The sequence below is a fragment of the Kryptolebias marmoratus genome, linkage group LG6, assembly GCF_001649575.2.
Source record: "Kryptolebias marmoratus isolate JLee-2015 linkage group LG6, ASM164957v2, whole genome shotgun sequence".
Lineage (NCBI taxonomy): Eukaryota > Metazoa > Chordata > Actinopteri > Cyprinodontiformes > Rivulidae > Kryptolebias > Kryptolebias marmoratus.
Genome location: NC_051435.1, coordinates 25,893,447 through 25,953,350, shown reverse-complemented (window position 1 = coordinate 25,953,350; position 59,904 = coordinate 25,893,447). Strand labels below are relative to the sequence as shown.

The 59,904-nt window shown below is 39.7% G+C and overlaps 1 protein-coding gene across 1 annotated transcript; it reads right to left on the bottom strand.

Moving 5' to 3' along the window:
* Positions 1-9,659: 9,659 nt before the first annotated feature.
* Positions 9,660-38,250, bottom strand: LOC108243549 (norrin cystine knot growth factor NDP). The gene is made up of 3 exons (XM_017429075.3): positions 37,990-38,250; positions 21,454-21,904; positions 9,660-11,044 (listed from the first exon to the last, which is right to left on the bottom strand). Exons 2-3 carry the CDS (start codon positions 21,658-21,660, stop codon positions 10,820-10,822), a joined length of 432 nt encoding a protein of 143 aa, XP_017284564.1. The 5' UTR covers positions 21,661-21,904; positions 37,990-38,250; the 3' UTR covers positions 9,660-10,819.
* Between the last annotated feature and the right edge of the window lie 21,654 nt (positions 38,251-59,904).

Genomic DNA, 59,904 nt, shown 5'->3' with positions numbered 1-59,904 from the left:
CCCGCGAAGGGCTGCTGATGCTGCTGCTGCTGCTGCTAGGGGGCCCGCGAAGGGCTGCTGATGCTAGGGGGCCCACAGAGGGCCGGAATTGGAAGGAGGGCTGAAATTGGAGAGGCATTAGAAGGACAGAGATGAAGAACACCACCACCAGTTAGTGTGAGAGCTTACTTGTAAGATGAGAGAGCATTGAGCGCTAGCAAGGACGGGAGGACCGGGCTGATGTAGGAGGAGTAGGCCGCCCGAAGCGGTGGCCAAGCTGCTGAGGAGAAGTCAGAGGGATGCTCTGAGGAGCTGCCGAAACAGCTGACCCTATTCGGAAGGAGTGTTCGGAGAATTGAAGAGGAGGAAGGCCACCTAGGGCCAAGGTTTTCCTAGGGGCCCTAAGGAACTATGCTGCGGTCGAGGGGATTTAACAGCTGCGCAGAATTTAGCGAATGATTGCCAGGTGAGAGAATAGGGCTTACGGGTGGAAGAGCGAGACCTAGAAGAACACCCCCCCCCCAAAAAAAAAAACAGAGGATGGGGCGGGGACCATACAGAACTGCAAGGAGACAGCCGGAAGGACAACAGCCTAGGAGAAAGGAAACGCCATTCCGGACGGACAGCAATCTAAACCAGGATTCAGACTTTGATCCGCGAAGGAAGCGAGACTTGGCTGGCGAGCAGGAGGAGCCATGGCCGGGGAGCCTTATATCCTGCACCTGGACGCGATTTGGCAGCTGGGAGCGAGGAGCCGAGATGAGTGATGCTGGTCAGCTTGGTGAGTCTGCCAGGTTGAAATTGCGGCGAGCCTTCACTTGTTACTCTTTGGGGTGCATACACATTTACCAAAGTATTTAATTCATTTTATATTCTACCTTTTAGTATTGTGTTTTCCTTCTTTATCTTTGAATTCCTTTTTATTATCAAATTGTATTGTGTTCGATATTAATATTGATACTCCTCTCCTGCGCCCCTTTTTATCTGAACTGTGGTATAAATTTCTGTATCCATATTTTTTTTATTTTTCATGGTCTGATTTGGATAAATGAGTTTCTTGTAAGAATATAATTTGCGCTTTTTCCTTTTTTCAGTTTTGCCATCACCTTCTCTTTTTCAGTCAATGCAATCAAACCATTTATGTTCAGCGACATGACCTAAATATCGTTCATAGCTATGATTCACCATTCCCTGAAAACATTCTCCCATGCAATTCAAAACAAAACCAACACGAACTGACCAAACATGAACCAAAGAACCAGCGGACTTCCAAACATGGGGTGTCCCTCTTCCCCATGTCCCAGTTGGTGGGTGGAGAGGGTATTCTCATCTCCACTGAGGGCCTCTCCCTAGATCTAGTACTACTCCCATCCCATGGGGTATTACTCCATCTAGACATGTCCAACTTAAATATCCCGACCTCTCTCAGTTGGTTTTTGATAGAATACTACAAAATAAAGAAGCCTGAATGATTTCAGATATTCTCTCTCTAAATTTCTTCTGTCAGTCTTTTTATCCATTATGTAACAAGTCTTTATTGAATGTTCTGTTTTTTTCATTAGCCATACTTTTTTCCTGTAGTTTCAGTTTCTTCATCAAGCAAAACATTTTAAGATTTCACTGGAAGTTTTGTAGCTTTTCTCTCACTCAGTGTGCCGTGTCCTGTTCTTTCTCCCACACTTGCTACCATCCAGCGGTTCCTCACTGGCTCTCCTCTGCTGCTGCGGCGTCTCCTCCCAGCTTGGCGACAGCATAGCCCCTTTCCTTCATGTCCTGCACTGCTGTCCTGGCATTTTAATGTCTTCATTCCGCTGTCCCAGTATATCCAGATTTTGGCAAGCGGTGCCTGGAAATGAATTCCTTTCTCCTTTAATATTTTTTTAATGCCCGCATATGCCTTTTGTTTCTGTACAATCTCTGTCGGATAATTATGGTTGAAGTAAATTTGTTTAACTTTTACCTGAATTTTTTTCTGTCAGGCCTTCTTCAAGATCATTTCTTGGTCCCAAATTGTAGGAAGTTCACCACAATTGATCTGGGTGTCGCGTTTAGGTTCGGTTTTGGTGTGAGGGCTCGGTGGGCTCATTGAATCTGGAGATTGGTCCCCTCCTGGAGTTTGAGTCCATTCTTAAAAAGCTGCTCCAGATATTTAGCTGTTGAGCTCCCTTCTACGTCTTCTGGTAGACCAAAGATTCTGACGTTGTTTCTCCTTGAACTTACTTCGAGGTCAGTTAGCTTTGCTTGCATTTGCTGTGTTTGCTCCAACATCTTCATTAGCACCTCGTTAGCATACATCTTCCACTCCTCCACCTCCGTTATGCATGCCCCCATTTGCTGTGCCTGAAGCTCAGCCATTCTCGGTCAGCCTACGGTCTATTTCTTGTCAGAGATTCGTTATTTCTTCCTTCATTTCTTTCTTCAACTCATCTTTAAACGTGGTCAGCTCCAGGCACAGCTCTTGTTTAAGGGCTCCAATGTCCCCTCTAATAGCTGCTAGCATGTTTTGTAGCATCTCTGTTCTATCATGTTCTTTCATTTTCTCGGCTAAATCTTTTCCGTGTTCGCTAGCTTCTTGTTCATAGATTTCTGCCATTACAGGCTGCTCTTCAGTTCTGTCTTGCTTTTTATAGTTTTTGCAGTGTCTTTTCTTGTTTGTCTCACTCATGCCTAAATTTTGTGTATCGAATTACTATTTTTTCGTGGGTATTTTTACCCGACTCTTGAGAGCTAGCCGACTATGCTCCTATTCCCTCCGCCATCTTGTCTCCCATTTTCTAGTTTTTGTAATTTTAGAGTGCTAGAGCTGTGTTTTCTTGTCAATATGTATGTGAAGTTTCATGTCACAGCTCACTGTTCCTGCCACGCCTCATGCTCACAGACCACAGCCTCCTAGTTCCATGCCTCTGTAATCACTACCATTAGTCTCACCTGCTACACCCAGTATATAAGATCACTGCTCGCACTCACTCATCGCCAGATTATTGACCGGTTTATGCCCAGTAGATGTCCAGCACTTTATCACAGTTCATGCCTGCCTCATTCTCGACCCTCGCCTTCTGCCTTTCCCTTGCCAGACACCTTCATGGACTCGGACCACTGGTAACGAACCTTGCTTCCTCTCTAGACCTTGCCTTGTGGATTACCCCTCTCTGGATTTGTTTGCTGATTACGGACTTCCTGGTTCTGACCCCTTGCCTGTCTCTGGACTTACCCGACTGCCGAATCCCCTCACTGGCGACCCCTGCTGCTTCCATCTTGCAGTTCCTGGTTGTCGTGCCTTCTCCAGACCAAGCCCGGTTCCAGACCGTGAGTGCCGCTCTTAACATTAGCGAGCCTAATAGTCTGGTGTTTTCAAATAAAAGGTTAAACCTTTCTTTGTGTCCTCTCGTTCTGACTCTGTTCACGCTCGGCCTTGTCATTTCATCAGATTTTGGCCCAAAATTCACCATGAGTTGAAGTAAACACATCTTTTGATTCCAAATAAAAGCTAACTATTTTCTTGCAATATTGTATATACTGTCAGAAGGTGGGACTATGGCGGCGAACCCAGAATCATGGTGGAAGAATAATGAAAACTAATTTATTACTTAAATAAACAGACAAAAACAAAAGGGCTGACGAGGCAGCAAAACTAACACTAACAAAATCCAAAACGAGATTCAAGGCAAGACATGGCAAGGCAAAGAGCAGACAAAGCGGAATGATCCAGTGAGGAGTGAATGAGAATGACCGGTTCTTAAAGACAGAGGATAATGAGGAAAATGGACACAGGTGAGTGAGAATAATTACAAGCAGGTGGAGATGGGCGTGGCAGACCTAACAGGAAAAGTACTGGGGAGGTGGAGAGTGACAGGGCATGAACAGGAAAACTAAACTGCAACAAGACAATAATCAAAAACAACAAACTGAAAATACCAAACTATGACATATACTCCCCAAAAATTGCAGCCCAGTGAAATACTACTATAGGGTGCAACTGTTGGAGACTAGATGGTGACTCAAACTTGCAAGAAAATAGGCCAGTTTTCAGTTGCAGTGTCACTGAATTCTGATTGTTTGCCTCCAGCGAGCTGTACAGCCACAATTTGCATGGCCAGTTTTTTTTTTAAATCTCTACTTTTATTAACTATTCTTTATTCTAGGCCATGTACATTTAAAGGAATACAAAACGTGTAAATCTACTAAGAGCAGGGTGTCCTCACAAATTGAGTCACTGTACAAGGAGAGCAGTGAGACAGGCCACCAAGACACCATGAAATAGATATGGTTATCTGTCTCACTGCAATGGAATGGTAAACTGTCCAGCATATATGCATATATGCTGGACAGGTGAGATGAGGTGTGTATATACCTCCTCTCGTGTCCACTGAGTCACGGAATGAGCCTATACAATCCGTGTATTGTTCATTCTTTCCATTTTCAATTGACAATCAAAAATCAAATAATAAAAAACGGACTGGTTATTTTGTTTTTATTATAACACCAAAAAGGAAAAAAACGGCTGGTTTTTCATATTTCAATTTCAGGCTAAGATCGAAAACACGAAATGGAAAAACGGACAGAATTTGATTTTAATATTTAATTGGTCGGGTTAGGTGACCCGGAAGTTTGGTAAGAAGCTCTAGCAAACAACAAACATTAGCTTGTTAACTGCCACCATAGACATTGTTTACACAGACACCTCGAAGACTGGCGCTCTCTGTTGAAGCTGACAAGTAAGCGCGGCCGCCATCTTGGCTGGGTCTTTCACGTGCCCCCCAGTTCATTTCTTTGTACTGAGGAAGCTGTATGTCCAACTAAAATAATCAAAACTTTACCCAATTTTGACCCAGTTTGGTTTGTTACAAACAGATGTAGTTACGACACAGGATGCATTCACACTATAAAAAAGTGATATCATGCTAAAATACTTTGTTTTATGATCTTTAACAAAGACATACATATAGTATGCAATATTAATAGATGTATATTTTAATACATTTCATATTTTAATGAAGAAACAAGTTTGATTGTTCATTTAAATTTCTTTCACTCTCACACACATACACACACAATCCTGAGCCTTCTGTATACACCACATCAATAATTTCTTTATATTTTTGTGTGCTGTGCATGCACACACACATGCAGTTTTTTTAAAGGCCTGGAAAAATAATCTTTAAAAACTCCAGGTCATTCCTCACACAGCCCTGCTTTAACTGGGGCTGGAGAGCTGAGGTTCACTTTCAGGAAGAGAAAGGTCCACTGGAAGCTCTCTGCAGCTTTTCTTCAAGTTTCTGTTCCTTGTTGCTACAAGCTAAAATTTAAGACACATAATACTTAAAAACAATTTAACTGAAAACAACTTCCAAAGGTGTCAGTATTGTGTATTGTAATTCACAATACATCATTAATTCCTAAACATGCAGAAAGAACTAACAGGTAAAAACAAGTTTAACAAAGTGTAATATTAACTTTGGTTATACATATGAATCATAGACATTTCTGTTAACATGTACAGTAAAAAAAAAATCACCTCCTCTTTGGAGATGACCTGGGAAGCTGAAGACAGGTGGAGTCACATAATCTCTAAGCCGGTCCTGTTAAAGTCCTCTGGTTTGAAATGTTATACACAGGGGTGGAAATTAGCACCCGCCACTGGCCAAATGCGGGTGAATTTGATCAACACACACGCCACTGTGGCGGGTTGGCAATTTGAACAGAAAAGGTGTTATTTGTCCTCTTGACATATATGGAGCAGCAATGTGCTTGAGTTGCTGCTAAATGCAAGAAGGAGAAAAGTTTAGCAGACACTCTTTACCAGTTGGTGGCGGTATTGATTCCTTCAGTTGTTTACCAACCACCAATAAAAATCAAGAAGAAGAAGAAGAAGAAGAACCAGTTTGTAGAGTAGCATTAGCAATGTGACAGAACATTTTGGGAGTTAAGCGGGTGGCAGACAACAAAAATGTTTTTCAAGAGTAGTCGAGGGAAGAACCGAAAGTTAAACAACGTTTATTTTTTAACTAAATCAATGACGTCATGACGTCGGTCAGTGTGCGTTCGCGCCTACGGCCGGTGTTCTGACGATCTGTGCTTCCTCGTCAGATTTTCCTACCGTAGCACGGCTGAACAGCGGTCTAACGGTCGGTGCTACCCGTCAAAAACTGCTACCGTCATGTTTACAAACTGAAAACTATAGCAGTTCGTGTTAATGTTAAATATCATCGGATACTGAAGTGGAAGCTTAGGAGTTATGCTTAGCATAGCATTGGAACAATTTATATCCCTGACAAAAACCTTTCTAAAACCACAAAAATTACTTCCTCCATCAGAATATCCTACCTGTTAAATTTAAGCGGGTAGCACAAATAGATCTATGCATTAAAAGCAGCAAGTGTCTGAAAAACATTAAAACTTACGTACAAAAACTTACAAAAGCACAAAAAAATACTTCAAAATCACTCCACAGAAATAAATTTCACTTTTTTTTATGTACAGATATGCATCTTTTAATGTTTTAAAATAAAAAAATAAGAAAAATCTAGTTATTTCCATGCAGTGTCCAGAAAGAGGTGTTGTTCAGCTTGTAGGGCACCACAACTGCTTCCACCCACCTCCATAATCATCATCATATGAAAAAACTTTTTGTCACAACAAAAAATGGTGGCTGGTAAAATATTTTGTCCACCAGCCACCCCTGGTTATAATACATAATATTATAAATGGTCAAGTAACCAAAATTAGTGTTCAGTCTTACTTATGAAAGGTAAACCCACGTGACATAAAATCTGGTCATAGCTGCTCGCTCTGTGGTCACTCTTGTTGGCTTTTAGAGAGAGGAGTATTTATGTTTGTTCAATCGATCAAGACCAGATAATCCAGTCAGACCCATCGGCCATGGAGACTTACATATTGTTTCGAGGATCAAACTGCTGTTAAACAAGTCTTCTATCAGTGGTTCTAGCGCTGCCATAGTAACCACTACATGACCTGAACTGCTGCACAGAGCCACTTCCGGGTCACCTAAACCCGACCAAATAAATATTAAAATCAAATTCTGTCCTGCTGCCCGTTTTTTGATTTCGTCTTTTTGATCTTAGCCTAAAAGTGAAATATGAAAAACCAGACGTTTTGTTTTTTGTTTTTAGTGTCATAAAAATAAATTTAAAAAAAAAACAGTCAGTTTTTCATTATTTGATTTTTGATTGCCACTTGAAAATGGAAAGAACGAATGATACACGGATTCTATACCCTCATCTCCCTTCATGATCCTGAGCAGGAACTTTCAGGTACAGAAAGTAAGTGAATGTTTCTAACATATTTGACTCCTGAGTTTGTTGTCAATCTGTTCATTACTTAATTCATCCAACTTTTTCTTCTTCTTCCCATAGTGGGGTCTGTTTGAAGTGCAAAATGAAGCCTTTTTCAACATCAAATGAAGCATAATTCACCTCTTAGAGATTTCAGGGCTTTCAATGGGAAAAATTTCTGGGATTTTTGGTTGACTTACCTAGGTACGCACAAACTGGAAACAAAGCCTTCAAGCTGCGTCATAAACTATTGGTTGCTGTTATGATATTGATCTGGGTATTTTGTTTTGTGAAGACACAAATGCATGGACATACATTTAACATGATGCACATCCCTCCTGATCTGTACAGTATATTAAATATTAATTTTTCAAAAATATTTCCCTGTTATTTGTTATTTCATGCTTAAAAGAAAGCTCATGTAACAACATGGTTGTTTGCAGAGGAGTAAAGCCCCACATCGCTAGTGGGCAGATGCTGGTTCCAAAAATACAACATGGCAGCGCCTGCAAATCAGGTTCTGCTGGCCTAAATTCACAAAAAGAGGAAGGCAAGGGCCCTTGGTCTAGCAAATATATATAGTGTATGGTTAAGATTTGGAATTCCTCAGAAGTGATAAAACTAATAGGTCCATATTACTTGTAATCACACATTTTGCATTTTATTTCTCATTAAATATGGAAGAATTTTGTGTTATTAAGACTGGCTAAAGTGATGCAAACATTTAATCAAACAAATAACCTATTTTGAGTGAGTAGTTGTTGAACACTGTATCCGCTAAGTCACACCTGACAGACTAAAAATAAATTAGTAAGACATTTTTTGCAAAATGCACAAGTAGCAATAAATATGTAAAAATTAAAACTCGTCGTTTTTTGAATTTTGGTGCCTTTAAAAGTCATAATGTTTTAAAGTGTTTTATGTATTATCCAGTTCATTACTCAAACTTTTAACTGAGGATCATTTGAAGATGTGTTTTATTGTAGTGGTATTTCTGTCTTCAGCTCTCTGTGATCAGATCAGAAGAAAAACAAATTCAATAAAAACATTTTTTTAGACTCCTTCCAACCCAAACCCATCAGCAAAGGCGACACAGATGCTTTGAAATATTAGAAAACATAGCTGTCAAGCCTTTGGAGTTAATCTAGACAATCTAGATTAACACTCAGTCTAGATTGAGTGTTAATTTATTTTTCTATTAAACTACCATCAAGTGAAGGGCTGACCAAACAAGACTGTTTCTTGTGAGGATCTGGGGTTTTTGTCCCCGCCCTGTCGGTTGTTCCAGTGACTCTCCTTCCTCAGCTGTGGCTGATTCACCTGATGAGCACCTGCATTTAAGCCTCTGTCTGGGTTCAGCTTTTCGCCGGAGCATCGCGCCTTATGGGTCAGAGTCTACAGCCACTTGGTTCTGACTAAGCTCACTGCCAAGCTAACAATATTTGTCTTATACCTTTTTCCTCGCCCCAGGTCATGTTTATACTCACTGGAACTGCCTTCCCCTTCTTGGACTGATCCGCTGCACTTACCTGGAGAACCTACCTGTTCCTGGACCTCTGGATACCCCCTTGTCTGGACAGCCTGTTTCCTCCCACCTTGTCTCAGCTTTTCTCCACGCCTCAGAAACTGTAATTCCGCAATCCTGCAAACTCTTCAAATTATTCAGTACCTGAGACTCCCCTTGTCCCTCCTCGCTTTTTTCAGATCTCCCAGGTTGTCCCCTTCCCTGCCTGATATCACTGTGCACCTGTAAATAAAATCACATACCTTTTTAGTCTGCCTCTGTGTCTGGTTTTCGGATCCGCTCTTCCGACGTGTCCTGGTTTATGTAATTTCTATTGTAAAACTATACTGTGTTCTTTGCCTTAAAATTAGTGCTATGATGATTGATAATTTAATAATACTGATAATGAAATATAATCAACAATAAAATTTTCTAAATCTTACTGCTCATAATTTAGGAACCAAAATGACTTACTGTAGAACCAGATTCAGCTGCTAATTAAAACCACTATTTTATTTATGCTGTTCAAATGCTGTTCAACAGCTTCAAATGCTGTTTGAATTCCTGCTAAGAAACCAGTCTTTTTCAGTTTTGTACTCAATTATTTGTTTAGATACCAAAACTATTTGATTATTCTTTGGAAGGCTACATGATTTAGGTTAAAATATAACTTTTGCTCCAATGAAAGGAGAATGAGTTACACCAAAGAATCTGTATTTGAAAAGTTAGTACTAAGACTGGGAACAAGTACAAAAATGTACTGCTAAAGGCATTAATGATGTTTACAGGAGAAAAATATTCACAAAACAGCTTTAAGTGTTCACATGGGACAACATTTCAAACATGGCTCAATTTGGTTCTTTCTTTGCTCCCATTAAATATGTGATTTATTTGTGAATTTCTTGTGGTTTGAGAGATTTAATTATACAAAACCCACATTTTCAACATCTACATGTTTTATTTTCAGATTAACTGACCACAAAATCTGGAGGCTGATGAGTCAGACAGACAGAATGAGCTGCATAAGAGTCTGAAGATCTAAATTCATCATGTTAGACAAACATATGCAGGCTTTTTCAGACCTTTGCATAACAACCACAGCACTGCTTTGACATGAGAAATCACCGGACAGAAATAACAATATGACAAGCATTAGCAGCAGTTGGATCAACAGAGTATGAAAAAAGCTGTACTTACAATAACACTGACATGAACATCACAAAGATTCAAATACACTTCGAATGAACACTAAATGATTGACAGTCTAGTTCTAGTTCACAACACCACCCAGAGACTGGTCACACCTTCATCCTTGGTCGTATTTCTATCCTCAAGGCTCTTTTTACCTTTTATTGTGCACTTGATGAGCTCTCCTGTCAGCACTGTTTGCATTTTACACAGCTAGATGAAAGTCCACAGGGAGTGTGTAAAATGTTATTGGGTGAGTAATGGCGCAGGTGCTTCTCTATACTATAGCTCCACCATATGCCTGGGCTCATGCTGACCCCCCCTTGTTCTTGTGGAGACCTCATCCTTTCCCATGCTGCATTTTAACAAGGTGTGTTGTTTTGTTGTCAAACGCATGGCGGGTTTTTCGTGGAGCTGGGAAAAGGCTGTCACAGATACTTGCAATAAGCTGCGGTTTGTGAATGTGTGTGTGCAAGGGATTACAGAGACCTGCCATGAGTGAAGTAGGTCTCTGGGGTCAAGAGGGTCTCAAGATGGACTATGGGAGCAGCAATTTGTAGTGTCTGGCATTGTGTGCCGAAGAAATATGCTTTGCATGATTCACCATGATTGAAAGCACACATAACAGATATGGTATAGTATGTTCTATGCGGGTCCATGTCAATTTTAGGGAGCAAATGAGGGGGATCTGATTCTTCCAGATCTTCATACCCACAGTAACGTCACGCATCATTGGGGCGGTTGACCGATCCAACAATCATTAAAATACTTTGAACAGCTATAGAGTGAGGTCCATTGCCAAGAAAAATGTTGGATGCTGAGAGTCTTGAAGGTTTGGGAGAGAGCTGCTGCCTGCTCAGCTGCACTCCTCACAGTTGCAGGCGAGGATGTATCTGTAAGTGGCTGTGATGCGAGTCCCGCCAGCACAGCGCAGCCTCACTGCCTTCAGCTTTGAGGTGTGCGGCCGGCAGCAGGAACAGGAGCTCTTGAACGGCTGTTTGAGCACGGAGCTGAAGGAGATTAGGGGGTCAGAGCGGGTGGTGTGGCTGCAGTGGCCTTCGCAACGCGCCAGCAACACCATCTACAAAACAGAACGCAGAAAAAGATACAGATAAGTCAGACACAGAGGAGTTTTTATCAACTTCAACTTCTGTCATGGATGAGAAAGAAGATGTCTGAGTACAGTGAAGCAGTATTTGGGTCTGCCCTGACAATAAGCAGTCTGTTTGGGCTCTGAGAACCAGCATGGGCCAGCTTTGACCTTGCACCTGCAAAATGAGAGACAGCAACAGAACCTGTTACACGCTCCTACATCAGCTACAACTCCCACACCATTTGGAGTGTTGTTGAGGGGAAACAAAACCAAAGCATCAAACCTTCTCACACACAAACATGCACACGAAGCACCAGCCTGATTACTGTAGTGACCATCCAACTGGCATTCCTCTGAGGGTCACTACATTCCTGTCGCCTCCCTAAACAGCCACCTGTGTCATGTCCTTCTGTCAGCTGCTGTGTGTCGCCACCCATGTACCACTTTGACAAAAGCCTGTCTGGGGCCATAGCAGGGTAACACACACTCACACACATGCATACACACACACATCAGGAGGGTTGTCGCCACTTTAAGACCATTTGTCTTTGTTCTGGCTAGGGATCAGACCTATCACACTCTCTTCTCATCTACTGACCCCCCACCCCCACTCCTGTCTCAACCTTCTTGTTTAACTTTTCATTCATGACCAGCTATAGCAGGGTATCACACACTCACACACACACACATCAGGAGGGTTGTCACCACTTTAAGACTGTTAGTCTTTGTTCTGGCTAGGGATCAGACCTATCACACTCTTTTCTCATGTACCCCCCACCCCCTTTGTCTCAACCTTTCCTGCTTAACTTTTCATTCATTACCATATACATCATAAAAACAGATATTAGATTGTTCTTTAGAACTAAAAAAGAACTGAGTCATTAGCATGATCCAGTGAAGTAGAACTATAAAACAAATCTGACATAAATCAAATACTCAAAGCAAAAAAAAGTATATAAAAAAGGTTTTCTATTCAAATAAAAGGACTAAGGATTTCCGAAGAAATTTTAAAAGGTGCCAAGGCAACTACTGCCCAAAATTTCAACAAACATTAATTTTCTTCTCTAAAACCCAAAAGTAATATGGGACTTCCCTTTGATATAATCTAAGATGACAAATTGCATAATTTTTATGTTTAAACTGTATAAGACGTATAAAAAACAAGATAAAATAAAATGCTAGAGGCTCAGTAGGGTCACCGTGGTAATTTCACAAATGCATCTGTCACTCCCTAACAGCACTGTTAATAAAACAGACAGAAATCCAGAGCAACGAGTAGGCCTTATACAGTCAATGTGCAAAATCTTTATATTATATTGAAAAGGTTCTGAACTGTAAGTGGCAGAATCATCTATTGGTCACACAGAAAACCTGATTTTTCAGATTACTGGCCAACTGGGTCCCCTTGCCTTTTGCAATAAACCAACTTGAAAAAATTTGGAGGTGACTTTTGATGCTAATGTTTGGTTTGACCCATATGTGAACAATGTTGCTTGTTCTTGTTTCCTTCAATCATTGGTAACCCAAGTACTTTTTTCTCTAATGTTGAGATGGAAATGATTATTCATGCTTGTATTTCATCTTACATTACATGTTGTAATTTACTTATCATATGCCTTAGTAAAAAAAAATCATTGAATCATTTGCAGCTAGTTCAGGATGCAGCGGCTAAACTGTTAACTTGGCCAATCCAGCTCCCTCTGAATACTGTCATAAGCAAATACATAGTTCCCATGTGACATCACACTTCTCCCCCACACTTCTCACTTTTATTCTTGTAAAGTAACATTTTAAAAATTAAGTTCTGTTAAATAATATTAGAGTATAATTGTATGTGTACTAGAACTTCATGATTTAGAACGTCTATACTGCAGATAACTCAGCTATGCTATGTGCTGAACCCCAAAGCTAACGTTATGGTTAAAGAATTAAATTAAAAGTTAAATGGTTTTGTCAGTGATAAATCAAATAGCACAACAATAAAAACTGGTATGGTTGAATGATAGTTACAAATAAAGCACTGGCACCATTTTAGGTCTGACTCTAATCCATAAACATACTGTCGACACATATATAACTACATGTACATGTATGATACTGTTATTACTTACCCTGCAGGCCACCAGAACTTTGTTAATAATACGGAGAGTTCAGACATCCTTTACAAATCCATTAAAACACTAATTGTATGAGTCCATTGCTTTCAGGCCACATAGCTCCTCTATGGTGTAGACAGGCACTCTTCATGTACACTAATTAATTAACAATTTTGTAATATGAGATGAGCGGCAAATTGTCTGACATTTCCTATTTTTTCACCTCATACGGGCAATCCCAGCAGTAGCAATCTTCTGCATACATCTTTCCCTCACACATTGGTCAAGAGTAAGTGAATATCTGGATTTAGTTTGCTTTGAAGCCATTGTTGTCTAGCACTTACCTACCAATATAACGAAAATATCTCTTCCGGCCAAGAACTATGTATAAGCACAGAAACGTCTGCATCTCCTTATAGTACCATGGTGCGGGTTTACATGTTGCTATTTTAATGGATGTATTATCTATATACATATTTTAAAAAGTAAATACAACAACAAATGCTGCTGTTGCAAGGTTTAAAAAAGAATGGGTCTGATTATTACGAAAGAGATGCTCTCATGACTGATGTTGCTCCTTGGCCAGCTATTGATGGCCTGCAGTATGCGGACATCAAATCTTCAGCTTGTCTTGGCTCGCTTGGAACTCTGAACATGTACCAAAGAACAGAGCTGAAAGGGGAGAGACTTTGGTTCCAATACGAGTCAATATGAGCAGAGCCAAATCGAGCTAATGGAAAAAGGCCATAAGCACTCACTCCCATGACACACTTTTCTGCATTGGCCCCTGTTAAGTACAGAACCCAGTTCAAGGTTATGGTTTGGACTTTTAAGGCTCTGCACAGAAATGCACCATCATACACTTCTGAGCTTCTACATCCATATGTCACCACCAGGACTCTGAGACTCCTCAGACTGCAAAGGAGATTGAGTCTTTGCAGTTGTAGCACTGACTCTCTGAAACTGTCATATGTTTATGGTTTTTAAGATAGATGCTCATTTTGCACTGGAGCCCTTACAAGGCCTGGGTGGGCATAAACCATCCACAGAAACTGTGAAAGAAAAAATACAAAAGCGTAAAGAGCTGATGTATTGGTCATGCACACGTGTAATTTTAATTTAGGATTCTAAAAGCACAAGTGTATATATTTTAGTGTTAAAAAAATACATTATTTTCTCTAACTGTAAATTATGTCAGCACCTCTTGTAATGTAGCGTCTGAAAACCTCGGATTTTGGCTTTGTCTGTTTAAACAGCCTGAATGGAGAGACTGCATCAGTAAAGTACAATGTTTTGCTTTGAGTGCAACAAACTAATTCATTTACATTTAGTTATTAGATAGACACATTTATCCATTGCAATCTAATAGAAGTAGACAAGTACAATCTATTGAGAAATGCAAAATGCTAAATAAATGTGAGTCAGGTGTATTCGGGGTGTTCTGATAAAATTTGTCTTAAGCATGTTTTTAAAGTAGATACATGCCTTTGCTCTGATTGCACTTGATAGCTGGTTCTGTGATTGTGGAGCCAAAAATGAAAAAATAAGAACAGTTTGGACTCATCAGAGACAATATCCATACTCGCTGCACCTTTTGCCTTCTGACAGCAGAAACTGTTCATTCAAAGTACAGACTATTGAGACGAGTCACAGTTTCTTTTCCCATACCACCATCCGTCCATCCATCCATCCATCCATCCATCTATCCATTTTCTTTACCTGCTTCTCCTTTCCGGGTCACTAGTGCCTATCTCCAGCAGTCATTGTAGGAGAGGCGGGGGACACCCTGGACAGGTCACAAGTCCATCACAGGGACACATAGAGACAAACAAGACAAACAACCATTCACACTCTCACTCACACCTAGGGATAATTTTAGAGTTATCAATGAACCTAACATGCATGTTGTTGGTCTGTGGGAGGAAACCGGAGTAAACCCATGTGCACACAGAGAGAACATGTAAACTCCACCCAGAAAGGCCCCAGGTCCGGAAACAATGCTGCAACCTTTTCCTGAGATGCAACAGTTTTAACTACTGCACCACTGTGCCACGCATACCATCAGGCTGCTGAAATTGTAAGTTATGTTTAAAAAAAGCGAAAAAAAGAAAGCTCACCCGCTTGCGTAAAAATAACAGTTTTTTTAGTATCTCCTAAATTTATGTAAATACACTACTGACAAAAACTACAGCACCCAAACAAAGTGGCGGAAATGTGAGGAAACTTCACATGTTGAAAGGGGAGTCGTGACTATATTGCACTGATTACAACATGAGATCAAATGGATAATAGAATGAGCAGTACAGGCACACTGCTGGTCCCATGTAGGTGTGGTGTACCCACTCCCCTCTCAGGCCTAGATACATGCAGCAGATCAAGTTCTGATGAGAGTCGTACATTGTTGTATGATACAACAGTTGTACAACTCTCATCTGTACTTGAGTACTCTGTACTCAAATTGGCCCAAAGCTGTTGTAATTGGCCATCTAAATCAATCAGATCAGCACTGGGTCAGTGTTGAAATTTGAGCTGATCCCATATGTGTCATGGTTTTGGTGTTTTGTAACTCTTGTTTTGTTTTGGTTATCTGTTAGTTTCTGTGTTCATGCCCTGTCACTATCCACCTCCCCAGTATTTTTCCTATCATGTCTGCCACGCCCATCTCCACCTGTTTGTAATCATTCTCACTCACCTGTGCCCATTTTCCTCATTATCCTCTGTCTTTAAGAGCCGGTCATTCTCCATCACTCCTCACTGGATCATTCCACTTTGTCTGCTTGTTTTTCGCTCCTTGTCATGCCATGCCCTGTCTCTTGTTGTTTGGATTTTGTTAGTGTTTGTTTTGCTGCCACGCCAGCCTTTTGTTTGTTATTTTAAGTTAATAAATCAGTTTTCATTCATTTACGCAATGAGTCTGCGTTCTGGGTTCGCCGCCGTCTCCCCGCCTTCTGACAATATGTTTAATTGGGGGACCTGGCTGTCAACGAGAGGACTTCAGCGTGATGCATCAGTTTACAGAAACCCTTGTCATGTGTGGAAATCAAGATGCCAGGAGTACAAGCAGTGTGTCTCTTCCAAACCTTGGCAGGATTGATCTTACTTTAGCACTGCACTCAGTGATCATCTGTGGTCCTGCAAAACTGAGATTCATTGCTAAACATGATATGATGCCACTCATCAAACCATGGCTCTAGGAATCACTCCAAACATAGCTGTTCTGCTCTGGTGTTAATGGCACCCCACACATGGGATAATGAACCCGGAGTATGGTTGATGCCAGCTGTTGAGACATGGTGCAGGATGACAAAGTGTATTGTAAAAGCTCCAGGACCTGTGTCTCTATTAGGTGACCAGAACTTTCACAACATGTGTGGGTGTTCTCAAGTACCCACTGATTCCAACAACAGGTCAATGTGACATCTGAACTCTCCACAGCCACAGTGCACCCACCTGACCTCATGAAAACCTGCTAAGTATACTAGATCAAACTTCGCCAGGTGCTGGCACTGCTGCTCAATGTGTCTACGAGGCATCTTCTGTATCTCCTCACCTTTATTTATTGTTTTGATGGAATGTTGGACACTTTGGCAAGACTATCAATCTTCTCGGTACCACCCCTTGTCCTCTGTCTACTGTCCTCTGGTGCCTATCCTAGTCATGCCAGCAACTTACAAATCAAATCATTTATATACAATACCCATCACTGGTTTGCATTCATACCAAACTGCATTAAAATGGAACGGTTCCTTCAAAATGCTTCACTTATTTTCTCATTAAGCGTACATAGATCATCAAATCAACAATATCTGTCACTTTACACATGTCCTTCATCTAACTCATTTACTCATTTTTTTGTATCCATTTCAGGGAGATGAGGGGATGGTGCCTATCTCCAGTAGACAACAGGTGAAAGGCAGATTACACCCTGAATAGGTCGCCTGTCTATCACAGGCCCATACAAGACAGACAATCATGCATGCTCACACTCACACCTAGGCTTTTATACTGTGAGGGGAAACCAGAGGACCTTTAGACAACCCACACATGCATAGGGGCAGGATGCTAACACAGAAAGTCCCACACGAGATTTGAATAGAAAACCTGCTGCTCCACTGTGCAGCCTACATGTGTTGTTAGTTAACTAAAACTAAGCAAAAATCTTTCATGTTTCTGTAAAATTAAATGGACACCAGCCAACCTTATGTAGAACCATCTTTAGCAGCAATACCTTGAATAAAGCATCTTCTGAATAACTCTATCAGCATCTCATATTGTTCTTACTCTTTGTTATAATGTTGCTTCAGTTCAATGAGGTTTGCAGTCATTTGTTTCTGCACAGCTCTTCTAAGGTCCTGCCACAGAATTTCAACTAAGATGAGGTCCGGACTTTGACAGGACCATTGCAACACCTTGATTATTTTATTCTTCAGTCATTCTGTTGTAAATTTGCTGTGTTTCAGATTATTGTTCTGTTTCATGACACAGTTTAGTAAAAGCTTCAGCTGTCAAACAGATGGCCTCACAGTTGACTCTGGAATCCTGTGGTCTACAGAGGAGCTCATGGTTGAGTCAATCAATCAATCAATCAATCAAATTTTATTTGTATAGCACATTTCAGCAGCAAGGCATTTCAAGGTGCTTTACATAATTAAAAAACAAAATAAAAACAGCATGTGACAATGAATAAATGACTGCAAGGTGCCCAGGTCTTGTGGTTGTAGAACAAGCCCAATTCATGAAACCTCCACCACCATACAGACAGTTGGTATGAGGTATTTTCGCTGATATACTGTGTTTGAGTTTTGCCAAAACTAAATCTTTCCAAACTTAAATCCATGATGCCTTGTTCTTTTGGAAATAATGTTTTCTTGCCAAACCTCCCAAAGAAACCAAACCTGATCTGTGTTTTTTCTAATTGATCTGTCATACCTTAGCTTTTAACATGCTGACTTAAATAAAGTTGACCCTAAAATGTTGCTTTTTTGTGAGCATAGTACTATCTGACCATAAAATGAACTTGCTGGGACATCAACTGATGGAAAACTGGTATGTTTTTTTACTTGGAAATAATATGTTTCAGTTTAGAATGGTGGATTTCAAATTGTCTGGGAAAGGCAATATAAACCATCACATAAACCGCATAAACCAACACATACTCTGAGCACTTCAACATTATGCACCGTCTTTGGTCTTACGGCCAGACTTTCTTTACAATTATATTTTTTTTATAAAGATGTTAATTTAAACAGAGACTGCTAGTTTGAAAATTACACATCCAATGAATTTAAATTTAGGTATGATACAGGTTAGCTACATTAGGCATAATAATTTGTTGGGTTTTTTTCTTTTAGCAGAGCTTATAAAAATATGACAATTGTTTTACATTGAATGCTCTCCCAGACATAAACTGGGCTCGAATCTGCATCCTCAGGATCATAAGACAGACCACCGAGCTAAGACAGCCCCCATATTAGGCATAATAGTAATTAGGCAAATCTTCCAGTCTCAGGTATGTAAATTATTTTATTGCTAATACTATTCTGAAATAGGGCTTTGAAATTGAATTCAAACCTATGTTTCTGTACAATTATTGCTGGACCTTTATCATAGTATTTAAATATTGCCTAATACTGCAAAATCACTTTGTTGCACAATCCCAAAGGCCAACTACTAGGGTTGCAAAGCGCGTCTATGATGCTTAGTGTCTGTAGAAAACGCATCAACCAGCATTAGTGGCCACCTTGGGCCAGAAGTGGTTTGAAATGAATTTGCGACAAGTCTTTAAGGCATCAACTCTTAGAGTCAACACTGATTGTCTTATAAACCACATGATAGATTTCAATGAAACTTTCAAAAACTGTCTATTGCACGTACATCTACACATGAAAAAGTCGGTCTAACTTAAGATGGCCACCACAGCTAACTGTCTATAATTTTGTCAGTTTTATAAATATTGAGCTAAAATGTTAGTGGCTGAGTGTGTGACATCTTGTGATATTGCATACTGTTATTTCTTCAAGGACTGTTGTGTTCTCAGGTTTACACAGTGAATGCATTATGTTCTTTTTTACTTCTTGTTGCTAGATGGAACTGCTGTGACACTATAGGACAAAAGAGACTGTTGAGGTAAAATGCAGAAAAAAATGAAGACTGGATGAGTTCTGTAATAATGTCTGATGTGATGGCACATTTGTAATAAAGGTTGTGAGCATTTACAGCTGCCACAACAGAATGGTAGACCTTGTACTTGTGATGTATGAACTCAATCTACACCTGTTTTTTCCTACATATATTGTGTGTTTAGCACTATTTTAGCACCCAGTGATCAGTGGATTATTTGTTCTTTTTTCAGAATCAAAGATGAACCATGGAAGGTAGGAGTGAAGTATGAAGTGGAGTTTGTGTAAAACTAACAACATTTTTACATTTTTCAGAACAGTCATTTATACCTAAACAGCAGAGATGTTCGTTCTTCCTACTCAGACACTTTCATTTCACAAGAACTCAAAGGTAACCTCCACCTCCACCCCCAAACACACACACACACACACACACACAGAGTTAGCAAGTAAGGGTGCAGGTGTAATTTTGTGTGAACTTGCACAATGCACACACTGAGGTGTGAAACTCAGCCAGGCTTCCGCTCCCTGAAAGCCCAGCTCATGCTGTGCAGACAGGCCTCGCCTGAACTGTGTTGTGGTTTTGCCACCTGCTCAGTGTACTCAGAGCCAGATTATTAAAAAAAGACCAAAGAACAGATCACTCACACTACAGGAACAACTGCTCTGCTGCTCAACAAAAGGAATGGGAGATAATTGACAGCACCTTTCCACAATAGCATTCATGTGTGGTGCCGCTCAGCACATCATCAGTCTTTCCACACAAAGCTGTTGTCTTTAGGTTGTCTGCGACATCAGAATAAGCGCGGCACCTCTGCATCATTATTTACTTTACTCTTTCTTTCTTCAGTCCATCTGTCTTCCTGTAGCCCCTGACACAGGCACATAAGAGGGCAGGCTGACAGGGAAACATCCGCTATGGCCAAAAGTTGTGAGCTCCAGCTGAGGTCCAGAGTGTGTCTGCAGTGTGGGAGAGAGCAGGAGAACTGAAGACAGACAAGCTACACTAACTAAACGTGTGTTTGTGAGATGGTAGAAGTAATACACGTTTTTTTGGCCGCCATTCTGGGGTTTTCTTTCAATCCCTGAGGTTTGATTCCAAACAAACAGTTTCTGTGATATTTGTAACCTGTCAGGTGATCATTCCTTGAAGGAATGCATATCGCCCACTGCCTTTCATACCAGAGTTTTAGACTAGAATCATCTTATGTTGAGAAATGACAGGGTTACAGTATAGCAATTTTGGTCAAACCTTGAAAATAACGTTCCGCAAAATCTCATAAGATATGAAGAAGTAATGCATTGACTCTCAGCTACTACCGCATCACATTTTAAGTCATTGTCTGTAAAATTGACTGAGTTTTAACCATTTTTGTGTTGTCTAAATGATTAGCTGTGGTGGCAAATTAGATCAACTCCAAACGTTAATCAGCTGTAAAAATAAGCTTCATTACAATCTGTCGTGCAGTTCATGAGATATTTTGACAAACATGGTTGACTCTACCAGTTAATGCTGGAGTTTTAAACAAAGATTTCACACAATAGGTAGCCTAAATAAAGTTTCTACTGACACTTTTGTGTTTTCTAAATTGACTTGTCTGTGTTGGCCATATTGAATTGGGTTGACTCCAAACCTTAATCAGTTGTAGATGTACATCCAATCATTATTTTCAGAAAGTTTCATTAAAACCAGCCAGTGGTTCATGAGATATTTTGCTAACAGACAAACAGGGTTTTCTCAACATAGTGGTTGATTCACTATGCAAAGGTGCTACTTATAATGCTGAGTTTGCGTGCAGTTCCTCGGACTGAAGAAATCTTTTGGATAAAAGATGATACGTATCATCTAAGAAGTAATCATCCAGAGGACCTGACTCAAACTTGTTAGATTTTTCTGCCTGGATTTTTGAGCATGTATCAGGACATGTCTCAAAATAGTTTGTGGGCAATTTTTAAACAAACATCTTCTGCAATCTGTTTGCATTTAGAATATGAGTTGAAAATCAGTCTTAGCCACACCAAATATTTGAATAATATGTGAGATAACAAACAGTCACACACAGACAGGAAAAACGTTGTCAGCCTTCGCATTTTGGCATCAGGCAATAGAAATGAGCATAAGATGACAATGCAGTAGGCTGCCTTAACAGTGTGTGTTTGCATAGCTAGTTTACTGCTTTACCTTGGAGTTGCATTTGTAAATTGGGTGTGTGATAGTTTCCACAAAGTGGTGCCTCATGCAGCGCTCTGGGTCAGTTTCTCCCAGGTGTGGGTGCCCATTGTCGCCGGACCTGTTGCTGCTGGCAGACTGGACAAAGCCCAGCAGGGGGCAGCACACGAGGACCAGCAGGAGCCCGGAAGGAGGGCCAGCAGAGACAGAGGGCTTCATGACAGGGACACCCTGAAACTCCTGATCCTGTAGGGATGTCCACAACTTCACCCTTCTTAATCTCTCTTTTCACAGCCAAGTTATATTAAAAGATCTCAAACAGACTCAAAAGTCTTTTAGCTTTTGTTGTTGTTGTTCCAGCTAGTATAGCAGAGGTCTAAAGTCAGGAAGCTATAAAGTAAAGAGGTGGAAGGAGGAAGGTTTCATCGGGCTGCTCCATTCCTTGTCGTCAATCCAGCTGTGTCTAGAAGAAGAAGAAGAAGAACAGAAAAGAATCACTTAAAACAGATATATGCAAAATACAGCTGAATAAATTGGGGTGCTGTCTAAAATGTAAATTAAAAACAGAATGCAAAGTTTTGGAACTATTACAAAAACCATTTTTTTATTCAGGATGAAAACATGAAATTTTTAAACCAAGGAATTGTGCAAATGTTAGAAACAAAATAAGGTAATTTTGAATTTGATGGCAGCAACAAATCTCAAAAAAGTTGTGACAGGGCCATGTTTAACACTGCTAAGCATTGCCTCTTTTTTTAACAACAGTCTGTAGAAATCTGGGAACTAAGGAGTCCAGCTGTTTTGAAGTGATGAGAGGTTTGGACTGCAGACAGGCAGCTCAAATCTTCTACCATGAAGCCATGCTGTTGTAATGGAGGCAGTAGACCATTTAGCATTATCTTGCTAAAATATAAAAAGCCTTGACGACGTATTCTGAATGGGAGCATATGTTTTTTTAAAACCTTCATAAACTTTTTCTGCATCAGTGGTGCCTTTTTAGAAGTTTAAGTTACTAATGCACCCCCAAAACATCAGAGAAACAGGCTGTGCTGATAACAGGCAAGATGGTCCAAATCCTCTTTAGTAGGAAGGATGTAGCATCCATGGTTTCCATAAGGAATTCCACATTTTAACTCCTCTTACCACACAACACTGTTCTTTTTTTCCTCACTCTATTCTAAATGAGTTTTAGTCCAGAGAAGACGGCAGTGGCTCTGGATGGTGTTCACATATGGCATCTTCTTTGCGTGATAGAGCTTTAAGCAGCATTTGTGGCTGGCACAGCAAACTGTGCTGACAGGCAATGATTTGTGGAAGTGTTCCTGAGCCCATGTAGTGATGTCCAGAACAGAATAAGACCTGTTTTTTAATGCAGTGCCGCCTAAGGGGCCCTAAGAGCGCAAGCAGCCAACATTGTGTTTCAGTCTTATCCTCTGTGCTCAGAGATTTTGCCACAGATTTTAAAAAATCGTTTGATGATGATATGAAGAACAGATGATGAGATATTATGAGATCTGCAAATCATTGCATTCTGTATTGATCTACATTTTACATAACAAGGTCCCAACATTTTTAGAATTGAGGTTGTACTGGAATGTTTTGGTAGGTAGGTAGGTAGGTAGGTAGGTAGGTAGGTAGGTAGGTAGGTAGGTAGGTAGGTAGGTAGGTAGGTAGGTAGGTAGGTAGNAAGAACAAAATTACAGACAGAGTTACAGAACATGATAATGAAACAAAATTACAGACAGGTACAAGATACAATGATAACTAATTGTCTAAATAAGCTAAGCTAAACTAAACAGATCTAAGCATGACTAAATGTACAGAACTAAACAGATCTAAACATGACTAAATGTACAGAACTAAACTAAGCTAAAACTAAAACTAACGGTACCGAACTATCTAAAAATACCCCAGGCCCGCTATACAGCCGAAGTAGTTTTGGTGATTTTTCATAATATAAAATGTGTGGACACATGGACATTTTAGCTGGTTTTGGTGATTGACTGTTAAAGTTTGTGTGTCTGTGCAAGCTCTGCTGCCCACATTGTCTCCTGTTTTCCACAGTCAACACCCACACTCTGGACACACACATGCGAACACATAAGTCCTGCTGTTTTTATAACAGAGAAGAAACCTAAGCCAGGCACAAACAGCCTGCAGCCAGCCCCTTTCCTCTCCACAGGAATGACTTTTTCAATAAAACAAATTGCTCTCCCAACAGCCCCTCTCAGGACTGTAAACCCTTTGCCAGTCCTGCAGCATATTTTCATAGGTATTTACTTTTCGCTCTCTCTCTCTCTCTCTCTCCTTTTTCCAACATCATATTTTTACAATTCTCCAGACAATGAGGTTTGTGTTAATGGGAAGCATGTTGCTGGCTCAGGCAGGTTTGCTAAAAAGCAATGTGTTGTGAATTATAACAAGGTGTGGATACACTTGGGGTCAGGAAGTAAGAATGGAGCACACTGACTGTTATTTTAATTTTTTTGTTTCAAAATTATTTTTTTTGTTTTGTACTAAAAAAAATTATGTTGATACATCAGCTAGCTGTATCGTTCTACCTAACTTGTATTGCTGCTTTTTGATTACTTCAGCTTGTTTTGCACTTCAAATGATTAAGGTAAAACTAAAGCTATGCAACCTGAAAAAAACAACAACTATTGATTCATTAATCGTATAGATCATGTTTGTCTCTTTCAGGCTCACTCACAATATCAACAGAGACCAAAGAGTATTGATCTTTTAATACTATCCCCATTTCTCAGTTTTCAACACACCAATGTCAGTTTTCCTAGTTTGCAATCCAGCTTGCCAATGTAAAGGTAGCATCACTTAGCTAAGCCCCTAAAGCCAGGCCTTGCCAACACTGGACCAATTTTGTTTCTTACAGTGATTTTGTTTGGGTTTTTTTACCTTCTTTTTGCAGTTTCCATAATATTCTTGTATTAGCACATTTCTAGACTTTCCAGAAATTAAAACATTTCTAGACTGTACTGAGCAAGAACACAAGAGCAAGAACTAAATTGTTTTTGTGGACTGATGACAAAGTTTTATATATGTCCTTAAATAATGGTAAGTACTAAAAAGGCACAGAGGAAAACCTGTTGCTCAGCCACCTTTATTGGCTGTGTCAAGGCCTGCCATATCATGAGCAGTTTACTGATGGCTGCTGGATGCTTACATGTCAAGATAGCATTACAGCCACAGAATCACTTGCTTGAACCAGTTAAAGACAGTTTTTGGCGACACATAGTATGATTACTGATATCATGATTAGGTGGCGCTCCGGCCCTCTGTGTTGGGCAGTCTAGGATCTATAAGAGTCAACGATTCCTTTGTTCCGGGCTTCTTTCTGCTTCATCCATAAGATGTTGTAGACAGACGTCCCAGTGGTGGCCTTGTAATAATTGTCTGCCTTATTAAGAATAAATACCATATTTTCTGAACTATAAGGCGCACTTAAAAGCTTTCAATTTCCTCAAAAAAGGACAGTGTGCCTTATAATCCTCAGCGCCTAATATATGTAAGAAATCGTAATGTTTTAGTACGATTTTGGTAAACTACAAAGTCGCACTGCTTGCAGCATTAAGGCTCAGTTATAGTCGTGCAGAGCTCCACACACAGCAAACGGTGTAGGCGTTTATACTTGATGCTTACGTTGGTGCAGTATTCTCCGAAAAGACGGGGCTGCTTTGTTTTGCTTAATGCGCCTTATAGTTCGGTGCACCCTATATATGACAAAAGTTTGAAAATGAACTATTCATTGACAGTGCATCTTATAATCCAGTGAACCCTATAGTGTGGAAAATATGGGAGTTAAACTTTAGTTCTTTAGTAGCGTCATCCTTTAAAGGGTAAATTGTCTGAGTTCTCCAACCTTAAATTAGATTCAAGTCATATTTTGTTCATGACATAAGAATAAAAAAAAAACAACAAGATCACAAATACAAGTGAGAGAAATAAAGTTCCTTAGGGGTTGTGCAGGTTTAGGTTTAGAGATAGGGTAAAGATCTTGATTATTTGGGAGGAGCTGAGAAGAGCCAAGTCATTCTCAGTCCTTTTGCCCTCTGGCATAAGATCACTTTGCCACCCCCCCACCCCCCTATTCCCATAAGGAGCTGGAGTGTCACTAGGGAAAGGAATGTCTAGGTTTCTCTTCTAGACCAGTTTCTTATGAAACTCGACCTCAGACATGCAGATAAAAAAGAATGATTGGATGGAAGATTTTGCAAAATTGTGTATATAGTACATAGAGAAGCATTGTATTGGTTGTTTTGGTTCTTGACCTCATAAATTTGGGGTGCCACATCAAAATGTGTTATACTTTGATGGTATTTGCTAAGCTATATACAAAGCACACAAAAGTCAAACAATTCAGTCATCATTTTGAATCTTTCCAAACCATTTTCATTTACTCTCGAGTACAGTTCTTACTGATTTTCTTTTTTTATCTGAAATAAACCAATATGGTTCAACTAAAATCTTCACACACCTCCTCTCATCTCTTCTTTTTCAGCTCCTCTTATTTCAATCTCAGCATTTTCTCTCTAACGAAAACCATTTAATGCTAACAGTAGTCTTGACAGAAATTGAAGTATCATTTGGCCTATTAAACAAATATTGCCCAATATGTTTTGCTGGCCTGTTGAACATGTACTGCAGGGTTTACATATCAAATGGCCTCATCTCGCACACAGCCATCACTTTTCTCTGCCAGCCGACCACTTATCCACATCTCTGCTGTTGGTATCACCATCAGTGGTGGATCATACTCAGAAAATAAAAATGGGACATTAACTGTCAGACAGATTAGACCAAATTCTAAAAGGATTTATGCATCTACCTCCATCCCTCGAGAGTTCTTTATGAAAGTGTGGATAGTAGATTTTAACAAGGTCCTAAGGAGAAATCTGCTGTAGGGCCACTTCTTACCCCTTTACCCTTACCTATACTGCCCTCTAAATCCTGCGTGCCCCCTGGCCTTCAAATTCCATTTCAGTACACACATGACAGCTTAATTACATGCTCAATTTCACAAAAACAATTGGCTAAATGGTATTTTATCACTTATATTCCAGGTTTTCTCCAAGCGAATTGGATCTGTCAGACTTGTTTTTAGCATAATATCAGAAAATTATTACGGGTGTCCATTAATTTTCGGTGTGGCCCTGTGATGGACTTGCGACCTGTCCAGGGTGTCCCCCGCCTCTCGCACAGTGACTGCTGGAGATCGGCACCAGCTCCCCGTGACCCGGAATGGAGAAGCGGGTAAAGAAAATGGATGGATGGATTAATTTTCAGTTTCCATCATGATTTTCATATGGGCACTTTTAAAAGAAAAAATGCAAAAATGCATCAAAACACATAACTCAATTGGGAATAATACACTATGACTTTTAATAGCCATACATATAAATGCAACGAATGTTCACACATAGCAATAGGATTTTTGCAAAACAAGTGCAAAAATCCAACTCTTTTAACAGAAACATCATTCAAAGTTTAAACAAGTCACACAAGGTTGGACTTTACACTTCTGAACCTTTTATTTTGATATCATTTACTATTTTTACACAATATCTGTTTAAATTTTATGATTTTTACTGATGGCACCCCTCAAGCTTTCTTTAGAAATGTTCTCCATTTCATTTGTCTTTTTTTTTCAGCACAAAATGTAAAGAAATCTTTTTTCAGACCATATTTTTGATTTACAGTACTGTCCCAGAAGCTGAAAATCCAAGTTTTCAGAGTACTGTTATCAAGCATAGCAATTGTTTCACTGAGGTTAAGTACCAGCTTAACAAATGGTGAAAGGAGTGGAGCATTTTGAATAGCTGGATATTTTTACAAGAGTAAATTCAAATGATGAGTAAAGATAATAGCAGTGAGCAAAAGCTGTTTTCACACATGCAGCCATGATTTTTCTGGAGGTATTTCAGAGGAATTACACAAGAGAAGTCTGTCTACATTCACACTATATTCCTTTTGATTACTCAGCCAGAGATCAATGAATACAGAAAATGTCAGAACATGGCATGCATATTAATCCTCTAAAGAATAAATGACAAGCAAGTATGCATGCTGACCTCTGATTTCTTTTCTGATTACTTTTATGTTGCTTTTTCTTGTTTTATGGTATTGCTGATACATTAAATTGCATGTGTTATAAATATTAATACATTAAAGTCACAATTACAGTCAAATATGTTATTTCACACTTAACATTCTTTACAGACAACAAAGCATACAGTTCACTCCCTCAAAAAAGAAAAAAAACTAAAGAAAATAATAAGCCTGTAGCAGTCAGCTCTCCTGTCGGCTGTGGTGTACTCAGTCTCTGGTGCAAATCATGTTCTGACACTAATACACTTACAGTTTTTGTTAGTTTTGACTGTACTGCAGCCAACCCTACAAACGGACTCGATACTAATAAAGCATGATCAAACTTACTTTATTAGCTCATATCTACCTCAGAACCTTGTTACAAAATGTTTTATTGTGTACATGCAGAGCCTCAAAGCAAGCTGTAGAACTTGCTTTGAGGCTTGCTTGTTCTCGTGTCATGTTTCTGTCACTGCCAATCGGAGCTGGAGACGATGAACACCCGCGACTACCCCTGAGTGTTGGACAGTGGTTCTGTTCAGCGGGAAAGTGACCTTAGTGTGCAAATTTCTAATCAAATCTACACGTGTAATGAATTTAAGGAATTTAAACAATCTTGGATGTTTGGGGCTCAGCAACAGTTGCCAGCTTCGGCTATATGATACTCCTGTTTTGGATGGGATGGATGGACAGAAAACATGTGTGAATGCAGCATCCTGTGAACTCGGTAAATGGGTTTTACTAAGTGAAAACATATTAAATCAATTGAGATCAAACGGGACAATGTAACTGTGGTTATGGTCGCACCAGAAAAACATCCTTGGTATTTCCTCATAAATCAGCGTTTCCCATTTAGAACATGTGTTTTCATTAAACAGACAACAGGTCTTGGCCTTACCGTGAAGCAAAGCAAACAAAGATAATGATGGCAATGGTTCGCATAGTAAATACCAGTACAAGTCAAATAAACTTCCCTTTACCCGAAATGTAATTTTGGTCCACAGCCAACTGTATCCTCTCTGATTAACAATTAGTTGAGTTGGCCAGACATTCCAACTTTTTTATGTTCAGCAGAGAGATGATTTTCTATTGATTGTCGTCTGACTGTTACGCCGCTTTGCTTTAACTGCAATGAAACAGAGACATTTTTCAATACAAGGTGTCTACACGTCATAATTACTGTCTCTTTTTGACTGATCAGGCCTGAGCTCTGAAAGCTGCTGCTATCAATACACAGCTATGAATGGCAGCTGGTTCAGATAATAGAAGCTTTTAAGATAATAAATGGAGAATGTGTCCGAGCGAGCAAGTTCATTATGGCACTGTGTGTGAGAACCTTTCCGTGTGTGTCTGTATAGGTCGAAGCTGAAGTAAACAAGGTCAGTAGGTTTGAAGGCAGCATGAGTGACTTCCAATCCTTGAGTTCACCCTCACCTGTCTAGGTCAGATTTATAGAGCATTGACAGTTTACAAAAAGCAGCTGGATCCTTCTGACCACTCCACTTTACCCTGTTCATGTCCAACTATAAAGACCAGTAAACCTCAAAATGTTTTGGTCAACGTCTTTCTTGGATCTGTCACTTACAATTACCCTCACAATCCACTGTAATCACACTTAAAACACACACACACACACACAGACACACATTGTATTCCACTTTAAAGTCCATTTTTGCCTCCCTAAATTAGTCTCTACTTTACCCGCCCTCCATCAACTCTTCATTTATACTCAAGACTTATCAACTCCAAGTACTAATCTGTTGATCTGGGTGGTCTAAACTACAGTGATTATGTTTGGAACGAGCGTTGGATTTAAGGTCACCGTGTCATTTTAGTTCCTTACTGTTTTCGTTTTGAAACGCAGCAACGTTGGCAGCAGAACTCTACAAAATACAAGTCATTCGTTCCGAATTATCCATAAAATTTTACCTCCATTAAAGTAAACAACTTTGCTTAATGGTTGTTGAAAAACTGCAGAGAGGGCAGAATCATTCCACTAAACCACCACAAAAACGACACTTTTTAACCCTCCTGAAGCCCTCAAAACTGTAACTTCAGGACAATTTGACCCGAAGGCCACGGGAGGGTTAAACAAAGCTACCTTATGGTATGTTTATTAAAGCACATTCAGATAGATTTTTCTCAGTAAACTAACTTGGTACTAGAAACAAATAATTTTGTTGCACATTATCACCCTCTTTGCATGATGCATGTTAAATCTTTTCTAACACACTGTATTTTTGCATCAAGCTGCACCCACGTTTCCAAAACAGCTGACAAAAAAGATTGCAGCAGTGGAATCACTGACCTCAGGTTCAGTAAAAAATAATACTTTTCCAGAACAGAAAATGAACAAGATTGCTACTGCAAGTCTAACCAAACCATTGTGTGCAAAGAAAATCATCCCAAGTTATTCAGTGAGTTCAAACATGTCAAACTCTATTAGTTGTGCTGATCAGGTGGACTGATACATTCAGAGCCTCAGCACTATCGGCATAAACAGTCTATCTATGCTCAGCACTCATACCTTTGTGTAGTAACACGGATGTTGTTCAGTTGACAAAACAGCAGCAAAGTAAAAAAAAAACCAGTGTCATGCAAATATGTAATGGTTTGTTTCATATTTCAACTGTTTTTAAGTGTACTTTATAAGACTTTTGGTAAAGTGAAATATGTCACTTGTACCCCGACTCTCTCCCCACTGATGAATGGATATGTCTGAATAAAACCATCAGAAACATTAAAGTTTGAGTGATGTTTGTTTGTATGACTGAATGACACCGCTATGGCAGATGAATGATGTCATGCATCCTTTCTCCTAAAACAGCTAAAGTGATTTGTTGAGAGTGAGCTCCTCTGGCTTCAAACTGGTGAGATCATCTGTGATTTACACAAAAACAACCATCCATTTTCTGTATCTGATTAATCCTGTTTTGAAATGGGGTGGTGGTGTCTATCTCAGCAGACAGCAAACAAGAGGTGGAATACCCTTGAAACAGACAGCCAGTCGAACACAGAAACGAACGAGAAATAACCATGGACTTCCACGCTCATACCTAAGGCTAGTTTAGAATGAACAATTACTTGGGAGGAAGAAAACACCCAAATTCACAGAGAGAACATGCAATCTTCACACAGAAAGGCCTCAGTTTCTTACAGAACAAACTTTATATATCCATATTTTTAGTAATGTAAATCTGTGTTGCTTTTACTGCAGAACCATTAAAACTATACATCTATTATCAACAGTTGTAGAAATCCAAACTTGAACAAATGTGAAGGTAACAAAAATGTATTATTTGGCAAACAATCAGTTGTTTGAGCTCTTAACAACCACTTTATTTCTCCCTTCTCAGTAAAATTAATCTTTCAGTTAGAAGACTGCGTCCCCTGGCTCAGCTTAAACAACTGACTTCAACAAAAGTAACTCTAATATTTTGGCACAACAACCCAAAAATCCGAAGCTATGCCCTTTTTAGCAAAATGGGGTTCTCGTTATTCCAAAACTAATTAGAGAGCCAAAGCTGGAGGCCCAGAGGCAGACAAAATTATTACACAACATGCATTTTATGGAACTTCATACTAATATCTTGGTCTGCATTAAATGCTCATTAAAAGTAAAATCTTTTGTGGAGCAAATCAAATTAAGAAAATACCACTTTAGTTATGTAGGTACAATTTCAGCTGTTTTGCTAAAGGGCAGATCAGTGCCTGTAAAACATTCAGCCTGGATTGAGAACTGAGGAACAGGACTCTATTACCACACTGTGACCCCTCCTGACATACCATCCCTCTGGTCTGGAGCTTTTGGATTTGGGGAGTTAGGAAATGTTGATTCCAAGCTTAATTTTTGAAGGTATTGTTCTGCCTCGATTCCAAACAATGGTGGGAATTCTGCCTCCCACCCGCACTCATGGTAAATGTGTGTTTACATGTCTTGAAACAATAAGTCGTCTTTTATGGAATTAAATTTCATGTCATTACCATCTTTTATTGCTTCTTTTACGGACCTGAAATACTGTCTCTTGAATTTCAACATAGAATCTAAAAATAATGCAAAACATATCAAGTGAAGGATCTAATTGGTGAAGACATTCACAAATAATAACTCACTTTTTTTAACTTAAGAATTATAATGTGATGGAACTGCTAAGGACAGATGTGATAAACATTTTTCCTATTTTTATTGCAAAAACAAAGACTGACAAAGAAATGAAATTATTGGGCAATGTAGAGAATGTGTCTAACTTAAAGGTGTACTCTGGTGATTTTTGAAGTGATGTTCTCTAAAGCAGTTATCAATAGTCAGCACCTAATCAGGGATGACAGCAGTCAGAAAGCGTGAAGTATTCCTCCAGGCTATGCTAATGACTAGCACAGGGGTCTGCTCTATGATGCTCAGGAGCCACACTTGGCTCTTCAGTCCCTCTCAAATTGCTCCTTGTATCTTTGACCAAAAATGACATGAATCCAAGACCATCCAAGTTTATTTTAACTTAACAATACTTATGAGTACTTTTTATCAGTGTCCTTGTCCAGATTTTTGCTGTTTGTGTGGAATTTCAGCAGCAGAATGACAAGAGGACATTCAGGTTGGTTGGGCTGCTTGTATAAACTCAGTTTTTTTAACAGACAGAAATTTCTACACATCTACTAATATAAAGGCACTGTGCACACAGTTTTTACATAATTTTAGTACCAGGAAGAACTTATTATGGCTTAAGTTTTCACCAAAACATGTTTAAAATGCAAAGATCAATTTCACTGTTGAGTTAATTGAATGTCACCCTGTTTCTTGCTTTGTTCATTCAATTTTCTGACAGATAGTGGGATCACACTCCTAATGAGCCAGAAAATTATTGTTGTTTTGACATGAAGCACATTTCTGTAAAAGTAGAAAGCAGTTTTGCCCATCTATTAAGAATTCTAAAATTTTAAGGCATTATATAGGACATATTAGTAATCCTCAGAAAGTTATTCTAATTAACAAAAGAAAAACCTGGCTCCAATAAAAGCCGAGTCACTTAAGCAGTTCAGTTAAAAATGAAAGTAAAATAGCTGGTCTTTTTTGAGGACATTTAGGTCCTAAATAACTAACAAAATGGTCTTTTTTTAAGTTCACTAATTTTGAGACATTAGTATAATGCTTCATTTCTAAGTGGGCAACTTAATGTAGTTATTTTCCACAAATGAGTAAAATAGGGTACACTAATATTACTAATTACTAACTAATAATATTTATATATATATACATATGTCTGTGCTACTTAGATTCTTTTTCCCCAACACTTAAAAAAAGAAAATCTAAATACCACAGTGCAGCATAAACTAGTATACTTATATATATATATATATAAATTCTTATTTATCCTTGGCATGTTTAGACCTGGACATCAGGAGTTGTAGGCTTGACTGTGAATAACCCTGCATCTCAACTCAAAACAATTAAATAAAAAATTAAATAAAAATGCAGTCTGTTAGAAAATAGATATTAAGCTCCAAAAAACATATGTTAATGTGTAGAAAGAGGATTGTGAAGTAATGCCACACTTCAATGACATCAGTGTTAATACATGACGGACACCACATTCTTTGAATATCAAACTTAGCATGTTTACTAGTTGTGAGAACCAATTGTGAGATCAACGCTAAAGGTAACAAAGACACAATGACTTGCTGTATTAACACACAATGTTTTAATTGCTCAGACAGAAAAACATTGTCATCTGTGATGGACTTGCTAACTGCCTTCCTCACAATGACCACTTGACTCCCATGACCCTGCACAGAAAATGAATGGATGGAAGAACTGTCATCTTCCAAAGGGCTGCAGCTGAGGAAAGACTGGAGCCCTACTGATTACTCTGGAATATGCAGTCAACATTTCATGTCAGGGAAATCCAAGTCCCACTGGATAGTAGTGTATATCTCTTTATCCATTTTTGTAATTTCCTGAGTTTACTTTATGCTATGGTCATGCTAAGCCTTGGTTTTACCAGAAAAATTGGGAATTTAGTACTTACATTGTAATAGTAGGCGTAATGTACACTAACAGCACAATGTGATAGCAATTGTAGCAGTATCTTTAACATTTCTCCTATCCTTGTATATATATATATATATATATATCAATTTCATGTGTGTGTGTGTGCACATAAGGAGTGATAAAGGAGTGATGAGGGTAAAGATATAAAGTATATTGGGGTAATTGAAGTCCCCAACTTCATCATGCTACAGTCTTTAGCAGCTTTCTCTGCAACAAAAACTGAATATGGGTTCTCTCACATAATCAAGATTTTGGTAACATGGCAATGCCTAACATTACTGTCCAGTCCTTGGTAGTAATATGATTTCAACATATTACTCACACAAACAATTTTTGCAAAACTTGGGTATTTGAGTGATATCTGAAATGGCATTGTAAACTACTTGGTGTGTGAGGGGTAATAGGTAACGAGGAAGAGTTGAAGTCAGTTTTATATAAATAATCAGTTTTAATAAAAATAGATAATTGTGCTCTGTTAAGCTTGAGAGGACAGAGTAAATTTGAAATTCTAAAAATGCATATATCTGATTGAAACACCCTCAAATTTAGGATGAGTGCTTTTTAACTGCAGTTCAAGGAAGGAAAAACTCTGGAACATCTTTAACTATATATATATATATATATATATATATATATATATATATCATTGGTGATATAATTATTGATAGATTGAAAGACATGTAATAGTAATTTCAAACTTGAATTATTATTTAGACTTTAAGGTTGGTCCTAGTCCTTTTACACCACATACAGCAAATTAGAATATTTGCAGAGATCACACAGATTAATCACTAATAAAACTGTTGAACACAGGATTTTTCTCTGCACAGACAAACAAAGCAACTGTCAAAAGATATGAGCTGCAAACAAGTTCTACTAACATTTCACTTTGTCAAAATTTGTTAAAAGTGACACCACTGAATCTTCCAACAGTACAAGCCATATGTTGTGTAGAACACAGTTTCTCAGTCCTCACCATGCTGTTTTGTTCTTCCCAGTGGGGTGTGTGTATAAATATCCTCTGCCCACCTAACGTATGGGTTTTTGTTGTCTCACACACAACCCCAAGCACCTGCGTGCATACTCTAAATAAGGGGTATGCATTGAGGCATTTTTGCATACATAATGCTGCTGCTCTTAGAGCTCTAAACCTTATTGGGATGCAGATGTACCAGACTCAGAAACCATATGATCAGTGGTCAGCCAGATGTTGTGGTTGATGTCTAGGGAGGAGGCAACAGGCAGCTAGGTTATAGCATTCACTGCCGTGCTGAAAATACAGGTGCATATAGGGACATTAAAGGACAAGACAGCGCTAAATTACAGGTAGAGTGTGGGAAATTATTATTTTTAACTCTCCTGCATCTCTCTTTCATTTTCCTTCTAACTGACGTCACCACACTTGCCTTTGATTGGATGAAGCGCTGCAAAGTGCCCAGAGTTTACGTCATGATTTTCTGCTCAGCTCCCCACTTGCCCTCATCCCCCTGCCATTGTTTCACCAGCTTTTAATAAACTAAAGGGCAGATTCCTGACTGCAGTGCCGGGGGTGGGGGGGTTCGAGAAGGGAGTGTATAGACCTGTCCTCCAGCCACACAAACACAGAATATACACACACACAAGTTGGCATGTGGAGTGCCAAGCTCTTCCACTGTCTACTGACGCCAGGACCCGAAACAAACACACACACACGCACACACAGAGTCACCCTCTCCACGCGCCAACCTCCTAAAAGCTAAGCTCCTCACTAAATATATCCCCTTCTGTAAAGATAAGACAAACAGTGTGGATTTGAGAGCCAATGACAGGCAGCCACGTGAGCTGTAGCTGAGCTCATGTTAGCTTTACACTTTAGGCTTCTCAGAAACTTTAGTGACATGCAGGACACCATTTGCAAGAATAAGCTCAGATTTGTTTTATTCTTCCTGGCCGCTGCTGTGTGGGAGCTGTGGTTGGGGCGAAGCTGCTTTGATAAAAACAGATCCTTTCAATCTTCCTGGATCAACATACACACCTCTCATCAGACAAAAAGGAGAAAAAAAGTTGAGAAAATCTTAGGACTACAGAGTAAAAAGCTTTAAAAAAAAAGCAGTGCATGTAACAGGTCCATTAGTTGTTCAAACAATTAATGTACCCAGTTACTTCGGGTTGCAGATAGTAGTCAAATTTTTGTTTGCCAGGGTGGCATTAAGGGGATACACTGACCATTTTTGAAGTGATATTCTGTCAAATAGAGTTAGTACCTTCTTAGCTGTAACATCAGTCATAGCACATGGAGTATAGAAAAAAGGGCAGAGGTCTTAATTCAGGCTAGGCTAATGGCTAGCCAAACAAGGGCCTATTTTTTTTACATTTATCAGGCTCACAAAACAACTCTTTCCTACAAACAACATACTGATGTGAAAGAACCCTACATTAGCTAATATTAAACCCCTACACTATCATGTGACACCATTTGTTTAGTTTGTCGCTGTGTTATGATGCAGATGTATGTGTGCAACACATAGATAAACTGTGTATATGCTGAGGCCAAGAAAGTATCAATCTGGCTAATCAATGCGTCTAGTCAACATGTCTAGTCAGTCTAAAAGTTTACTCAACTCCCAGTGGACTGACACATTCAGCAAACTCATCACTGAGAAAACAAACAGTGTCATAGAGAGTTGTTTAATGTTAGCTCATGTAGTGTTTTTTCACACCACTATGATGCACCAGTTTTTAGAAAAAAGTTGTCTATAAGCCTAAAAAAACAATATAAAATGGTCCACTAGGGAGCTAGTCACTAGCCTAGCCTGGACAAAGAGTTCTGGCTTTTTCTCTGTACTCCACTCTTTATGACTGATGTCATAGCTGATAAGGTCCCATCAACATTAATAAAAATGGACAAAGCATCTCTGCCTTTTCTTGTTGTTTAGACTTGAAGCCAAAGTGTCAGTTTTTCAGGCACTGCCATGTTGTACTTTGGAGCCAGAGTCTGCAGACTAAGGATGTCGGGCTGTACCTACCACCTTGCTTACTGGCTGTTACTTGTCAAACACATGATACTTTTCTTAAAGCCGCAGATAACTTCAAAATTGTACCACAGCCAGCCTAAGAGGTGGTGCTCATCCTTTGTGGCTTCAATTTCCAGCTTCTGGTCCTGTCTCTAGTTATAATACTGTATATCTTGATAAAAGGTACTAACGATTGATCTGACAGAATATCAATTTAAAAGTGACCAAACTATCCCTTTAAGTTTCCTCTTGATGGCCTGTGGTTATTGCAGAACATTCATTTGTCAGAAGCACATTCCTGCTGTGGTGAGATATTTTGAACTGTCTATCGAAGCTTCAGCGCTGTCCAAATAAATACAGTCACAATGGGCCTCAGTATGTGTGTTTGGATGCATGTGGAAGAATACGAAACACCATAGAGCTCAGATATGAAAACTAACCATGCAATTCTCTGCCAGAGGATTGCTATTTATTACCAACATTTCAAACACACCTCCTACTTGCCTTCGTCACATTTCTCCTTTCCTAAAGGTTCAAAGGTGATTTAAAGTTTGACTAAAAAACTTTTTCTCACTGGACAAACTGTTTTCATCTGGAGTCAGCGGAAGATGAGAGGGATGTCTGCAGGGATGTTTGCATCACTGTCTTTTTCTCTTTCCTCTCATGTCCCTCCGGTCCCTCTTCTCCCCACATCTCTCACACATCTCAGTTTCACTCTGTTTCTCCTATTTATTATGTCCTTCCCTGACTCTGTTTCTTCTTTTCACTCAAGCTGTCTCTTGTTATTCATTGATCGTTTATGGTCACCTCATTTTTCTTCTAAACACCTTCTCTTTTTTCCTACAAACACACACCTCTCCTTCTCAGTCAAGTGGAAGTGGTAGTCTGTCTCCTCCTGCTTACCTACCACAGAGTCTTTTATATCTGTCATCATTTTCCCCTACCATAAGTCAGCCGCCACAGGGTCCAACACTATACGCCAAGTCAATCATCCACTCAAGGACATAACAGATCTGTAAAACACATAGACATGGTTGTCCAAATGAATGCACACACACACGCACACACACACACACACACACCATGAGCTCACTGCCCTTCCAGCTGTCAGTATCTGATTAGCAAAACCACCAATGCCAACACAATCATGTTACACTATGTCTAAATTACAACCACTTGCAGTTTTTGGATTCATGCAGAGCAGAAAAGACCTGCAATTAAGGAGGAACATGCACCTGAGCTCTGGGATTAAAGGAAAAAAGTGAGCAGAAGTGTCTCTCAAACTGTTGCATTTGCATGTAAATGCAAATCTCAGCAAATTAGATGAAATGAAGAGGAGCAGAAGTGTCCTCTTGCAGCTGTGGGTGCCCTGATCTATATATGTCCTGCCCAGATTAGTGGTCTTACCTTCAGTGGCCAGCAGCAGAGAGGTTGAGGTCCTGCATGCAACCCTGGATTTGTTCTACTATTGTTTCCCAGCCAGCTCCTCTTGTTTCTACCTCTCTCACACCCTCTGATTGTCTGAGCACTACTCTCTCCTCCCTCTGTCTGCCTCTCACCTCCTCCCCTCTGCCTCTCCTCTGTCCCACAGTCTCCCTCACTTTTTCTTATTCTTCTTTTTCTCCGACAGGGAAATCACCAGAAGGAGGGAGCAGCCTGGATGCTCTGCCGTCACATGTGGATCGTGACACAGCAGTCATATATCATACGCCCTTTCCTCTCCCTTTCTCGTTTCCCTCACAGCAGCTGACGCACTGACACGCTCCACAGCAGCAAATGGGAGTTCCAGGCCTAGACAGCCCTACTAGCCCCCATCTGTGGCAGAGGGGGTGACTAGAAGCTAAGGCCAGTTTTACAAGGTCAGGGTTGTAAAAGTGTTAGCTGATTTAGTTTATTCAAACACAACTGGGCAGTGTAGCCTTCCACTTCATGCCTTTTTGTCCTCAGAAGGACAAGGAAAGAAGAGCCGTTCACAGGAGGATGAAGAGGCCCCCTCAGGAATCTTCTCATGATGAGACTTTCGGAGCTGTAAGTCCATTAGATCAAGTTGTGACACTGAAAGATCCTTCGCCTGAAGGCGGCGGCAGCAGTGTGGGGGTGGGGGTGGAGGGTGGTTGGTTAAGGCACTTTCACAGAACAGTTCCACAAAATGGCAGCAAAGACAGTCCATCAGTCTCTATCATTAATAAAATACTAATGGAGCATGCCAAGTCCTAGGTAGGTGTAAGCTTTCTTTGAGGACCAAAGATCTTGCATATTGAGTAGTATTTGGAGCATGTGTTACAAATGGCTCTCAGCTACTGCCACACCAAATTTTAACTCAGTATCTATAAAATTAACTGAAATATAGCTATTAATTTTATATAACATCTGTTCAGTGGTTAATGAGATATATTATGAACTGACAAAGACGTCTCTAAGAAACAGTAGTCAATGATAGATTTAAAGATTTTGCACAATCTGCTAGTGCTTAAAATATCAGTTTAAGCTACTACAGAACAATATTTTAGATCAATATTTAAATATATATATATATATATATATATATATATATATATATATATATATATATATATTTTGTTTTTTTTAGGTCAGTTGGCTGTGGCTGTTGTCGTGAATCTGGGTGATTTCAAAAGTTAATCAGTTGTGGGTGTACATCCAGTGATTCTTTTCTCAANAACAGTAGTCAATGATAGATTTAAAGATTTTGCACAATCTGCTAGTGCTTAAAATATCAGTTTAAGCTACTACAGAACAATATTTTAGATCAATATATATATATATATATATATATATATATATATATATATATATATATATATATATATATGTTTTGTGTTTTTTAGGTCAGTTGGCTGTGGCTGTTGTCGTGAATCTGGGTGATTTCAAAAGTTAATCAGTTGTGGGTGTACATCCAGTGATTCTTTTCTCAATATGTCATTCAAATTTGTCCTCTGGTTCAAGAAATATTTTGGTAACAAACAGACACACAAACACACGAAGGCAAAAACATTATTGCCCTGCCTTCAGTTTTTGGAAGAATGCAATAATAAATCACCTGGCAAGTCATTTGTTAAGTCCATTAATAAAAACACCTGGAAAACAACAGCAAAACAGCTCCACATGGATCCAAACAAGAACAGCTTCATTAATCATTTGCAGCAGACTCATTATAAACTCAGACACATTGAAAATGTGAGAACTACAAAATTCAATCCGTGGAAAGCTAATGAAACTCTGAAACCCAAAGCCTGTGTATAGCTATAAGCTCAGTGAGATACACTGCATGACATCAGCAACTCTGCTTTCTTTCTACATTCAGCCAAAAGGTCTGGATAAAAAGGAATTTTTCATTAAGAAGACTACTCACTCACTGCATTGACCAGTCTGAACTGCTGTCATTTTTTTCATGGTTTATAAAATCCACCAAATAATCTGCAGGAAATTAAACAAGGTAGTCCCACCTTTGAGACACAACATTTACACTTCTTGTTTTTCTTTTGGCTCTTCTCTTTTCAGGAGTCTCCACAGCGAGTCATCTTCCTCCATCTAACTCTGTCTTCTCTGTCCTCTGTCCTCACTCCAACTACCTCCCTGTCCTCTCTAACTGCATTCATATATCTCCTCTTTAGCTTTTTCCTGGCAGCTAACTTCCTTCTACCAATATATCCACTGTTCCTCCTCTGCACATGTCCAAACCATCTCAGTCTGACGTCTCTAACTTTATCTCCCAGTCATTCAGCCTGTGCTGTACCTCTGATGACCTCTTTCCTCATCCTATCCATCCTTGTTACTCTCAAGAAGAACCTCAACATCTTCAGCTCTACCACTTCCAGTTCTGTCGCCTGTTTTTTTGTCAGTCCCACTGTCTCCAAACCAAACAACATAGCTGCTCTCACCACTGTCTTCTAAAACTTTCCATAGACCTTTGCTGCCACCCTTTTGTCACAAATCCCTCCTGAAACTTTTATCCATCCACTCCATCCTGCCTGGACTCTCTTCTTCACCTCTGTACCACACTCCCTGTTTTCCTGGACAGTGGACCCTAAGTACTTGAAGTTCTGCACCTTTGTGACCTCTGCTCCTTGTAGCCTCACTGTTCCACCTGCCTCACTCTCATTCACACACAGGTACTCTGTCTTTCTACGACTGACTTTCATTCTTCATCTTTCAAGTGCATACCTCCACCTCTCCAAGTTCTCTTCCACCTGTTCCCTGTTTTCACCACATATATGTATGACATCACGGAGATTCTTGCCTGACCTCATCTGTTAGTCTGTCCATCACCAGAGCAAACAAGAAGGGACTCAGAGCCGATCCTTGATGCAGTCCCACCTCCACATTGAAGCTATCTGTCACTTCTACAGCACACCTCATCACTGTCCTGCTGTCCTCATACTGTCCTGTACCTGTCTAATGTACTTCTTTGCCACTCCAGATTTCCTCATACAACACCACAGTTCCTCCCTCGGCACCCTGTTGTATGTTTTTTTTCTAAATCCACAAAAACAGAATGAATTTCTTCCTGTCCTTCTTTGTACTTCTTCATCAGCATCCTCAAAGCAGAGATGGCATCTGTGGTGCTCCTTCTTGGCAATAAGCTGTAATGGTACTCAGAAATAGTCACCTCTTGTCTAGGTCTGGCTTTCACAAGTTTCTCCCAGATTTTCATCATGTGGCTCATCAACCCACAGCATTTACACTACTGCGCAATTAGTTTTATACAGTCAAAAGTATTAGGTTTCATATGAACAAATACGAGGCATGGAGTGAGAATAAATGAAGCAGAATGACAAGGCTTGGCAGGTTTGGATTCAGTACACGCAGACAATGATGAAGTTTTAAGGTTTTTCTTGTGAATAAGGCGCTATCGGGATTACCTATGGCCCAGACGTGAGCTTCGGCGGGAGAGCAGGAGACCTTCCAGGAAGGTAAGCTAGCTGGGGTCTTTAAGGCAAAGTCTCTCGAAAAGGGGGCTAGGCAGGAACGAGAGTCCGGGGACAGGCGAGGGTCGAGAACCAGGAGATCAGAGGCAGGCAAACAGAACCAGAGGAGCACTAACCAGTAGGCGAAGTCCAGAAAGAGATCAGGGTCCGTATCCAGAAGGCAGAGTCCGAAGTAAAGTCCGACAAGGAGCAGGCAGGAGACGAGGGTCAAGGTACGGGCGAGGGTTCGTTAACGTGGCAGGCATGAACTGAGGAACGCTGGACATTTACCCGGTGAAGACCTTTCAATAATCTAGCAATGGGGAACTGTGAGCTGTGGTCTTAAATATGGGTTGTGACAGGTGAAGCTGATGAGGTTGATTGTGGCATGGTGGCATAAGGCTATGGAGAAACACTGGAACTGTGAGCAGGAACAGTGAAACTGTGACACAGAAATAATATTTTTATTCTATTTTATTGAGTTAAATGTCTTGATCCTTTTTGTGTTTGTAGATTTAAAATACTTGTTATTGTGTTTATCATGTGTTCTGTTGGTTTCCTCCCTGTATCACTTGTCACGGTTTTTCTCAATCAGTCCTGCTTTCAATTCCTCACCTGTCTCTTGTTTGCTAATCATTCTTTTGTCAAAATCTACTGTTTGCTCCCTGTGTTACGAGTTTGGATTTTTCTGTCCAATGGTTTGTGTTTGCTTGATTTTGGTGTTTTTCTTGTATCTGTGCTGGCTCCCAAGCCCTTTTGTTTTCTTAAAGTTTTTAGTTTTCACTAAGTTCCCCTGCCTCAGTGTCTACACTTTGGGTCATCACACTACATCAATACGACAGATAAATTAACAAAAATGTTGATGAAATACATGTTTTTCATCGTTTACAGACCCATTCTTACTCCTAACTTTTTATGCACTGATGCCTAGAATAATGTGAATGTGCAGTGTTATTGTTCAGAAAGTCAATGCAGTTTTCCCCAAATACTTAACTTTAATTGCCTACTTTTTATTTAAAAAAAAACAACAACTTAGTGATAGTGCAGAAACTAGAGACCAAATGACAGTTCACATTATTTGTTGGTAGAGGTAGTATCTCACTGGCTGTGGCTAGTTGGCAAATGGCATTTGCAAGAGGTTCTCCAGAATATCTTGCAATGTTTAAGGTGGTTCTCGACTTCCCTGCTTGAGTTGCAAAAGCTTGCTGCCCTGCTGCTTGAGCTTTAATAAGTTCAAAATAATTTGTTCAACAAATTTTCTCAAATAGTCAAAGAGTCTTCACAGGTGTCTCAAATCTTTCTCAATTCTGACTTCAAATCATCTCAAATGTGTTGCTGCTGTATTAGATATCTGCACTGAAGCTGTCCTTGGACAGAAAATATCCCAGGCTGCAGCCCCAAAAATTCAGGTCTAAAAATCTCTCTTTTAATAAAATTTAATGAATAAAAAAAATGTAATCTTCCTATCTTCAGTTCCGTTAGGTTTGGGAGAGGTGGTAGAGGATATGGACCCAGAATGCAGACCAACACAGGGAGCTTAAAAGTAAAACTCATTTTAAAAAACAAAAACAAAAAGGTGTGGCAGCAGAAACTAAATAACACAAACCTACTAATAGCAGGGAACACGAGGCTGTACACAAGAGAAAAAACAGAATTTCTGCAACAATGAACTAGTGAATCATGGAAACTGAGGAATAGGTTATATGGACTAAGGTTAATGAGCAAGTAGACACAGGTGACAGATTACTAAGCAAGAACAGGTGCAGATGGTTAAGTCCTGATCATTAAGGGCACAGAAAGCAAAACTACACATAATAGGGAATGATCAAAAACACACGGATAACAACAAATAAAACAGAACTACAGAAACAAAAACAACAATAAACCTATTACAAAAATTACTCAAAAAACTCCTAACGATTTTTTAACTGTATTCCAGTAGATTAAATCATAATCTACTGTAATATGGTATAATAAACTTGGGCTGAGGTGGGCAACAAAATAATGGGCATGGCCAAGAACAGTTTTGCAAGCCACACACACATAAAAAGCCATGATTTTCAGAGGCTGGCCATTCAAAACAAGGTCACCATGGTTTGATTGTAGCAAACATTCAGAGTTCAGCAAGACAGCAACAAAAGATTTCTTTATTGTCTTGCAATTTTCCAGAAATGTTGAGTCATCAACTAATCTCCAACAGTTGAGATTTATAACTTGAAGCATATAGTGTTTGAGGGAAGGTAAACTAAAAGCACTTTCACAAAACAGTTCTGCAAAATGACCAGGCCATCTTTATGCTGGCTCTGATGGTTCATCAATCAAAGATGGAATTGGCCACATCCCACACAGATGTGAGCTTTCAGAAATGAAGTGAGAATTGTGGAACCAAAAGTTCCACAATGCTGTGCAAAGAAATTATTCAGCAAAAAAAAAAAAAAAAAAAAAAAAAAAAAAAGAACATAAGGGTCTCATCACATCAGTGTCAGACGATGCCCATCACAGCATCCCCCAACAGTTCGGGGGTCACAGCACCAAGGCCTTTACTCCTCTTTCAGCCCTTGGTATTTCTCAAGCTTTTCGTGCTCCTTCTTCCTGATGTTACAGTTGCTTGGGACTACTATGTCTATCACCTCTGCTTCCTTCTGTATCTTATCTATCACCACAATGTCTGGTTGGTTAGCCATCACCTGAATTACAGTCTGTATCTGGATGTCCCACAGTATCTTAGCCCTGCCGTTCTCCACCATCTTAGGTGGAGTCTCCCACTTTGTCTGTGGGACTTCCAGTCCATACTTAGTACAGATGTTCCTGTACTATTCCAGCCACGTGGTGATGGCGTTCCATGTATCCTTTGCCTGCCTGCATCTTACATCCTGCTATTATGTGTTGGACTGTCTCAGGGGCATCTTTGAACAGCCTGCATCTTGGGTCCTGCCTGGTATGATGGACCCTGGCTTCTATTGTTCTTGTGCTGAGGGCCTGCTCTTGTGCTGCCATGTTTAGAGCCTCAGTGCTGTCCTTCAGTCCAGTCCTTTCTAGCCACTGGTAGGATTTGTTGATATCAGCCACTTCCTCAATCTGCCGGTGGTTCATGCTGTGCAAGGGCGTATCTTTCCATGAGGGTTCCTCTTGTTTCTCGTCTTCCACATTGGGTTTCTGCTGCCTGAGACATTCACTTAGCAAATCATTATTGGGGGCTTTCTTCTTGATGTACTCCAGGATCTTGGTTGTTTTATCCTGTATAGTGGCTCTGATGCTCACTAGTCCTCTGCCTCCCTCCTTTCTCTTAGTGTACAGTCTCAGGGTGCTGGTCTTAGGGTGAAACCCTCCGTGCATTGTGCAAAACAATAGAAGTCCGGTTTGTTTTGTTTTTTTAACCGTGTTTGGATTAACTTGTCAGGGTGGGTCCCATTCATTAGCATATGGTCCGTTTGTCCTGCTAGGTATTCATGGAGAGCAGTCAGTTTCTTTAGCCAATTAGTGTGGATCACAGCAGTACACTAATCATGGAGTCTAGCTCTTCATACCTGAGACTTTGTCTTGTCTTGTACTGTGTACTGTGATAGATACTGGTTCTTGCTCTGGGAGAATACTGCACCAACGTAAGCATCAAGTGTAAACGCCTACACCGCACAGTTGTAGAGGTACATCCAAAAAGTACTTTCTGAATGTTTCTTTCCATTTTGTCAATGCAGAGTTATAAAAACAGATCTTGTGCATTTAGTTAGTATTCAAAGTATGTGAGGACAAGAATTTAGAGACCAACCAACAAAACAAACTTTTGTATTTTTCATCACCTGACTGAACAGAGAAGGAACAATGTGGCAATAACAATGAGTACAAAGCCAAGAGAAGGTGAAGAAGAATAACAGGGCATGTGGGAGGCTGACAGCATATGTTCAGATACTCGCTGTAACACACACATATCCTGGTATGCGGAGTCAAAACTCTCAAGGGGATATAAGAGAGAGCAGGCTGCACCACACTTAACAGGTCAAAAGTTTAAGAAGTGCAATTACCTGAAAGACCTTGGCTGACCTCCAAATTTCTCACCTTCTTCCTTCACACACCTTCGATAGAGGCAATTTACAGCCAGTGGCAGGAGGGAGTAAAAACTTATACATCACCAACAGGCCTGAAGGAAAGGGAGCAGGAGCCCCACATAAACAGAGTTTCTGTTTTGATGACACTTTCAGGCATTGTGAATGATCACAGCTGCGAACTGTGTCAAATTAAATGGCAATAAGTCACCTGGTCTGACAAGTCTGAACATCTGACAGCCCCTCCTCAGCTTACTCAGCTTGGGTCCACACGAGAAGTGGTGACAGGGAATAAATGGCTTCAGATAATGTATCATAATATCACATTAAGAAAAGGTCCAGAGAAGCCAAATGTGAATCCCATATGTGGAGAAAGGAGGGTGGGGTGAGAGACAAGGAACGAAGGAAAAAGCTAGAAGATATATTGAGCAAAACCTAGGACCCTCTGGGATGGCAAAAAATCAGCTTTTTGACAATTTATAAAAACATTTTCCTGTTTTTGTAGTTATTTTTGGTAATTTGACAGCAATAAAAAGGAATAAAGTTAGGACTAAGTGACAGCTGTGGACAGGTAACGGGCTTTCTAAAATCATGATAAACTCCTCATTTCCTGCATTATTTAAATCGGTTTTATTGATGTGTCACTGCCTGCTTAGCTTTTTGCACCACAGGCTCCAGTGATTTGAGCCGCAGGTCAGGTTGCGCCCTTGTTACATCAGCTACTGAGTTGATGACAGTAAACAGCAGGATGTGAGATAAGTCCCAGTCCTGAACATGTCCCACCTTGGCTCTAGGCAGTTTGATGCTCAATGGGCACATGAGTCGTGACTGGAATTGATGTGATGTGAGTTATCTTCTCATCAGCTTGGGATTAACGGGGCAGGGTCACATCACACCTGAGTCAAATATCTGAAGGCCTTCAGGCATGCTTTATGTTCATTTCTGTTCAAGAGTTTAGGATGATATGAAAGTAAATTTGTATCTTTTATAAGAATAATTACAGCCCCACTTTATTTCGTTGGAAACCTAAGATAATTAATGTATTGAAGTGTTATTATTGCCGCCAAAGTTCTGACTGTTTGTTTTGGGTCATTGTCCTGCTGAAAAGTGAACTTCCACCCGAATCTCAAGTTTTTTGCAGCCTCTAACAGTTTTCTCCCAGGACTGCCCTGCATTTAGCTCTATCCATCCCATCCCTGTTCCTATTGTAGAAAAGCATCCCCACAGTATGTTATTGTTGTGGTGATCCTATCCATGTTTCACAGTGGGGATGCTATTTTCAGGGGGATGTGAAGTGTTGACGTTTTGCATTTAGGCCAAAAAGTTCAGTTTTGGCCTGATCTGAGCAGAGGACCTTCTTCCACGTGTTTGTTGTCTCCCTACATGCACTGTGGCAAACTGCAAACAGGACTTTTTATGGCTTTCTTTCAAGAATGGCTTTCTAATTCCCACTAGTCCATTAAGGCCAGATTTGTGGAGTGCATGACTAATAGTTGTCCTGTGGACAAATTGTCCCACCTGAGGTGTGAATCTTTGCAGCTCCTTTAAGTTACCATCGGGTTTTTGGCTGCTTCTCCGATAAATGCTCTCCTTGCTGAGCCTGTCAGTTTAGGTGGATGGCCATGTTATAGTGGGTTTGCAGTTGCAGTTCCATGTTCAGAACAGTGGATCAGTGAGATGTTCAAAGTGGGGGTATTATTTATAAACTAACCTTGCTTTAAATCTTGCTTCTCTGCATTTTTGTCCCTGACCTATCTGGTGTGTTCCTTGGTCATGTTTGATATGTTCTGCAACAAACCTCTAAAGCTATATTTATACTGAAATTAAATCACACACAGGGACTCTATTTAATAATTATGCAACTTGTGAAGAAAGTAGATTGCTCTGGGTTTTAATTTGGGGTATCAGAGTCAAAGGGTATGAATACAAATGCACACCAAAAAAGTATTTAAAGTCATTAATCATTTCCTTCCACTGATGGTCTAGCACACAAAATCCCTGTAAAATATTTTGAATTTTCTGGTTGTAATGTGATGAAATGAAGAAATGTTCATAGTGTATGAATACTTTTTTCAAAGGCAAAGTATACTCTATGCTTCGCCACGCAAGAAGCTTATTGTTTGGCTAAAGTATAATAAAAAAAAAACACAAACAACTTGTATGTTATGATGCTGTCAAAATCATAATTTGAATTGATGATATAGGTTGAACTGTATACAATTTTATTTTTTCTTCCCAATGTGCCAAAAATTCTGTTTAACTGCTGACATTGACCTTAAAATGGTTTAGAGAATTCAATAGTCTCTATTTAAACTCTATACCAAAGAGAATTCAGTAAATACAGTTGTATATATGGTCAATGAAGAGTCTAAAGTCTTGCAGACTAAACTTCTCGAGTTAAATGTTTGAAGGCTTTCTGTTTTAACCCTAACAGCAGACACATATTAACTTTATTATTTGCACATAAACAATTTTCAAAGCATTCCTCGTCTTACTTGTAGCAAAAAGGTTTTTTTGATTTTAATATTCTTAATACCTCTCCGTTCAATTAACCTGCTATTTCCATCAATTTAATGTCAGGGTGATTGTTTTATTTTATTTATCTTTTCTTTTCTCAAACTTCATTGGGATGACTGGTGTATCCTGTGTGGAGGAAGTGTCATGTGACCCATAAACACCCCTTTTACATGTACTTGCACAAGAAAAATCAGAACCACTATAATAGTAGTAAACTCTGGCTTGAAAGACAATGGGCAATATGCATTGCTTCAAGGAATGCTAAATCTTTCATTTCAAGTTGTTAGGTTTTTTTCTACATCATACCAACTTTTCCTGATCTGAGGTTAAAAATAATTTTATCTGTCAGTTTCCCTCAGAATTGAAGAGCATTTTTTTTAAAGATCTAAAGCTGTGGACTGACTGACAGGTATTCAGTCTTCATTTTAAAGATTGATTCCCAACTTCATTCTAAGCTACATGAAAAAATAGATGTGAGCTATAATTTTGGGAGATTTATTTGGACCAGTGTGAAACAGAAAAATATGTGCCTTTGCCATGGAAATGGTCTCCATTGGGAGCCAAACTTCTGACAAAAATAGTCCCCCAGCTGTAATTTACAGCTGGTGTAGAATAACTTGCTGTTTCTTGACCAGGTAAAGTAAATGTCACAGCAGCTGCCAAAGACAACTGATGTTTGATGAGCGAAGCAGGTCTGGTAATACAGTCAGTATTAAGGCTAAGAATACAAGGATAATGTCATGCACAGGTATTAAACAAAAACTGCACTTCTCAAATGACAATGAGACAGCAATGAGTGCAGACAACAGACCAGCTAATGGTCTTAACATGAATTTAAACACAACTTCATCATATTGCACATGAAATAAGAACAACAGCCTGGGTTCAGGGTGGATGGAGGTAAAGATAAAAGTGAGAGAGTAAATTTTCTGACAGACTCAGTATTAAAAATGGGGAAACAAAAGAACAATAAGTGTTTTCCCATGTGCACACAGGGCAGCAGCTGACCCAGTGGAGCAGAGTATTCTATGCTAAAAACATGCATGTTAGTCTGCTGTCAGGCCCAGGCCTTTGTTGAAAAAGAGATCTGTGATCTCATTGGGACTTGCCTGGTTAAATAAAGGTTAATAAATAAATAATAAATACGCACATGCCAAAGCCTATAGGTACTGAGAAATCTTTAGAATCAGAGAGAGCAGCCAAAAACAATCAAGGAAATTATCTTCATCTCCACAGAAAAGTTGTTACAGACTAGTGTGGTCCACAGACAGAGCACCTGACAAACTGCAGTCTCTCTACAAGCCTGAGAATTTGGAGCTTTAGTCCGATTATGTTTTCTAAACAATCCTGAATCGCATGACAAAACAAGTGTAAAACTACAAATATACTCAAATCAAGCATTAACCCCCTACAATCAATTCTCAGTGGTTGATTTTGTAATTGTGCCATCAGACCTACAGCTCTGTCTTAAACACTCGGGTGAAGAGAGGGGCAGAGCTGAACATGCATTGGAACAAATTGTTCCAATGCTATGCTAAGCATAACTCCTAAGCTTCCACTTCAGTATCCAATGATATTTAACATTAACACGAACCGCTATAGTTTTCGGTTTGTAAACATGACGGTAGGAGTTTTTGACGGGTAGCACCGACCGTTAGACATCGCTGTTTAGCCGTGCTACGGTAGGAAAATCTGACGAGGAAGCACAGATCGTCAGAACACCGGTCGTAGGCGCGAACGCACACTGACCGACGTCATGACGTCAGTGATTTAGTTTAAAAAAAATGTTTAACTTTCGGTTCTTCCCTCGACTACTCTTGAAAAACATTTTTGTTGTCTGCCACCCGCTTAACTCCCGAAATGTTCCGCCACATTGCTAATGCTACTCCTTAAATTGTTTCTTCTTCTTAGTCTTGATTTTTATTGGTGGTTGGTAAACAACTGAATGAATCAATACCGCCACCAACTGGTAAAGAGTGTCTGCTAAACTTTTCTCCTTCTTGCATTTAGCAGCAACTTGAGCACATTGCTGCTCCATATATGTCAGGAGGACAAATAATACCTTTTCTGTTCAAATTGCCAACCCGCCACAGTGGCATGTGTGTTGATCAAATTCACACGCCACTTGCTTAAAGATGCTGAAGGCTCTAGACCAGGGGTGGCCAATTCTGGTCCTCGAGGGCCACCATCCTGCATGTTTTCCTTGTTCCTCTGCTCCAACACACCTGATTTGAATCAATGGGTGATTAACAGGCTTCTGCAGAACATGAAGAGGTGATTTAACCTCTGAATCAGGTGTGTTGGAGCAGGGAAACAAGTAAAACATGCAGGATAGTGGCCCTGAGGACCAGGATTGGACACCCCTGCTCTAGACATTATGGGGCCCACAATGTCTTAATTAGCCACCACAGCTAATCGACATGAGTCTCAGTCAATTATACAGATATTGAATTAAGTTTGCTGTATTAGTAGCTGAGAGACTTCCTTAACACTTATCTCAAGTGATAACAACATTGTATGAAATCACACATAATGTTATTTACAAGGTTTAACCATAATGGCTAAAACTCCAAGCCTTCTTATATTATAAGACAGATTTAGTTTAAACCTCTGGTATGAAAAGCAGTGGGCAATGTGCATTTCTTCAAGGAATGCTACACCTTTAATGTAAGCAAATTATGAACCTTGTACAGTAAAGAAAGTAGTCTCAAGTAAAGCTGTGCCTATAAAAAACAGACTCATTGCTACTAGGAACTCTGATTGCTCTGTAGTGTTAACATATAAGCTTAGATGTGTAAAAGTGAGGCTTTGAATTGATTAAAAACAATTAAACACATATTTAGAGAGAACTGCCAGGCCAAAATGTGCTGCTTTGCAGGAAAAATTCTGAGAAAAACAACATCTGAGTGCAGGTGCTCTCTGATGCGTGTTTGTGTGTGCTTCCAGGTTTAAGATTTGTTGTCATGAGAAATGAAAGGCACATAGCCAGTAAACAGAAACCTTCCCCTTCTCTTCCTCAGATATCTGTTTAGATTTCATACATTTGGCCCTGACTCCATCAGGCTTGCATTAACCCTATCACACACAAAAACATGCATGCACGCAACACACACAGATGTGTGCATTTGTGTGCACACAACACGCTCAGATCACATTCACTCCAGAGATGTTTCTGAATTTCCTGCATATCAGTTTTTACAGTGTGGCAGTTCCCGAGCAGAACAGCAGTAAAGTGGAACAAGGACAAAGCAGGAGGAGCAGATTCTGCACAACAAGCCTCCATGTTGTGTTTGTGTTGAGCAGAAACAGACAGACAAGGAGAAGCAGTCACACATAGGACATCAATAACACATTGCATGCTGAGAGGAGACATCATCAGGGAGGGTGATTCATGTTGGTGTTTGTTGCAAACTTCCACTCACATGTCCGTCAGCGTGGCTAAGTTGAGTTCTTGATTATAGAGTGTTAAACAGCATACAGACCACCATTACTTCTCTGCGTTATGCAAGTAAAGTAAATGGCCTGCACTTGTATAGTGTACTAAAACAACCACAAAATAAAAAAGACCTAGCATTCTTGGAAGACATGCATATCTCCCAGTTTTAGACTAAGATCATATGTTGAGAAATAAGATTGTAGCTGTTTCAGTCAAATCTTTAAAATAACATTATCAGCAATCTCATGTGATGTCACATCCAGAATATGTGTTGTGGTTGACACTCAGCTACTATGTCATCAAATTTTAGTTCTATATCTGTAAAACTGATTGAGTTATAGACATCTTTGTGTTGGCTAATCTTGATTAGCTATGATTAGCTAATCTTGAATTGTGTTGGCTCCAAAAGTAATTAGCTGTTGATGTTCATCCAGTGATTATTTTCTGAAACTTTTATTAGGTTTTATTTTATGAGATATTTTGCTTCAATACAGAGTAGACACCAAATACAGTAGTTAATAGCACAATTTTGAACAAAAATCTTGTGCAATCAGTTATTGCTAAGAATGTGTAGATGATCAGTCTCTACTATAAAGACAACAAATTTTAGCTCAATGTCTGTCAAATTGGTTGAATTATAGACATTTTTGTGTTTATTACGGTCAATTGGCTGTGGTGGCCATTTTGAATTATGTTGAATCTAAACATCAATATGTTGTATTTGTACATGTAATGCTTACTTTCTGAAAGTTTCATTATAATTCAATCATTATATCATGAGCTATTTTGGTAACAGAAGGACGCACTAATACACACACAGACAAAACATAACCATCTGCCTTTGACTTTCAGCAGTGGGCGATAATTTTTAAATTACGTTGTCCTAGTAATTTTTTTTTGTAAAGTGCATCTTTGTAGTTAGCACCTTACCTGTACCACACAGCAGTTAGCAAGCTCTCAGTTTGGAGAACTAGTTGTAGTTTTTGACAGGTAAACCAAGTTCACCACAGCTCAGATTAAAGCATCTCTCGTGGAGTGAATTTTTGTCATCTAACATAAGTTTAACCTCCACAAGATCACACAAATGCACCTAAAAATATTCAAGGGATTGTTCAGATTATTTGTTTGTGTGAAGTATTTTTGAGAAGTTATTGAACAGCAGTCAGAGAGTGAGACCTCAGTTCAAAGAATAAGGAATTACTTTTTATGGAGTCCTGTTGTCATAACACTAAAATTTCAAACTGATTAGTAATAATAAATAAAAATACTCAATACCATTTTGATTCTGCTAGAAAAAAATTATAAAGAAGCATACATTTTTTTTATTATCTCACTGTTATTGAATCACTGTTTCCCTGTCTACGTTCCTACCCTCATCTATGGTCACGAGCTTTGGGTAGTGACCAAAAGAACGAGATCGTGAATACATGCGGCTGAAATGAGTTTTCTCCGCAGGGTGTCTGGGCTCTCCCATAGAGATAGGGTGAGAAGCTCGGTCATCCGGGAGGGACTCAGAGTAGAGCCGCTGCTCCTCCTCGTCGAGAGGAGCCAGTTGAGGTGGCTCGGGCATCTGGTGAGGATGCCTCCTGGACGCCTCCCTGGTGAGGTGTTCTGGGCACGTCCCACCGGGAGGAGGCCCAGGGGAAGACCCAGGACACGCTGGAGGGACTATGTTTCTCGGCTGGCCTGGGAACGCCTTGGGATTCCCCTGGAGGAGCTGGCCCAAGTGGCTGGGGAGAGGGAAGTCTGGGTCTCCCTGCTTAGGCTGCTGCCCCCGCGACCCGACCCCGGATAAGTGGAAGAGAATGGATGGATGGATGGATGTTTCCCTGCCTGAAAGAAACTATCAATACAGTACAGACCATTCTACTTACCAATAGAGCTAACAGTAGTAATTATTACAGCTTTTTTAATTACAACAGGATGCTACTGTTAGCTTGTCTCTGGTGCATCTCTATGATGTCCTCAGTAAACAGCTGAATGCTTATTCTGACAGAGTTCATGTGATAGCTGGAGATTTTAACCAGGCATGTTTAAAGACAATGCTTCCACAGTTCACTCAACATGTGAACTGCATCAACAGGGGCAACAACACACTGGATCATGTGAATTGTAGCCTAAGGATAGCCTACAGGACAGTGCCACTCCCACATCTAGGACTCTAAGACCATATCTCACTCCTCCTTATCCCAGCTTACTCTTCACTCAGGAGAACAGAAAAGCCCTGCATCAAGACCACAACAGTATGGCCTTAGGAAGCGCTGTTACAGCTACAGAACTGGTTTTCAAGAACTGAATGGTCCTTGTTCAAACAACAGGTTCTTCAGAAGTATACAGAAACAGTGCTCTGCTACATTAAAACATCCATCAGCAATGTGACAGTGGAACAATGCATCTGAGTTTTTCCTAACCTGAAAACATGTTCTGAATATGGTTCAAAGGACTTGGTTCAGGTTTCTGACATACAGAAACTCAGATAGTGTTTTAATTGAGAACCTTTTCATGGACAAAAATCCAAGGATTGCCCCTCACCAGCTACAGAGACAATAAATTTTCTGTAAGATCAGGCAGTGTCTCGTTGGCTGAAGAGCTCAACTTTTTTGCCCACTTTCTGTCAGATTGGGAGGAGAGAGCAGCGAACCCAATGTGCAAACTCATCGTGGATTCCAGGAAAAAGAATCTTTTAAAAAAAAAAAAAAAAAGAACAAAAACAAAAAGCTGACGAGCCAGCAAAACCAAACAATAACGAATATCCAAAACATAGCATAAATAACAAGACAACAAGACAAGGCAAGACATGGGAGGAACCAGACAGCGCTTGTAAGCAACAATGGACCAGCGAGTAAATGGAAGAAATGACCAGGTTTTAAAAGCAGATGGTAATAAGGGAAAGTGGGCACAGGTGAGTGATTACAAACCAGGAGCAGGTGGAGATGGACATGGCAGGTAAACAAGTGATAACAGATGACAAGTGAATAATGACAGGAAGCAAAGACACAAGGAACAGAGACTGAACTAAGCCCAGACTAAACATAAAGACAACTAAATAACAGGTGTGGCACATAGACACAACACAGTACATAGGCATGTTACTATACATATACACTTTACATATCACCTAACATATCACTTTACTTATCACCTAACATATCACTTTACTTATCACCTAACATATCACTTTACTTATCACCTAACATATACATAGCATGCTACATACACGCCTTACATAGACACATAAACATATTTTTGGCACTAATGGAACCCCATACTCCCGCCTCACATCAGTGGGCTGTTAGCAATCAGTAGCGGCTGGAGATGTTGCTGGGCTGTTATTTACTAACGAAGAGAACACGGACCTGCTGTCTGTTGTGAATGCAAAGCTATTGGTCGCAGCCTGTATGGCCAAAGTTCTCTTTAAGTTCTTTTTTATGTTTTGACCAGCCAGAAATTCACTAACATGAAAAAAAAAAAAAAAAAATTCAAAGGCCATTCTTTTGAAAGCATGTCATGACAGAAAGTTATAACACTGAGCAGAAAGCTGAAGTTGTTTCTTCCTACATCTAGTGGGCAGCCCAGGAAGAGCAGATGCCACAATGTAGCAGCACCAGCACACCCACTAGAAAGTATCAAGCGCACCCAGAGGAACACTGTCATTCTATTGGCTGGAACGGTTGCTAGGCGACGGTGCTCAAATCGCGAGAAAGCAGAAAAATTCCGCGAGCGAGCAGAGAGGTTTGCAAGCGCAGATCCAATCCGTGAGAGAGAGAGAGGTTTTGCATGCGAGGAGAAAATGTGAGCGCGATCACAAAGATTTGAGAGAGAAAAGAGAATATTTGAAAGAGAGCAGAAGTTTTGAGTGCAAGCGTTACAAGTTTTGAAGGCGCAAGAGATGAAATCCTGCTTGCAAATTGAATATGTGCGCTCTCGGATAATGGCAGAATTTTCCTTCCATAAAATATAATATATATATATATATATATATATATATATATATATATATATATATATATATATATATATATATATTGCAAAAAAAAACAAGAAGTAAGAGTGTACAGATTATTTTAAGTTTAAAAAAACAAAGTTAGGAAAAAGAACATAGGAAACATTACATGAAAATAGTTTGACACACTCCATATCAGTAGGTGGCGGTAATGCACACCTTCCGTTGTTTGCCAACCGCCATAAAACACCACAAAAGAAGGAGAAGAAGAAATTCAAGGATGGCTGAGGACAGTTGATTGGGTCGAGCTACCAGCTCTGGTGACGCATCACAGGTAAGCTCAATAATGTGTGTATCCAGTATTTATATACATATATTAAAAAACACATTATTGAGCTCACCTGTGATGCGTCACCGGAGCTGGTAGCTCGACCCAGTCAACTGTCCTCAGCCATCTTTGTTTGGTGTAATCGCAGATCTATTACTCCGCCCTGTGACGTCATTTGAACACTTTTCAACTCATATCCACAGACTTGAATTCGTGTCCACAGAGAAGGGAACAGTTTTTAGTCGTAGAAATTACAGTTGTATTCACAAGACTTTGCACTCACTTTTGACCATTCTTCCAGAAGCTCATTTGTGAGGTCAGACACTGATGTTGGATGAGAAGGCCTGGCTCTCAGTCTCTGCTCTAATTCATCCCAAAGGTGTTTTATTGGGTTGAGGTCAAGACTCTGTGCAGGCCAGTCAAGTTCTTCCACACCAAACTAGCTGATCCATGTCTTTATGGACCTTGCTTTGTGGGACAGGCAATCCCCAAACTGTTGCCACAAAGTTGGGAGCATGAAATTGTCTAAATTGTCTTGGTATGCTGAAGGAGTCAGAGTTCCTTTCACTGGAACTAAGCGTCCGAGCCCAGCTCCTGAAAAACAGCCCCACACCATAATCCCCCCTCCACCAAACTTTACACTTGGCACAATGCAGTCAGACAAGTACTGTTCTCCTTGAAAACCATTTCATGAAGCTCTCTACATACCGTTCTTGAGCTAATCTGAAGGCCACGTGAAGTTTGGAGGTCTGTAGTGATTGACTGCAGAACGTTGGTGACCTCTTCACACCATGTGCTTCAGCATCCGCTGACCCCGCTCCGTCAGTTTACATGGCCTACCACTTCGTGGCTGAGTTGTTGTCGTTCCCAGACACTTCCATTTCCTTATAATACAGCTGACAGTTGACTGCGTAATATTTAGGAGTGAGGAAATTTTACAACTGGATTTGTTGCACAGGTGGCATCCTATCACAGTTCTACGCTGGAATTCACTGAACTCCTGAGAGCGACCCATTCTTTCACAAATGTTTGTAAAAACAGTCTGCATGCCTAGGAGCTTCATTTTATACACCTGTGGCCATGGTGGTGATTGGAACACACGATTCCGATAATTTGGATGGGTGAGCGAATACGTTTGGCAATATAGTGTACGTACACATGTATACACACACACACACATACATACATACATACACATATGAAAATACATAAAAAATGCACAAAGTCAAAAATATAATAAAAAATAAATTAAGCAATAAAATAATAAAAATATTTTTTTTTAAATAGGTGTGTTCATGTTATGTGAAGTGAGATTTATTTATATAGCACTTTTCAGCAACAAGGTGATCCAAAATGCTTTACAACAGAAATAAAAACAGAATCAAATACAGCAAATACAGAATGAAACACATAAAAGAAAAACACATCAATCATGGATAATCTAAGTAAAATCACGAAACCAGACATATCTAAACATGAGCTAAGACACGTAAGTCAAAATAGTAGCTAAAATAATCTAAGTTGCCTCAAATGTTAAACTGACAAAGAAAAACTGTAAAAAAGGTGTGTAAGTCTCACTTCCTTCACAGTCCAAGAGAACAGATTCAAGCAAACAAGTCCTCACATTCAGGTGACCCAAACTTTTATTTCCATTTAAAGGTTCTGCTTTTTTGGGGAAAAGAGTGTATCTTTTTCGGAGGCTGTATAAAATAAAAATCCAATAAAACAAACGTTCAGACAGAAACAGCCCTCGCTACCGTTTCTATGACAGTTAAGGCATCCATGTTCCTTTAAAACATGAGCTCGTACCAGAACAGCATCCTTACATTAAAAAAGCCCTGAAATCAGCCTCGGTGTGTTTTTACTGCTCAGCATTCAATGTGTCTGGAAACATAAACACACGTCAACAAACACACCACAGTTTAGCTCAATGCCTGTAAATCGGCTGAGTTATGGTTTTATATGTTTACTAAGGTTGCTGAGCTGTAGAGGCCATCTTGAATGGAGTTGACTTCCAAAGTTATTTAATTGTATATGTACATTCAGTGAGTGTTTCATTAAAATCCACCTGCTGGTGGCAGACATAACTAATAACAATAATGACAGATTACATGCTTTTGCATTTATGCTGCAGAGGTTGGTATCTCAACTTCAGCAAAACCTTTGTATCCTGTAATACTTCAATAAATAAACAAGGATGTTGAAAAATAACTTTGCTATAAAAAGATCAGAGCAAAAACACTTATTACTCCAAATAATCTAAGGCAAAAAGGGGTTTTATTACTTTAATGAACTGTCAACAATACAAAAAAATGTTGCAGAAGAAAACTACAAATTACACCAAGCATATGTTTAAATAACATGGGAAATGGGAAAAGTTTTAAAAGACTGACACTTGTGTATTTTTTTCTGACCATAAGAAAGCCTTTCCCTCCAGACAGTACAGTATAATATATACAATCTATGCTTCAGGGTTACATTATTATACAGAACACCATGTGCAGATTATCATTATCTATGGTCTATTGTTACGACTGATGTCATAATTGTCATATGCAAATGTGAGTATGCAGGTGCCGACCTCGGATTGGTTCCTGACGACAAAGCTGACAGCTGATTGGTGTTCACCGGAGGTGCTGGATATATCAGGATGCCAATGAAGGTCAGCTGGCAGTGTGTGTGTGTGGGGTTCTTCGTCACACTCCACCATACCACACTCCATCCCACGCTCATCTCATCCAGTCATGCCATTTAGATTGTCTCCCCTTGTAATCTAATTCTGTGGAGTTCATCTTGTAGGGGAGAGTGGCCTTTTTGTTTTGGGGTTCAGTTTTCTCCTGTGTTTCTTAAGTTAGGAAGGTAAGCACATGTAATTTGGTTTTGTTACTTTTTGTAGGTAAGATGTTAGTTTCATTTAAGATAGTTCGTTTTGTTTGTTATTTTGGCATAACTCTCTCCGAAGTTCTATGACTCCAGACTTTGGTGGAAACTAAGGGTGAATATTTATGTTAATAAATCTTGTAAAAAGTTACATCTATTGGCTGGCTGTTTTTGGATTCTGCAAGGGATGTTAAATTGTCAATGCTGCGACCTGACCACCCCTAGACGGGTCGTAACACAACCTAAACAAAGAACCACAGAGAGAGAGAGTATATTGTCTTTTAGAATACTTTTGCAAAAGGAGAAGTCACTTGAGCAATGACCTTTTGGGTCAAACTCCAGCGAGTTCTTAAGTCCTGTAGCAGCGGCATCTTTTATTAGAAACAAGAAATGGGTGGGGGCTGAATCGGTCAGGACCGGTTCTGCCACACAGATTAATCACACAAATAGAACTTACAGCATGTAGTGAAACATTCTGTCTATCAATCCTGATACAAAGATTATCAGAGGTACAGTGACGTTACTTGGGTGATTGGCTGACCTACTTAGATGATTTGCTGGCGCCTGTAAGCACGACAATATGTAAACATGATACAAATGAACTCAATTAATATCTCTGACATTCGGTGTGACATGTAGGCATGTTTTGCACATAAACATAAAGGCTGGTAATATCAAAAAACCCTAACAATGGTCTTGTAATGAAGTGGGTGGAGCTCCACTTGGGTTGCTAGGTGAGGGGCTGGGCTCAGCTTGGGGTTGCTAGGTAACAGGGATTGTGACATAACTGTTCAGAGGTTTTTGAAACAGGTCGTTTAGCAGACACCAGAAAACATTTACGTATTGGGTGTTTTTTATTTTTTTGCGCTTGGAATGTTTCTAGAAGCAGTAGATGCCCAAACGGAAGTACAAAAACATGCAAAAAGTGAATTTTGCATAAGATCTCCTTTAAGAATAATTACAAGCATTTGATATGTTTCAAAGGCTTTTCTTAACAATTGCATTAAGTTTGTGTAAAGAGTGAATATTTTCAGAGTTGTCCCTTTTTTTCATGACCTCTGCAATTCACCCCAACATTCTGTCAGTCATCTTCTGGGCGAATTCCTGATTGATGGAAGCCCATTCTTTCATAATCAATGCTTGGAGTTTGGACCCCAAAGTGCTCCACACTACATTCAGTCATTCACCCAACCTGGGGCACACTAAGGCTGCCATTACACTGGTGCCACCGAGTCCTCTGAACACCACCAGTA

What these genes read in the sequence shown, in the direction of transcription:
- LOC108243549 (XM_017429075.3), bottom strand. Translation starts at nt 21,660, where the DNA reads ATGAAGCCCTCTGTCTCTGCTGGCCCTCCTTCCGGGCTCCTGCTGGTC. An exon ending in TTTACAAATGCAACTCCAAG is followed by an intron (nt 11,045 to 21,453) that starts GTAAAGCAGTAA and finishes TCTGTTTTGTAG; the next exon opens with ATGGTGTTGCTGGCGCGTTG.